The sequence below is a fragment of the Glycine max genome, chromosome 12, assembly GCF_000004515.6.
Source record: "Glycine max cultivar Williams 82 chromosome 12, Glycine_max_v4.0, whole genome shotgun sequence".
Lineage (NCBI taxonomy): Eukaryota > Viridiplantae > Streptophyta > Magnoliopsida > Fabales > Fabaceae > Glycine > Glycine max.
This window is the reverse complement of record NC_038248.2, coordinates 11,395,245-11,460,272: the sequence shown is the minus strand read 5'-3', so window position 1 is coordinate 11,460,272 and position 65,028 is coordinate 11,395,245. Positions and strand designations below refer to the sequence as shown.

The 65,028-nt window shown below is 35.5% G+C and overlaps 2 protein-coding genes, 1 long non-coding RNA gene and 1 pseudogene across 4 annotated transcripts; 2 read left to right on the top strand and 2 right to left on the bottom strand.

Moving 5' to 3' along the window:
- Positions 1-7,563: 7,563 nt before the first annotated feature.
- Positions 7,564-7,823, bottom strand: LOC121173237 (uncharacterized). The gene is made up of 2 exons (XR_005887682.1): positions 7,761-7,823; positions 7,564-7,663 (listed from the first exon to the last, which is right to left on the bottom strand). It is a non-coding gene; the product is annotated as an uncharacterized lncRNA (long non-coding RNA).
- Positions 7,824-21,602: 13,779 nt separating this feature from the next.
- Positions 21,603-26,592, top strand: LOC100816273 (O-acyltransferase WSD1). Of its 2 annotated transcripts, none has more exons than XM_026124591.2 (5): positions 21,603-21,956; positions 22,060-22,635; positions 23,354-23,707; positions 23,844-23,981; positions 26,136-26,592. In XM_026124591.2, exons 1-5 carry the CDS (start codon positions 21,774-21,776, stop codon positions 26,250-26,252), a joined length of 1,368 nt encoding a protein of 455 aa, XP_025980376.1. In that variant the 5' UTR covers positions 21,603-21,773; the 3' UTR covers positions 26,253-26,592. The 2 variants fall into 2 exon arrangements, with proteins under 2 accessions (XP_025980376.1, XP_003539933.1); XM_003539885.3 differs by lacking the exon at positions 26,136-26,592 and adding an exon at positions 25,198-25,616.
- A 5,288-nt stretch (positions 26,593-31,880) lies between these two features.
- Positions 31,881-32,629, top strand: LOC102662270 (probable fructokinase-7). The gene is made up of 2 exons (XM_006593020.4): positions 31,881-32,147; positions 32,417-32,629. Exons 1-2 carry the CDS (start codon positions 31,881-31,883, stop codon positions 32,627-32,629), a joined length of 480 nt encoding a protein of 159 aa, XP_006593083.1.
- Positions 32,630-58,565: 25,936 nt separating this feature from the next.
- On the bottom strand, positions 58,566-59,687 carry LOC102662148 (FACT complex subunit SSRP1-like; annotated as a pseudogene).
- Positions 59,688-65,028: the final 5,341 nt, after the last annotated feature.

Below are 65,028 nucleotides of genomic sequence, written 5' to 3'. Positions count from 1 at the left end.
GATACACATGCAACACATTGTACTGGAATTCAAATCATTTATTTAGAATATACTTATATTTTTGCTGAATTGAATAAAGATTGTAAATGGCCATTAAAAGGGTAAAATCATTAAAAGAAATAATATTGTGATACTCCTTTTCCCCATATATAGTGATTGAAACTACTGCATGAAATAGAAACCTAATACTACACAAATTCACATATCACATTAATCAAATTACATAAGTGCTAAAAAACGAAGATTAACCAAATACTTAATACTGATGTGCAATTCGATTCAATCCTTCAACATAAATTGATTTTCCTTTTTCCTTTTGTGAATGATAATATGTCCAAGGGTAGTAACTGTTCTAATTAGTTACTCAAGAGCCATAAATTGAACCTGCAATCCAATCATAATGCCATTAAAGGGATAAACTGTAAGTTATGTGAATAACTTTCAATATCGTAATACATGGAAAGTGTGGAAACAATCAATATTAAGTTGCTGAATTGTCAATTCCACAGTCTGCATTTTAATTTTTATAAATGTAAATAGATAGATTGCAAATTACTTAAACAAGAGACAACAGACCACAGATGCTATGCATGCATATGTTAATAAATACAATGAACTGCAGAAGGTGTCATATCCAACCTTCCAAAATTGAGGTCATTACCTTATTATGTTGTACATATTTTTAATGCCTATTATCTCCCTTTCTGGTTGAATATCATATGAACTTCTAAGCACTTGCTAGAATTTACAAAGGTCCACGTTTTCCTTATTTTTTTAAAATATTTTTCCCTACATGAACTTGTGTTTTATTTTTAAATAGTGTATAATTGCTGAATGCTGATCCTGTATTCAATTTTTTTCAGAGGCCCGTTGAAGGAAATGCAACAATGAAACAGGATTTAAGAAGCTGACTTCACATATTGGAATATATTAAAGCCCTGCCTCTAAGTACTTCAATGCATTTTCTTTTAATTGTGGCATAAGCTACAATGTTTTTATACGCTTGTCTAATTTCACTATATATGTATTGTAAATCAATTGTTCATTTGATAATTACAATGGTATTTGTGACATGAATGAGGATAAAATAGGTATTCCCTTTTTTTCTACTTGAGATAATAAAGTACAACGATTTCATCAGTAGTTTAAGTATGGGCTATAAAGGATGAAATTTGTTTATTTTATTAGAATCTTTATTTTTCTATTTTTTTAAGATGTCGATATTCTTATAAATGTGGATATGTTTTACCAAATATGACTATTTTATTAGAATTCTTTGAAGTATTTTTGTTGACCTACCCACAAATGTCCATTCATGCAAACTTCATTCCATAAGTACAATTTTAGGTATAACGGGGTGTGTTAAGATACCACCTTTGCTACGAATATGCCAAAAGTAATTCTCCTACTTTAACTAGGTTTTTGAATTGCATTAAGCCCAAAAAGGATGAATTTGAGGACAAGATAAGGGGATATGCTAGGTGCACCCAGCATTATTGCTGGTGCACCCAGCAATTTATTGAAAGGTCAAGTTTGCCCTTCATTAAAATTTTTTAAAACACTCCCTCTTTTCTCCCGGATTCACTTTCTGCTTCTGCTTTTGTTTCTTTTCTTTCCTCTTCCGGGAGCATTCTCTTCCACCGCAAGCCACCGTGAGCCCAGCTGCTGCTTCTTTCGCCTGGACGCCATTGTCGTTCGAGGTAAGTTTCGTTAACCTTCCATTTGGTTTTATTATGCACTGTGTAGTTGTAGCATTAGGCTAGGTTAAAAGAACCTTAGGTTAGCAGAATCATAGGGTAGAAGATGAGAGCAGGAGGTGCCGAAAAAAATGGGGAAAGGGGGCTGACGGCGAGGCTTCCGGAAGACCCGTTATGGGTTCTTCCGGAACTTCCGGAAGAACATTTTCCGGAAACTTTCCGGAAGAAGTGTTCTTTCGGAAGAAACCAAACATTTTCCGGAAGAACTCTTCTTCCGGAAACTTTCCGGAAGAAGGTTTCTTCCGGAAACGTTTGGGATTTCCGGAAAGTTGTTTTTTTTTTCTTTTTTTTTTTAAAACAAAAATTATTTTTGTTTTTTTTTAAATGAATTATTATATTTCTGTTGATTATTTTGTTTTATAGATTTTATGAAAAATGAGGTTTGGATTTTTGATGTCATGTTTTTTTTTTATAATTTACATTGTGTATTTTTATTAAATATTAATTTGTAAATTTTTTTTTTATAAAAGTGGTTGTGTTTGTTTTGTTTATTGTTGATTTTTTTAAATTAGTGTTTTTTCTTTAAAAATGAAGTTGTCTATTTTTATAATTAAAGTTGTGTGTTTTGGAAGTTTTATAAAAATATTATTTTTTTTAAATTAATTAGTTTTTTTTATTATAAATGAAGTATTTTATTTTCTAAAAAAATTGTGGATGTTTACTAAATAATTTTTTTTACATTAGTTGTTTAATTTTTTTAAAAAAATTAAGTTGTGGATGTTTAGTAATGAATTATTTTTATATTAGTTGTGTTTTTTTTTATAAATGAAGTTGTTTAATTTTTTTTAAAAAAATTAACTTGTGGATGTTTACTAAGTAATTTAGTTGTGTTTTTTTAAGTAATAAAGTTTCTTATTTTTTTTTAAATTAAGAGTTGGATGTTTACTAATTAATTTTTTTTACATTAGTTGTGTTTTTTTTATAAATGATGTTGTTTAATTTTTTTTTAAAATTAAGTTGTGGATGTTTAGTAATGAATTATTTTTATATTAGTTGTGTTTTTTTTATAAATGAAGTTGTTTATTTTTTAAAAAAAAATTAACTTGTGGATGTTTACTAAATAATTTAGTTGTGTTTTTTTTTAATGAAGTTGTTTAATTTTGTTTTTAAAATTAAGTTGTGGATGTTTATTAATAAAAAATTTTTACATTAGTAGTGTTTTTTTTATAAATGAAGTTTAATTTTTTTAAAAAAATTATGTTGTGTATGTTTTAAAATAATTTGATTTAAGTTAGTCTTATTTGTTTATAAATAAAGTTGTTTTTTTATAAAGAAAATTATGTATATTTTGACCAAAAAAAATACGTGTTCGACATGATTTGCAGATCATGGCCAGAACACGAGGTTTAGGTCGTGCGATAGGTAGAGTTGTAGGCAGAGATAGACCTGCTGATGAGGATGCTGCTGATGTTCCTGAGAGGCGTAGGCCTACTGCCTCAGCCCGTAGGCTACGCGTTCATCAGATGACTGCGGAGGGACGTGATATGGCTGAGGACGTCGCTGACATGACTGATGATGTCCCTGAGCAGCCTACGGAGGCACCTGAGATGCGTGTGGACGCACAGGGTGCTGATAGTGGTGAGGGGTCAGATGGTGATGATGCTGCAGAGGGATTCCCTGGTGGTCCACGTGACCCGTCAGTGCTCACATCATTTGCCGAGCATGTTGCACATGCCGTGTGGAGTGGACAGGTATTTTAATTTGTTAATTATTTGTCATTGTTTATTTATTTGTTTATGATTAATTTTTTTTAATAATTGTATAATTTGTACTTCAAATCAGGAACGTCCTGATTTGAAGTTAGTGTCACATGGGAGGAAGGTGACACTGATTGGGAGGCCAGTGCCTGAGATTGAAGGCATGGTGGCTGCCACAGGATTAAGTCCATTGATAGATTGTTCAGTTATTACTGGCGATCCTGGACTTATATCCGCATTTGTGGAGAGGTGGCACAGTGAGACTAGCACCTTCCACCTTCCAGTAGGAGAGCTGACGATCACATTGGATGATGTGTCGTCCATTCTACATTTGCCCATCACTGGCGCCTTGCACAGTTTCCACGCTCTTTCTACGGAGGAGGCCAGATTCTTGCTCACGGAGTTGCTGGAAGTGTCTGTGGAGGAGGCCAGAGCCGAGACAGCACTCACACGTGGAGCATATGTACGATTAGGATGGGTTCGTGACATTTATGAGACCAGATGTCAGGCCCGGCGGTGGATTGTCGCAGCTCGCGCTTATCTGCTGCACCTTGTCGGTTGCACTCTTTTTGCTAATAAGAGTGCAACATACGTGCATGTGGTCCACCTTGACGCTTTCCGGGACCTCGCTCATAGTGGTGGTTACGCTTGGGGGTTTGCCGCGCTGGTTCATATGTATGACCAGTTAAATGAGGCTTGTAGGACCACCACCCGACAGCTTGCGGGGTACTTGACGCTACTTCAGGTAAATTTTGTGTTTATTAATATGTTAGGTTCGATTATGATTTAAACATGTTTTTATGTTATGTTAACCTCAATTATTGTGTAGTGCTGGATCTATGAGCACTTCCCTAGTGTGCATCAGTGCGTGACTGACGATACATACCAGGAGACGTCCCCATGTGCTTCCCGGTGGTTGACGTCGAAGGCGCACATGAAGGGCATCACAGGAGCACCCTACAGGGCACGTTGTGATGGTTTGACCGTCACAGATGTGTCCTGGTTGCCGTACACGGAGCATCGGGGTGTTAGGGCGTTTCAGGAGATTTCATCGTTCCAGGGTCAGCTCAGATGGGGTCCTATGATCGTCACAGTTCGACCGGAGAGGGTGGTATGCTAGTTCGGTTACATCCAGAGCATCCCTCCGCCGCCTGTTAGTGCACGATTGTCACAGGATCAGATAGATGACAGGTGGATGGAGTTTGCGGATCACTTACTACCTGCGGGTTAGCCTTGTCTAGTGCCTGGGCAGGTATCTTCGGATTACATTGAGTGGTTTTTCCGCATATCTCACCCTTTCATGACACCGACCCAGGCAGCTGACCAGCAGAGGGATGCACCAGCTGCAGACCCTGAGGACTACATACAGCCGCCCAGCCCCCAGGTTCCAGTGGCATTTGACCCCCCTCCATATGTGGTAAGATTATTTGCGCGTTTAATGTTTTATGAGTTGTTGTTTATTTTGAATTTCATAATAAATGTTTTTACTGACTTTGACAGGATGATTACGAGGGATATGAGGCGATTGCACAGAGGTTGGAGCGTGTGCTCAACCTTAGGATAGTCACTGCAGGCATAGAGTTATATGACATTATGCAGGACTGCCTGACGATCGCGAGAGGGAGACCCAGTGCTGATGGGACGGTCAGGGCTCGTCATAGACGCCGCACGGACCATTGATCATTGTATTTATTTTGTTGTGTTGTAGTTGACATGAATATTTGTAATTATTACAGTTTTTGTTTAATATAGTTGACGTGTTTTGCACAGTTTATTATTTTATAATATAGTTTGTTATTCCGATTGTTTGTGGTCCTTAAGCGAAGTTTACGGTTGTTTTAAATTTATTTTTAAAAAAAGGGAACCTAGAATCATGAGTTTTGTTTGTCAGAATTACATAAAAAATAAAAGTTTTTAAAATGATTAATAATTCATAAGTGAACCCTTTTTCCATGTTCAAGTACCCATGTTTGTAAGAATTACATAAATGAACCATTTTTCCATGTTTGTAAGAATTACATAAAAAACATAAGTTTTTAGAATCATGAGTTTTGTTTGTAAGAATTACATAAATGAACCTTTTTTCCATGTTCAAGTACCCATGTTTGGGATTTTTTTGCGTGGGTGTGCCTGTGCCCTGAGACAATGGAGGGCGGCCATTTCTCATGTTTGGACGTCAAAGAATCCAAAAAAAAATAGTCCCGTTCCCCAGTTCCGTCAACTAACACGTCAAAACAATGCCTCAAAATCCAAAAAAATAGGAAATGAACCCTTTTTCCATGTTCAAGTACCCATGTTTGGGATTTTTTTGCGTGGGTGTGCCAGTGCCCTGAGACAACGGAGGGCGGCCATTTCTCATGTTTGGATGTCAAAGAATCCAAAAAAAATAGTCCCGTTCCCCAGTTCCATCAACTAACACGTCAAAAAAATGCCTCAAAATCCAAAAAAATAGGAAATGAACCCTTTTTCCATGTTCAAGTACCCATGTTTGGGATTTTTTTGCGTGGGTGTGCCAGTGCCCTGAGACAACGGAGGGCGGCCATTTCTCATGTTTGGACGTCAAAGAATCCAAAAAAAAATAGTCCCGTTCCCTAGTTCCGTCAACTAACACGTCAAAACAAAGCCTCAAAATCCAAAAAAATACGAAATGAACCCTTTTAACAATTAATTTTTTGGACCACTGAAACAACGCATTCAACTTTATTATGGGAATTAAACACGCCGTAAACATATAAAGGTTACATCAACGAAAAAACAAAAAATTAAACATGACATTCAGTTGTTTAGCGACGTCCCACTGACCTCGTCTTCAACATATTTAGTAAAGACAGCTAAAATTTCTATGGGTCCATATTTTTTCCAGTAGTTAGATTGTACTAACACCTTCAGCAGTTCTTCGTTGGTGATCAGCTCATTTATTTCATATTTTATAACCGTATCTGAATACTCAAACCGAGCTGGTTGGCGGAAAAACAATCGTCTTACCGTTTGTGATTCGTGAATTCCAAGAGGGGGAATCCCTTTAGGTGCAACTTGCTTGATTAAATTCTTCAGTTCATCGATGGTACATGTTGAAGGAATTTGAAATTTCTTAGGATTTTTTCCTGTGAACGCGCAACCAACAAATTTGTTCTGCGGTGGCATGTTCCATTTGCCGTTGTAATACAGGATCGCGTCATGAATACGAGGCATAGTGCGTTCAAGTAAGTTTATTATTCCATCTGGTGTTCTTCCAACGGTGCATAATAACTCAATAGGACCAACACAAGAAAATTGATCATTACACATTAACATTGTGTTGACATCGTCATCATTTATCAATTTGATACACTCAAAGCGAATTTGGTTACCTGTATCGGTGAATGGCTTCCGGTAGTGAATTTCATCCAAAAATTGTTTGTCGGATAGCTGAATGGTATTGTGTATTCTGGTTTTTAGGCTTGCAAAATCACACCTATTTGGTACTCGAATGGGCACCGGAGTTGAAGTTTGGAAGTAAACCCCAGTATCATTGTGAATAATCGATCCATTTGGATAAATGAAAGCCAACCTTGAGTTGACAATCGTCTGACTGCTAGTTTCTCCTAGAAATGCCATAGTTTGTGTATCAGTTGGGAGATTATATGAAAGCAAGATAATGTGTGATTTAGTAGCCTAGTCTGCCATATATATAGATGGTTGTGACCGAGCCTTTGTTTAACTTTGTTTACAAAAAAATAGACACGCGTAAATGTGTAGTCAAGTCAGCCAATGTGTTGTCGCTAATGTGTAGTCAAGTCAACCAATGTGTTGTCGAGCGACTGCTAGTTTCAAAATGTGTACTGAAGTCAGCCAATGTGTTGTCACGCTCAAACTGTAATACGCATGCATGTCATTATGTGTTGTCAATTATGACAATGATGTATGCTGCACGCGTAAATGATTTTTGTTGGACTAACAATTTCCTTGCTTAACCAAATGAGTAGTTGATAATATTAATTGGTTAGTAACGGGTTACAACGAATTATATCGCATAATGAATACAATTAAATAAACAATGCATGTTTAGTCTTCATTTAGGTCTACATAGTGTGTTTTGAATGACATCAAGCTTGTGTATTGCTGCATTCTACTAATATATGGAATTGCCCATTGCTTTGCCTGAGAATAACAATTGGTTGACCACAACAGCGCTGGGGGCGGCAACGGACAATGGTCTTTCAAATAAACCTGTTGTACATGAACAAACATTATATCATGCGCTGACCGTGCCAAACGAACCAGCGAAGTCATTGCATAATTGTTACACTAACTATATTCAATGTACCTGAACAAAATGATTTCCAAACACGTGACCGACACATATGATGCGGTGGCCAGAAGAGTCAGGTGGTGGTTGACTTCTAAGAGGGAAAAATGTCATGCTTTGTTGTTGGGACAACGATACAAGGATTACGTTATACCGTGAAGCAATCACATATCCCATGTCTGTTATATCCATCCACTTGTCCACACTAACCTGAATGAACCAAACATACACATGTAAGTAATTTAAACATTGTTATTAAAAAAAATTAACCTAAAAACATACCTTTGAAAATCCATCAACAAGTAGGGACAACTTTAATTGTTCAAATCTCTCTGTGCCACCGAAGAGGTTCATGTACTCATGCGACCACCTGCCAAGTTCTTTAAGCAATTCATTACGCACTAACGGCCATGAATCTTCCCCCATACCTAATAAAGCGCCAATGGACCGATATCCACAGTTACCGTCCGCTTTCACATCCACAACGTCACGAATGAAACCTTGAAAGAATGACGCAAATTGATCCAACATCGGGATGATCCTTGTTGGCTGACGCGGTTGAGAACATGATGCACTTCGTTTCACTGGAGAGTTGCTGCTTTGAACAGAATGAAAAGCATCAACATACTCCCAGTAAGACGGATCACGCTTTGTGGATGTTTGACTTCTTTTCATCGGTTTCTTCGGTGCACCTTTAGTGTTCACCTTTGATGGAGGAGGGCACATAGAGTTATGATCAGGGTATGCGATTTCTCGAAGTTTACTCTTCAGATTTACTTTGCCAGCCACATCAAGTTCATCAAACCTTTTAGATATGACCTCTATTTCTTCCTTGATGGTGACTTCCGTCTCACATAACCCTTGGTCTGAAAAGCAAAGTCTCCTCCAAAAAAGATGGACTGACTCCAATGGGATGCTGCTAGCAGTATACCTAGAAAGCTCACATGCACAAGGAAGCCCGTGCGTGCTTCTCATCACACAACCACAAGAAGAGAGATTGTTGCCGAGATAACATAGACGGTCAATCTCAGAAGCAATCTGATTTAAAGCATCCCTCGAAACCATCCCAAGAAGCCTCTTGTATAAGGTTTTTTTATATACATGGCCAACCACATGCGTACTGGTTTCAAAGGATGCTTTAATTTCGACGTGTTGCAGCGTGATCATGTTGTTCATGGCATCCCAAACACTACATAGGTCTCCAACGCTATTTTGTAGTACTCTTTTGAGAGCCCAATGAGCTGATTCAACCCTACATTTAAAATACACAACAAACATGAAAATATACAATAATTAAATACCATTTAATATTAATCGTTACTAACAAATAAAATCAGTTGTTAATACCTGTTTGTTGTTGTGTTGCCTAGGTGCATGACCTTATTCGTCCATGCTGTAATAAATTTTTCCTTGTGGGGGATAATCCATGTGTCATTAACATAGTCAACGAACATCGGCCAAGGCGAACAAGCAACTTGAAACTTCTGATATGACTCATGGAACTCGTATTCGGACGGACAATCAACCAAAGTACCCCAGTTATCCATTACATAGTCCCACGCATTTTTTTCCCCGATTAAAGATTTGCACTTCGCCTTCACATTCTTATCGATATGAAACCTGCACAACAAATTAGTAGACTCGGGAAACACAGTTTTCACTGCATTCATCAGTGCTAGGTCTCTATCAGTGACAATAACAAGAGGGAGGCGATCGTGTCTTAAAAATAGGCCTCGAAATCGTTCCAAAGCCCATACAATATTATTAACACGCTCAGCCTCCAGATATGCAAACCCAGCAGAGAATGTCATCGCCGTTGGTGTCACTCCAACAAAGTCAAGTAGTGGGAGTCTGTACCTGTTTGTTTTGTAGGTACTGTCTATAAAAAATACCAGATGACATGCATTGCATAACTTTACTGCATCTGGGTGACACCAAAACAGATCACGCACCACAACTTCATCCTTCAATCTATGCCAATGAATGTATTGATCACGTTCGAGAAGCTTCATCAGATGCTGCATTTCGGTATCAGCTCCTCTTATTGAAGAACGATATGCACTTCTTGCATTGTAAATTTGCTTTATCATGGTGTAACTGTCGGCATTGTGTTCCTTCAACGTTAGCAAGATGTTTTTCGGTTTCACCATCGACTTTGTCATATCAGCAATAATTTTCTTTTCTTCCTTAGTCAATCGCCCGGCGTATGGATGTCCAACTAAGGACTTCGCCAATTCATGATTATGAATCCCACAGATCAACTTCACCATCCAACCTTCCCCTCCACGCACTGGTTTCCCACGAAGCCTGAAGGGACAACCACATTTCCTACTCCCGGTGTCTTTTCTAACGAATTCTTTATTTCTACACTTGTACGTACCACTCCTTTCACACCCAATTAACACAAATGAACTTCTTCCTCTGCTACCGGTCTCTGTGTCAGATCTCATAATCACTGCAACAAATCCATTTTCATGGGCAACTGTTCGAGCCCATTGCAAAACATCATCTCGAGTAGCGAATACCTACAACGCAACCCTAACACATTAATTTTCATACAAACCATCAATTCAACCAATGACTCAAATTATCTATGATTACCTGAGATGTATTAAAAGCATTTGAACAATCGACATATGGTTCATTCACTCCACATTCTTCTTGATTATCATAATCATAATCCATATGAACTTCTTGTGGCATCGCAAAGTCATACCTCCATTGATCTTCGTCCATCTTAAGGACATATGCATCATACACAAGTACATTCAAATTATCATATAACCACATCCAAAAATTTACTACACCTTAAATAACAAACATATTAATAGGACATATGCATCATACACGACTATATTAAAATTATCACTATATTCTAAATTTATAACTACATTATTTACTTAAACTAAACTTATCACTATAATAAACAACTAATAAAACATTTTTATACCATTATACATTTAAGTTACCTAAATCATTTAATATTATACCATTATACCTAATTAAATCAATAATCCACAACATATATAAAACAGAAATAAAAAAAATTATAAAACAGAAATATATATATATATATATATATATAAATTATAAAACAGAAATTAAAAAAAATTACTAACAGAAATATATATATATATATATATATATATATATATATATATATATATATATATATATATATATAAATTATAAAACAGAAATTAAAAAAAAATTACTAATAATTTAACATTCCGGAAGAACTTCTTCCGGAAGTGGTCATTCCGGACCTTCCTCCTTCTGTGCCTAAAATTTCTTCCGGATACACTTTTTACTGTTTTTCTTCTCTAAAAACTAACCGGAAAATGAAATAAACGCGTACCTCCGACAAAATAGGAACAACAGCCACTAATAAAACTTCAAATACGGAACACGGGACCACCAAATCTTCAAATACTTCACTTCACGGGACCACCAACAGACTGCTGAAGGGACCACCACCGAAACAACAGCAAACGGAAGAAACAAACAAAGCAAACGGAAGAAGAAACAAAGCAAACGGAAGAAGAAACAAAGAAAGCGCAGTAAAACACAGCCTCAACACGTTAATTTAAAGAAATTTACACAAGGGCAAAATCGTCATTACATACGCATTAAATATTATTTTATTTTTACTTATTATTATAAAATGAAAATTCTTTTTTCTTCATTTTGTTATAAAACAATAATCACGTTTAGGAATTAATTAATTTTTATGGTTTAAATTAATATTTGACATGCGCGTAAAAAACAAATTATAAATATTAGTCATAATTACGTTCACTAATTATTTAATTATTTATGCATAATAATATTAATTATTTTATTATTTAATTATTTATGCATAATAGTATTAATTATTTTATAAATTAGTTTATGCAATTAAAAGTAAATTATTACAAAATAAAATATTTGTTAAAAAAAAAAACTAACTTCCGGAAGAAGCTTCTTCCGGGAACATTCCGGATGACGTTCTTCCGGAAGTTGTCTGTGAGTACTTCCGGAAGACACAAATTATTCTTCCGGAAGAAGGTTCTTCCGGAAAAGTTCCGGAAATAATTTTTCCGGAAAGTTTCCGGAAGAATAATTGCTGAAGGGCAGTTTCGCCACTTCACTGTTTGCTGGGTGCCCCAGCAATAATGCTGGGTGCACGTAGCAACTCCCCAAGATAAGTGGTGCTATGCAATGCTGTCCTTCAAGTCCAAAGGGCTCTTATGCAAGCAAACATGTTGGAATATACATACAAGCCATTTATATGTCTTAGCCTAATAGCTTAAGCTTTTGGATGAAAACTCATAAGTTGTTCTTGTATCATATTTCTAACATTAACGATTTTTATTCACATAGGTGAATAGCTAAGAAAAAATTGGAAGTAAAAAACAGAAAGCATGTATTACAAGAGAATATATATCAAAATTCTTAATTTCAATGGATAATCCTAACTAGTGGTCTACATTGTCACTTCCAAGCTCGACTTTGAGTGTGTCCTGAAGCTCACATTCAAATTTTAAGAAGAGTTTCCTTGCGGCCATCCTGTGATTTTCAATTCATCTATTTCTATAGTGCTTCTAATTGGTAGAACATGCAATGCTATCTAATATCCATAAAATCATGTAAAGGGTTGTCCAGAAAATAACATTTCCTAGTTGTTTAATTTTGAATGCATGTATAATATCACTAGAGCTTCTATTATATTCTCAAGAAAGAAAGAAAAAAGAAAAACACACTCAGGTTTCAAGCTTGTAACTAATTGATTCTTAAATAAAGTGTGACTTTGCGGATGATATAAAAAAGTTACCTATAAATAAATATAATAAATAATATCTTTTGTTATCCTTTGTGGATGGTTTGAAAGGACAAATTCTGTGCATGATTCCTAAGTATATATCACTCATATTTATTATTCTCTTAACCACTTTTTGTTCTACTGCTATGTGCTCATATTTTGTTCTATCTAAGCATTAAGGAAAATCCTTCCAATGCGAGCTTGTCTTTGCCAAGATGGGAATCAAGTGAGTAAATGTTGTATATATATTACTACTACAAAACAGAACACATCAGTTATATACATTACTACATTAGCAACTCTAGTGCATTAGAACTTAGTACCTAGCACTCAGTAGTTGAAGTGTGTTCCAATGACATCTCTAAATGGAACTTTAGTTGAACATAGGATTAAAATATGTTTTTGGTCTCTTAAAATTTGACTTTAATCCCTATAAAAGTTCCTACGTTTTTACATAAATGCATGTGTAGTCTCTGCTGAGAGACTAAAACAATGTTACTCTTAATAAAGCAGACATGATCAAGAAGGGAAAGATGTGTGCTCTCTTCATATTTTAGGGTATGTACAACAAGGAAGAGAACCATAGATGTCCTACACTTTAGGATTATTTCTCTTTATATCTCTTATTGTTAGATTTCATCTTAAAATCAATTGACATTAAGTGAAATTGTCCAACAAATATATAAGCTGCACTCCAAGGATTGTGGCAGCCGATGTGGGACTTAAGTATTTCCCAATACTTATCCTATCACATCATATATCTCAGCTATCATGCCTACACTTTTCTCTAGGTGTCGTTTAGCTCTTAGATGTCCTTACATTACAATAAGACTAACGGTATGCAATTTATGATTGTAGATTTATTTGGTGCTCTCAGGGCTAAAGTGTATGATGATGAGGTGAGGAAGTGGATTTTTGTTATTGGTGTTGACTTCATTGGGAAGAAGCTTGTGAACTCCAAGGAAGGACCTCCAACCTTTGACCAACCGAAGATGACTTTGAGCAAGCTCTTGGAGTATGGTAACATACTTGTCCAATAACAAAGAGAATGTGAAGAGAGTACAACTAGCAGACAAGTACTTGAAAGAGGCTGCTCTTGGTGATGCTAATCAAGATTCCATCAATAGAGGAACTTTCTATGGTTTGTTCTTTTATCTTGAATCTTAATATAGGATATACCATGCTCAAAGGTCTAATTGATTTGCTGTAATTAGCATTTGATGTAATATAGGAACCGGCGAAATTCTTTGGTTATGGATTGTAGTTAATTTTTTGTCGATATATTGTCTTTCAATATTACATGTGTTTGTTTTGTTGTTTTTTTTGTTTCATATGTTATTTGTGCTGAATATTGTTGATAGCAGGAAACTAGCTTAAGGGGGTGTGTTAAAATTCAATAGAATAAATAAGCTAGTTATTGATTGAGTATTAGCTATGTGCTAACAGAAATAATTTCCGTTGTAACTGTTTTCCCCTTTCTCTGTCTCGTTCTTGGAAAAGTGTATGTGCTTGATTTTTCTTTTGATGAATTCATACTCCAACAAATGGTATCCAGAGCAGGTTGTTGAAGTGTGATCATCGATTGAAAGTGAGGTGAGTGAAACCTAAACACGAGAGACGGTAAGCGAGTGAAAACACGAGAGGCGGTGAGGAACCTTATCAATGGCAACGATGAACGCAAACTTTCCGGCGAACTTTCCGGTTCTTGATGGGAGAAATTACGATCAATGGAGTATGAAGATGAAGGCGATCCTCAGTTATCAAGATGTGTGGGATCTGGTGGTGAACGGACTTGATCCGTTGCCGGCGAATCCAATCGCTGCGCAACAAGCGATATATAGAGATGCGAAGAAGAAGGATTGCAAAGGCTTGTGCATTCTGCATTAGTGTGTGAATCAAGCAATTTTTGAGAAAATTGTGAGATCGGAGACGAGCAAAGCGGCGTGGGATGTTCTCGCGAGCTCCTACGCTGGTGATCAGAAATTGAAGAAAGTACGACTTCAAACTCCAAGGCGACAGTATGAATGGCTAGGCATGGAAGAGAGTGAGACAATTGCTACCTATTTCACTCGTGTTCAAACCATGACAAATCAAATGCAATCGAGTGGTGAAACTCTGTCTGATGAGAAGATTGTTGAGAAGATATTACAATCGGTGCATTCGTGATTTGATCATGTCACGGTAGCGATTGAGGAATCGAAGGATCTATCAACACTAAAATTGGAGGAACTTCAAGGATCACTTGAAGCACATGAACAACGAATGAATGAGAGGAAGTTTGTGAAGCCTAGCACTGAACAAGCACTCATGGCAGAAAGTGGAAACAGAAGTCATGACAATCAAGGAGGACGTGGCAGAAGTAGAAACAATTACAGAGGAGGAAAAGGCAGAGGTAACAATTGTAACTCAAACTCTGGTAGAGGAAACTCTAGTAATAATTACAATAGTGAACAAAAGAACAATAGCAGTGAGAATTATAGAAGAAGAGGTGGAAGAGGTGGTAGAGGAAGAGGTGGAAAAGGAGGATGAAAAACTGATAAGAGTCACATTCAATGCTATAATTGTGAGAAATACGGTCATTTTGCTGATGAATGCTATAGTAATCCAAGCCACACTGATGCAAGATTGGCTCAAGAAGAAGATGAGAAGGAGGAAATTTTGTTAATGGCAGTAAAGGAGGAAATTGGTGATGATGGAGTGGAAGAAGTGAGAAAGGAGAAAGTAGATATAGAAGAAGTGTTATATATGGTGACTGTGAAGGATGCGAGTGATCATGGTGATAACTGGTTCCTTGACATTGGGTGTTCAACACACATGTCAGGAAAAAAGGAATGGTTTGTTGAGATAAATTTCACTGTCAAAAGCAGGGTGAGGTTTGCTGATGACAGGACTATGAAGGTTGAAGGTGTAGGAAAGGTGATGATCAGGAAGAGAGATGGATCTAAATGCTTTATTTCTGGAGTGTTGTATGTTCCAGGAATGAAGAGCAATCTTCTAAGCATTGGACAACTACTGGAGAAAGGGTACAAGATGGTGTTGGAGGATTGTGCCATGAAGGTGTATGACAGTGAGAGGAGATTGTTGATTAAAGCAAATTTGTCAAAGAATAGAACATTTAAAGCTAAGCTAGATGTTCTAGTGCAACAGTGTTTAGCATCAACAATTGACAAGGAAGAATGGCTATGGCATTTTCGTTATAGTCACTTAAACTTCACTGATCTGAATAGGTTACAGAGTAAGGGAATAGTGAAAGGAATTCCTCATATCAAGGTGCCAAATGATGTATGTGGAGAATGTATAAAAAGCAAGATGTCCAAAAACTCATTCAACCAAATGTATCCACAAGATCCAAGAGGAAGCTGCAAGTTGTTTTTTCTGATGTATGTGGACCAATTCAGCATATGACTCCTGGAGGTAACGAATACTTTGTTACATTTATAGATGAGTTTAGTAGAAAACTTTGGATTTACTTGATTAAGAGGAAAAGTGATGTGATTGAAGTATTCAAGAAATTCAAAGTTTCAGTGGAGAAACAGTGTGGAAAGAATTTAGAGATATTAAGAACGGATGGTGGAGGTGAATATGTATCTGCTGAGTTTGCTGAATTTTGTGAGAAAGAAGGCATCACACATGAAGTAACACCTCCATACACTCCTCAACATAATGGAGTAGCTGAGAGGAAGAATATAACTTTGTTGAACATGGTGAGGAGCATGTTAAAGAGCAAGAAACTACCAAAATATTTGTGGGGAGAAGCTGTGAACACTACTGCATACATCTTGAACAGAAGCCCAACTAGGAAATTGGAAAATATAACACCTGAGGAAGCTTGGACAGGAGTGAAACCAAGTGTGTCTCACCTCAGAGTGTTTGGATCTATTTGTTATAGACATGTACCTTACCAACTGAGAACTAAACTTGATGATAAAGGAGAAATGATGATATTGATTGGATATCACTCAACTGGAGGTTATAAATTGTTGAATCCAATGAATAACAAGATAGTGATAAGCAGGGATGTAGTGGTGGATGAAAGCAAGGATTGGGAGTGGAATGTCACACCAGAGATAGAAAAACAGAATCAAGTTGAATTGCAACTTGAAGACAGTGACACTGTGACTGTGCAAGAAAATGAAACTGGAGAAGGCAGTGTTGAGGGGCCAAGAAGATCTTTGAGACAGAGACAAGTCCCTCAAAGATTAAATGATTTTGAATTGTTGAATGATGGTGCAATTAATGATGAAGGTGAGATAGTGCATTTTGCACTACTAGCTGAATCTGAGCCACTCACAGTGGAAGAAACAATGTAGAATAAGAAATGGATTAAAGCTATGAATGAAGAGCTTAATTCCATAGAAAAGAATAATACTTGGGAGTTAGTGGAACTACCAAAGAATAAGAAAGCCATTGGAGTGAAGTGGGTGTATAAGGTGAAAGTAAATCCCAAAGGAGAAGTGGTGAGGTATAAGGAGAGGTTAGTAGCAAGGGGATTTCTCCAAAGGCAAGGCATTGACTATGAAGAAGTATTTGCACCTGTGGCCAGATTAGAGACAATGAGAGTGGTGGTGGCACATGCAAGTTTGAGAGGGTGGAAACTACATCAACTTGATGTAAAATCAGAATTTTTGGATGGTGATTTACAAGAAGAAGTGTACATTGATCAACCACCTGGGTTTGTAGTGAAAGGCAGTGAGAGCAAGGTGTTCAAATTGAGGAAGGCTCTATATGGGTTGAAACAAGCACCACGTGCTTGGAACATGAAAATAGATAAGAGCTTGACCAATTTGGGTTTTGTGAAATGTAGGTCTGAGCATGGAGTGTATGTGAAGTCAGGGGGTGAAGACATTATTATGCTATGCCTTTATGTTGGTGATCTGTTATTGACAGGAAATAATGAAGCAAAAGTGAATGAATTTAAGAAAAATCTAATGGATGAGTTTGACATGACTGACCTGGGTGAGTTGTCATATTTCCTTGGAATTGAATTCAAGAAGTGTAGTGAAGGAATTGTTCTCACACAGCAAAAATATGCTATTGATATTCTGCATAGATTCAATATGCAACACTGTAACAGTGTTGAAACACCTGCAAAAGCTGGATTGTGGCTCGATAGAGATAGTGAAGAGGACTTAGTAGATGCTGCTGAGTTTAGAAGGATTGTTGAGGCATTGAGATATCTTTGCAACACCAGACCTGATCTGGTTTTCAGTGTTGGTCTGATTAGCAGAGTTATGGACAGGCCTAGAGTATCACATCTCAATGCAGCAAAACGAATATTGAGATATGTGAAAGGAACAATTCGTTATGGAATTTTGATGCCCATTAACCATAGTGAAAATACAAGACATCTATATGGCTATACAAATGCTGATTGGTGTGGAGACAAAAGTGATAGGAAGAGCACTGCTAGGTTTGTTTTTCTAATTGATTCAACACCAATTTCTTGGAGCTCCAAGAAGGAATCTGTGGTTGCACTTTCATCGTGCGAAGCTCTGAATACATTGCTGCTGCAATGGGAGCTTGTCAAGCAGTGTGGCTTGATACTTTGATGCAGGAACTGAAGATCAAAGAAGAAGTTCCATTTGTGCTATATGTAGATAACAAATCTACAATCAAGTTAGCCAAACATCCAATTGCACATGGAAGATCAAAGCACATTGAAACCAAATTTCATTTCATAAGAGACCAAGTTGCGAAGGGAAAATTCAAGTTGAAGTTCTACAGATCAGAAGATCAGCTTGCAGATATATTTACCAAGTCCTTGAAATTTGAAACCTTCAAGAAACAGAGAAACATGCTGAATATTGTTGATAGCAGGAAACTAGCTTAAGGGGGTGTGTTAAAATTCAATAGAATAAATAAGCTAACTATTGATTGAGTATTAGCTATGTGCTAACAGAAATAATTTTCGTTGTAACTGTTTTTCCCTTTCTCTCTCGTTCTTGGGAAAGTGTATGTGCTTGATTTTTCTTTTGATGAATTCATACTCCAACAATTTGGGCATATCAAATTATTGAGGGGATGCTTTGGGTAACGTTTGGTAATTGTAATTTGGTTGCCATTTAGTATATTTAGTTAGGATCAAATTTTCTTCAAAAATAGTCATTGTCAAAATCTGCTAAATATTAATTTTTGTATTTATTATTACGTAATATTATTGGAATTAATAACTTTTTTTGTATATGCATGTAAAAACAAGACTGCATACAATTATATATCCTTCCCCGTACATGTGTATTTCGAGAGGAGTCATAGGCAGTAGGTACATTAGTTTTTATTTTTATTTTTGTGTTATGAGAGCTCATTAACTATTTGTGTGTTTTAATGGATTGCTAAGTGACCTGACAATTCTAGATTTCTAAAATGAATGTGAGAACTAAAAACAACGATTTCAGATTTTAAAAAGATAAAAATCAAATGAAAATGTTTTATTGGACTCAACAAAAATCTGTTCATAAAACTAAAAACAATGATTTCAAAATCTAGAACAATAAAAAGCAAAAATTATTATTGGAGCAAGATTAAAACTCACTTATTTTCTAGGAAATAAAAATATATTTAAATCATTAAAATTTATTTATTTATGTAAAAATATAATTTATATCTCAATTACGTTAACGATTTAAATTTAACTTTCTTTTAATTTAAAACAAACAAATACTTAATTAATTGAGTGGTTATATTTGAAGATCCATTATTTACAAACATATCATTAATATATATCTTTTATTTTCTTTATTTATCTTTTCTTTATCATATCATATCATCAAAATCTTATTGGTCATTTATTCTTCTTTTCTTTCTATCTCTCTCAAGATATATACACCTTTAGGTCTAGGTGTCCAAAAATTGTTTTCCTAGTAAATTGTCTCCAGAAGCCTTTGATTGGTAATTACAAGTTGAATGACCTCTGATTTATGAATAAGACAAAAATGCAGTTCGAGACATGAGAGCTAATGTGGACATGCTCGATCACAGACAGGAACTATTATTTCTACACTTAATTTGGAGTAGCTTTGCCTACTATCAACAGTATACAATCAAAGATATTATCAAACATCCATTGTCATCATTATTAAGTTATTAGCTAATACGGTTAGTTGTACTTGTAGGAATTAAATGCTTTTATCACCATCAAGAACATTATGCGGTTTTGATCAAACACACGTCTCAATGAAATTAGAAGTCTGAAAATTATTGATTAAATATCTATCCAAAACCCTCTTTGATGTCGACTGATGCAAAAAATCAAACTGTCATAGATGATTTTTTTCTTGCATGTCGTAGTTGACATTTACCAAAATTATTGAGTAATTGTTAGCAATATTTCTTCTTCTTTACCTATTAACGTTTCTAAACTTATTTTCTCTTTAAAAAAACTAATAATAGACATGTTATTATAAGATATCTCACCAAAGCTATCTCACCTCAACTGAAAATGTAGTCAAAATAATCATAAATTTTAGATAATCCCTTCATTAATTTGGTTTTGTTATCTAATGTATATCAAACATTAGATATGATAAAAAAATTTATCCTATCATATTTTATCTTACTTTATATCCTATATGTCCTAACCATCAAATGAGTCCTTCATTTCATGAATTACTTTGATAATTAAAAAGAGAGAATAGAATTAACTGGGGGAACAAAATGTCAAACACTTTGCATGCTTTCACATATGCTGCAACAGAAGTCATATTTAAAAGTCAACAAGTAAAATGATTGCAGCTACCGTAAAAATTAGTACACTTAATGAGAATTGAAAAAATGGATGGACCAGGCATCAGCCTTGGTTGTTTTGTAACCTATTTCTTTTCAATTTTCTTTGTTAAGTCTTTCCTCACTTTCCCACAATGGAAACATAACTTCTGCCAAAAATAAATAATGGAAACACAATTAACTGACCCTTATCATGTTACTTTCAACCTATTTCATTAATTTTTCGTCTACTTTCTTTCTGGCCTTCTGCCATATAGTAACTCAGGAGTCAGCTCATTTAATGTACAGGCAACAAAGATGTACTAATAGTTTGATGGCATTTAATTGATCAAAGTTAAATATGTCAATAAATGACTTACAAGGAGGGTGGTAAGGAATTTAGGGGGTGTTTGGTTTCATTGTTTTCTGTTTTCATTTTCACTGAAAATAGAAAACGGTGATGAAAATGGTGTTTGGTTGAATTTCTGAAAACATTTTCAGTGAAAATAAAAAAAGGAAACAACCATAAAATGAAAACAATAAATTCTCGTTTTCAGTATTTTAAGTTGAGAGCAAAAATCTCATTTCGGGTAAAATGAAATTGTGGTGATAATGAATATAACTTTAAGCAAATCTAAAAATACAAAAAGATAAGAAATCAATAATATATTATAAATTTTCAGTATTTTTATTTCATGAAAACAGAAAATAAGAAGTCAAACCAAACATGTTTTTAGAATTCTAATCTTTTAAAAATAAAAATAGTTTTCAGAAAATGAAAACAGGAAATGAAAATAGAAACCAAACACACCCTTAGATTTTGAATGGAATTTTTAAAGTGACAAGTTTAGCTTTAACCTACCCTTTGAGTTTCCTATATTTTTTTCAGTTGAAGATCAAATAAGGATATGTTTGTATAAACTTCCTTAAAAACACTTAGAGGTGAAAATAAGAAAAAACAAAAATAACTTTTTTCATAAATTAAAATTAACCTATACATAAATTAAAAATCATCTTTAAGAAACAAATATGAGGAAATTTCTATAGATTAATTTTAGTTTATGGACAAAATCATTAAAAAAACATAACAAATTATTTAAAAAAAATTATTTACAAACAATATTAATAAGGTCAAACTTATTTTTCTTTGAATATTAATATAGCTACTCAAACTTGATACTGCTAATTAAGTGCATGTTTACTTCTTGGTTTAAATTATTGTGAATTTTGAGACAAATCCAATTGCCCAACACAAAAAAATACAAAAAAAAAAAAAAATAGTCTGATCTGACAAAATTAGTTTTGACCTCATCATCAACTTTTAACCAAACATATGCTCTAAATTGATCCTTCGTATAAAGAACATGGTTTATCCTTCATTTTGTAAAAAAAAAATGATTTGCCCTTCATACACAACAATACAATTATCTAAAGCTATATATAAGTGATCATAGACAGACACATGTTCAATCTCCAAGTAGTACATAATTTAGTCTCTAATTTCTAAAACTCGTCAGTGCAATAGTATAATGGACAACTTCGAAGATGCTACAGAGCCAGTGAGTCCTAGTGGACGATTCTTCAACACCACGGTGCTATGTGCGTATGTTTTTGGCTTCTTAGAATCAGAAGTTCCAATTGAATTCTCTCAAGCCAAGTATTTGTTCGAAGATGTCTTTCTACCCGTCAATCCACACTTTTCTTCCATAATGGTTCTCACTCTCATTAGCTTCTATTTTTTCTCTTAAATTTTATTTCCTTGCAATCTTTTTTCATAATGTTAAGTATAATTTAACTTGCACATATATATGCTAGGTGAGAGATGAAGAAGGAGAAATGAAATGGAAAAGGGTAGAGGTGAAGTTCGAAGATCACGTAAAGATTCCAACGTTCCCCGAAAACGAGTCACTAGAATTGTATGACCAATATTTTGATGACTATGTGACAAAGATATTAATGGAAAGGACACCACAAGATAAACCACTTTGGGAAATTCATGTGATCAAATACCCTACAAGCAATGCTGCTGGCACCTTAATATTCAAACTTCACCATGCACTTGGAGATGGTTACTCCCTAGTGGGTGCTCTTCTCTCTTGTCTTCAGAGAGCTGATGACCCTTCTCTTCCTCTTTCGTTTCCCTCCCGAAAATCCTCGGCATCTTCATCTCCTTCCAAGAAGGGCTTCTTCAGGTTGTTCTCTTCAACTTTGTTCTCCTTTTTTAACTCTATTTCGGATTTTGGATGGAGCATAGTGAAAAGCTCAATTGTTGAAGATGATGAGACACCCATAAGGAGTGGTGAGGAAGGTGTTGAGTCTCTGCCTTGTGTGATATCAAACATATCCTTTGATCTTGATCAAGTGAAGAAAATCAAGTCCAAGCTAGGAGTGGTAAGATAATTTAATGTATAATTTGTTGGGGTTAGTGGGAAAACATATTCAAATTGACTCAGTGTTACTTATTTTAGGGAGAAAACTTTAAAATAGTATCATGCATACAGGTTATTCAAATGGTTCTTTAATCAAAATTGATATTCTGTTCTTGTAATTTTAAGAGAAGAAAGTAAAGTGCTATTTCTTATCAATTGATCTTAATTACACGAGAGTTATATAGGCAGCTAGAAGATATTCTAACCATCAACTGATTACAAAATAAATGTAGGAACAAGATAGGGGAAAAAGGAAAAAAAAATATCTTAATAATCTGATCTTGCTCTTGGCTACTTAAACATTGTAGAATGCTTATTTGAAATTCAAAATAAAAGCACATACAACTGTGGACATTGTTAATCACTGCTGTAATTTCAATGAATAGTATTAACAATGATTACCAAGGTGCAATGTTTATTTTGATTTAAAACATACAATATTTATTTATTTTTTGATTGCCAAATGTTAACAATTAGTATGCTGTATTAGTGAAGGAATTCCAATCCATGATCTCCTTATCACCCCAACCCTTAAACCTCTCCCTCCAACCTCCAACCACCTTATGACTCCTAGAACAAATAACATTTATGATATTATGTTTGTGTTATTATTTTAATTAATTGTGGTATGTTTCATCAAATTCAGTTAAATTAATAATATATTTTTTGTGTAATTGCAGACAGTAAACGATGTAATTACTGGGGCAATTTTCTATGGGATTAGGCTGTACATGCAAGAGATTGACAATAAGGCAGGCAAAGCAAATTCCACAGGATTGGTGATGCTTAGTACTAGAAACATTGGAAGTTACCAATCAATCCAAGAAATGATGAAGGCTGATTCCAAATCTCCTTGGGGGAATCATATTTCTTTCTTGCACGTACCCATACCTAAGCTAAGCCAAGCCAGCCTATCCAACCCCCTTGAATTTGTTTGGAAAGCCCAAAAAATAATCAAGAGGAAGAGAAAGTCTTTCACTGTTTTTCTCATTGAATGGCTTTTAGATATGGAGCTGAAATTAAGAGGACACGAGGTGGGAGCATACATGTGCCGGTTTAAAGTTTTGCATGATTAATTTGTTATTAGGCAAACCCAGTTTTTTTTTCTGTTTTAAAAAACCCTTCTTTTATTGACATTATAATTATAATAATTATTATAATTTGTTACAGGCCGTGGCTAAACATATCTATGGGACACTAAGAAACTCAAGTGTTGTCGTATCCAACTTGATTGGACCAATAGAACCTATGGCTTTGGCAAATCATCCTGTGAAAGGCTTGTATTTCACAATGACTGGTGGACCCGAGGTAACCGTCATCTTAATTGAATTCTAAACTGTCTCTATAGCCACAGCCATGCTTATTGTGGATGATAAAAGCCTAAGGAAAATAGCCAACAATTTGATGATACTTTTAATGCAATTTAAGAGGAAAAAGATGCCTTCGCAAATAAATAAAAAAATAAGAGAAAAAAGATGAAGTTATAATTGTTAATTAAAAATTAATAATTAAAATAACGATTATATGTGTTTGTGAAATTGTTAAAATATTTGTTTTTAACCAACAATAATTATTATGCAGTCCATAACTAAGTGCATTTTTTAATTGGGAGTGCTAATTTCTAAAACAAAGCATGCATCTTTAAAAATTGCTTTTGAAATTTTTAAATAATAATGATTTTTTTAAAAAAATTAAACTAAATTCACACTAGCTAAAGTCTATATGGCTTAAAAAAATTTCGTTATTTATTTATTTGTATACCCCCTCCGTTTTAGGTGTTGAATTTTTTTGCAAATTTTTGTTTGCATTTATCTATCATTTGTAAAGTTTAAAATTTCATTACTTTTTTTTATCAATTATACTCTTACTTATATTTTAATATTTAATTATTTTACACATGTATTTATTGTAAAATGAGAAAAAAAGGAGTAAAAAAAGAAACATCATAACTATATTTTAGTATAATAAAAAAATTCATTTTCATTCTTAGTTTCTATATATAAAAAAAAAATAACAGAGAAAGTGCGAGTACTTGATTTTTCAGATGGAAGTTAAGTGGGCGGGGGAGACTGTACTCAGGCGACTGCCTTTTAAAGGGACTCATGCATCACTTTTGCTTTGTGTGTATCTGTCCAAGTTTGTAAATTAGTTTACCTTTGACACATCTAAATAATTTGAATATGGTAAATACTTTAAAAAATAGAATACTGTTATTTATACAATAATTTTGTTCACTAATTTTTTCATATTCATTTTTTTTCTTTTTCTTTCTAAGAAATCGTTTATCTTATCACACACTTTTATATCTTGTCTTTTAAAAATGATATTTACTCAATATAATAAGTTGTTATATATAATGAAGGTAGATGGAGTAGAATTTATGAAGGTGGATGAGCTGCCCTATTGTTTAGGAAACTCAATTTTTAATGCATAAGAACATGCTAGTTGACTTCATCTCTTGTATTTACTAACCATTATTTGGAGAAATACAGTTAGTTAAACGTGTTATCCTTTGTGGTTGCAGAGTATAAATATTGCAGTTATAAGCTACACAAAAACGTTAAGAATTACCTTAAAAACACAGAAAGGGTTTATTGATGAGAAGAAGTTCAAATTCTGCGTGGTGAAAGCCTTTGAGGTCATATCCAAAGCAGCAATGGAGATACCCAACAAAATCAGAGGTTAAATGATCTAAGAATAATTAAAGAGATAGGGGTCGTCTAAGGGAGACTATATATGCTTGGGAGTATGTCCAAGTCAGTTTAATTTCATCAATAAGTAGAGATGGTGGATTCTAATTTTGTCAAGTGTTAGAATGAAATTTAAAAAATCGGCCACTCAAGGCAATAATAATAGCATACATATCGTATGTCCATGTAATTTCTTAGAACAGTGATATCTCCTCCCCGCAAAAGAAATGAAGGATCAATGTTTTCCTTCTTTAGCTTTATTTGATATATACTAAGTCTAGTTGAATTATGGATTTAATATCGCTTTTGGTATATTAGATTTTATAATTGTTTCAATTTAGTACATTAAACCTTATATTTATTAATCAATTTAACACCATGATGACTAAAATTCATCGTTATCTTTATTTTATTTTAAAAAAGTAAAAATCAGTAAAAGAAATTCATCTCATCCGACCAAGATTCAGAATTCCGTTGCAAACTCTTCATACTTCACTTTCTCCCAACAATTCCAAACTTGATTAATTCTAGAAACAATTCTAAACGAGATTATTTTAGCCAAGTTGCAAATTTAACCATGAATGCATCAAATCCAACTTCACTTCACTAAACCCACCTATCCCAATCCCCATCAATAGTGTATTTTTTTTACCTTGTTGTTCATTGTGCATCTATTTGTTGTACTAATTCAAATCTAGCCTACTTGTCATCATCCTCTTTCCCTCTGATGGCTTCGGTTTCATTGTGTCTTTTTTTCTACGTTGGGCCCCAGAGAGGAGAGATTCGTGAACAAGGTCAAGATCACAAACCATCCTCGTCTTCGAGTTCGTTCCCGGTGCCAGCTTCACCGTCAGCCTCAACAACCATCGTCTTTGGTGCCGTGATCTGACAGTTATGAACATCTTTGTTGTGGGGTTCTCAATATCTGGTTTTTCCCTTGATGGCTTTGGGTTGATTTGGGGTTTTGATTATTCTTTGTATTGAAAATTAAGAGTCTTTTGTTGTTTGATAACTCGGGGCTTGAAAATGTGGGTTTTGGATGGCAAGGTTCAGTAGTATAAAGATCCTATGGGACGAATCATAGATCTGGTGGTCTTACGGGCGTGGTCGTAGAAGATGAACCAGGAACCATGAATCTTTTTTTGGTTTATTTTTTTTAAAATGTATTTCAAAATGTATTTTAAAATATATTAAGGATGTTTTATTTACAAAAAATAAAAAAAATTTAACCATATGACTACACTGAAATAATCAATTTGAATAACATGTATATATATATATATTATTAGTAGCAAGTTTGGATAAGAAAATAATAAAGAATTAATAAGAGTATCTAGCTTTTTTTTTCTTAATTAATTACCTCGAATATTTGGTCTTGTTGTAGATTTCTCCTATGATCTGACTTGTTATAAGTGAAATTCAATATATTAATACTACTGAAGCTTGTGACACAAGACACGAGAGAAGAAACAGGCATCATATGTGACCAAGATGGCCCGTGGTCATACAAATTGCCCCTTTGAGAAACTTGTTGCCTTATTACATCAAGAAATGGAACTCTAGAAGTAGTATTGAGAAGTTGGACATTCCAGTTTTCCAACTTTTTAGGCCTGAGTTTCTCTTCTGTTGTTGGTAGCAAAATACTGAATATTCATTCAGGCAATGCTTCTTTTAACTAATTATGTTGTGGGGGCAACTGAGTTGAATCAGTTTTAAAATAATTAATTCAAAAACAAAATTAACTAGAAACTATTATTACTTAAAGCAAATAAAGAACATACTTTTTTCTTTATATTGTCACTGGACATATTATGGTTAACTCCTAGAACATCATATGGGTTGTCTACCTCAACTTCCATGATCCTAGTTACATGAGAAATAAATAGTTGATCGCTTGTGCCTTCACCTTCAATACAAACAAAGGAATATTTGCTTATTTAGATTCCTATTGGTTTTTAGTTTCCTTCCAAAATTTTCACTATAAAGCCTCCTATTCCAAAATCCAAACTACAGGGATGGAGACAAGGGAAATATTTGCTTATTTTATGTCCAAGCATTCTTCCTCTGTCTGCTTGTTAATTCTAGTGCACAAACAACATGCATCATTTGTCTTTTCCTATTGATTTTTGGTTAAAATTAATCCGGCCACCAACATGCAAGAAACCAAGATGGGATATGAGTTCCTCCTTATTCGAACCCGGCAAGTGCACCAGATCGCGCAAGTAGTATAAAACGGTAAGAACCGAGTATCGAACTCTCGAGGAACTTGTGTTACTTGGTAAAGCTATATTCAGTGAATGGGTGTCTTGTATGAAAAGATATGTGTGGACTATGAACATGTATGTAAACTAACTATTAAAAGGAAAATCACGTGAGTGATGATGTGTAAAGACAAGTAGACAACGTGTTGGTCTTCCTATTAGGTGCCTGATGTTATAAGGATATTCTCTACTTAACAATGCTCATGTGTTCTATGGTGTCTCCTGAAATGCTAAACCTCAATCCCTCGTGATAGTCTAGCCTAATCCTGATCAAGCATCGTCCTCAGATCCCTCTTGTTGGACTAAACTTGACCACAACCGCATTAAGACAAACATACAAACAACTAGGTTACCGTACCTCGATCCCTCATGATAATACGATAAACTAGCCATGTCCTATCAAGTTCTAAGAATCAGACCAGTTTCCACTGTTGAATGATCCTAACAAAGCATGCATCTACGTGATAAAGGCAAAAACATACTAAAATGACGTACTGATAGCACAGAGAACACATAAAACATCATTAAATAGATATAAAGGTATTTACATCAAGTACCTATAAGGAAAAACCAACAGAGGATTTAGCTCTCCATATTTGGGAAGCTTCCTTTACAACAAAGAGAAGAGAAAAATGAAGGATTGAAGAAATACAAGTAGTGGGGATGTCTCCTCCACCTCTAGAACCTCACAATCACTCACAAACTCATCTCATGCTCTCAGAATGGCTTCCTCTTCAAGCTCAGTTCTCTGCTAGTTTTCGCACAACAAAAGCTCTCAAAAATTTCTGGAACTTGAACCTTTCTCTCTCTAGAAATCTCTAAAAACACAGAAGCTCAAGGAAAATCCCAAACTCCCTCTCTATTTCTGATTTCAGGCTTAAATAGGTGATCTCGTTGGTGCTCTTGCGCGACTCTGGCTCACTTAGCGCACATAAGTGAATTTCGGCTTAGTGCGCGTCTTCTCGCTTAGTGGATGCATGCAAGTGGTGCGCTTAGTGGGATGAGCCCTCGCTTAGCGCATGTGTCCAGCTCATCCTTCTTCTAGATTCATCCTCGCGCTCAACCGCAAGAGTGGTGCGCTCAGTAGATGGCTCGCTAAGCCGACAAATTGGCTTAGCGAGCAGATCAAAATCAACTCTTCACAAACTTTCCTAATTAACCTGAAATTGAAAGGGAATGATTATTAAATGCACAAAATGGGAGTACTAAGTACTTATTGCCTATATTTAACAAAAATTAATTACAACACTACAAATTAACCATAAATAGGAGGAGTTATATACAATTTGCACAGATTTCTTACACAAAAGTTAGTCGTATTCATCGACTAACACTCCTCAAATAATATCAATTTCCAGCAACCAAATTCATCCATTTTGTGCTTATTTTGTATGTATATTTGCCGTCTCACATTTATGATATGTTGATTAGATGGGATTTGGATTTACAATTATGCTTGTTTTTCTGCTCTGTTTGAGTAATTACTTAGTAGTTTGTTAATTTTGGCATGCACTATAAACATGATATATTCCTATGAAGTGTGAGAGTACTTGCCTTGTCAAAGTCATGAGACTCAGTGGTTTTGTTTAAACTTTATGTTAATCATATTTTGTTGTCTTGTGTAAGGTTGCAATGTTTGGTGGTGGGATAGGCAACACAATACAAAGGGATCTAACCAGGATTGCAGAAATTGCACATACATCCTCTCAGGATGGTTTGACCTATCTATTGACAGGTAGTTTTAGGAATTGCTTGTTATATTTTTCTTGTCATTATGTTGGTCTTATGAGATACTAATTTTTATATGGTTTTGTTGAACCGCTGTGACAATTGATATTATTGTGTTTTTTGGTCAATTGGTGTGGATTTCATGGAGATAGGTTACATTTTCCTCAAGTATCTTCCCCCTTATCCATGATTACTACTCGTTGGTGATCAAGTTTATGACCTCTATTATTTTGGGAATAATGCTTGTTGCACGTCCCTAAGAAGCAAATTACCTCAGTCTTACTAGGTTCAGCCTGATGGTATGGGATTTGGGTAATTTGTATTAGGTTTTTGGTGCAAATCGTATTGTTTCCATTGTACACAAAATCATCTCTAGATATAGGTATACATAAAACAAGGTCGAAACCACTGTCATTAGATGGTGTAAAACAGGTACAAGGATGGGGGAGGGGTGACTAACTGTGGTCTTTCTTCACCTAGGAAATTTCTTGTGTCTAATTCTTCAAGCTTTTGTTATAATTACAATCTAGTTTGAAATTTTTTTAGTGTCTCTATATATTTATACTATGTTCTATGATTTAGCAAACATTGAACTTCCATTGCTTGTATGAGGCTTTGTATTTGACATACTTGATATTTGATGTGTGACAAACACAATACAGAGTTTGGTTCGACATGTTGGTAACTGTTTTGCAGGATATTCATTTGTAACTCCATCCTTCTCTCAAGGCCAAATTGAAAATAGCAGTTGTTGGGTTATTATTATATGTAAATTTTATAGCTTATAATAAAAGGAAAAAAATATCTAACTTTCATTGAATTGTAAGAAGAAAATGTAACTGTTAAGAGGTTATCTTTAATGAGCAATCTTTGGCAGGTGGATCTAAAGTTATCTGATTATTACTAGTATTTATTTTAATCAGGAGGGAGTTGGGGGGGTTAGAGTATTTCTATATAGCAGCTTCAGGTCTATGTCAATTTAATTTACATCATGAGGTCTATGTGAACTTAATTCCCATTATCTTATATGAAATAAATTGATCTCATACTTGATTGGGAATTCATTAACAAAAATCATTGGTTTTATTTCTAGTGTTGCTTGGTTCATTTGTTGGTCTTTGTTATTGGAATATACAATTGGTAGTGCTGCAATTGCTCATAGCGTGACCCCCAATTTGGAATATACACTGATAGGCTTTCTCTGGCTGCTCCATGTATGTTGATCCTCTATTTCATCTTAATTGTGAAACAAGGTAAAGTTATGTATCTGAGAACAAATACCTAGATATTTTGTAATCATACTAGCTATATGTGAAGTCTTTCACATGATACGGAGTCTGTTGAACAATAGTGAGTGTCAGTTTCTTGTTTTGGTTAAGCTAGTGTGTGATTCCAGTGGTCTTGGTCAACACATTTATTTGCTTTGCATTGTTTGATAGGTTATTTAGACTGCTTCAAGAGAAGGTGCTAGTTTGGTTGAACAATGGTTTGTTGGATGCAACGTTAGTCATGTAGTAACTAAAGGGACATCAATCCAAAGATATCTTGGATACTCTAGTAACCTCATTACAGGAAGGGATACTACATTATATTTTAATATGTATTTTATCATTGAGAAAAAACTTTTGGAAGCATGCAACTTTCTAAAGCTCAGACATTTTGCTTGTCCTACTATTTTGCTTGGACTGAATCAAAATATACAGATCTTTGTTGAGTGTGTCGGTGTGAATGTTTTATTTTGCTGATTAGAACTGTTTATCTTTTGTCAATGTGTGTGCAAGTGTGCATGTTTTGTGAATGAGAAATGACCCCTTTGGGATGTGATTTCCATGCAGAGGTATGAAATCATGATGATGTGGTATTTCTGGTAATCGTTGTTGATGTTAGCATTTGTACGAGGGGTTCTATGCTGCAGTTTATTGTATCTGGGATGAAGCAAGGCTTTAAATTGCGATCCTCGTCACAATTTCATCGTGTTACTAGGTATTGCGGGAAATTGTAGATAGATGCGGCTAATGCAACTGGAATTGTGGTCACTATGTTGTTGTGAAGAGCCGTAGTTTTTGCCACAATGATATTGTAGAAAATGGCAATTGTAGAAAAATGCAACTGATGCGGCTGCAATTGCAGTCACGATGCTGTCACAGAAAGCCCAATGACCTTAACTTTGCGGCTAAAAGCACGATCACAAACCACTTTTTAACACCTTGGGGTGAACACATTTCTCATGTCATGTAGGCATGGAATCCGTGTGATTCAGTCCAGGGCATATATTGGGAGATTAAATGGGTACTTTGAAAGTACATAATTTGAATTAATAATAGAATTGAAAGTCATGTTTGCTAACTGTTTACAAGTGGTATTCAAATTCAAAATACAATATGTTCTCTAAGTCTTTGGGAATTTTGGTAATGGGAGTGGAAAGACATATGACATAGCAGAACACATCTGAGTTGATTATTCTAGTTCTTGAAGTGTTCAATTTTTTTACTTTTTTCTCTCTTAAGTCTGAAATCACATTGTTACTAATGAAAAGCTATGACAAATCATGGCTCATGTTGGTCAGAAGATCCTGCTTGCGTGCAAGTCAATCCAATGATCTCACAAAAGAAGATTGCAAGGAAACAAGTTCAGTGGTTGTTTGTTTCGGGGAAATGTTAATAGACTTTGTTCCACTGGTGGGAGGAGTGTCACTAGCTGAAGCACCCGCTTTCAAGAAAGCTCCTGGTGGTGCTCCTACCAATGTGGCTATTGGTATCTCTAGACTAGGAAGTTCATCTCCTTTCATAGGCAAGGTGTAGTTTTCAATCAATGTTCATTGGTCTTGTTGGTTATATGATTTCTTCACTTTCTTGTTACTATCTATCTGCACATAGTCTTGGATGATTTGGCCAAATCTGAATATTTATACATATTTGAAATATGCTATGTTTGAAACTAAATAGTTATGAAATACCATTTTCTTGTACACCTGTTCTTAGAAGGAAAAAAAAGGAAAGAAAATGCTTGCTTGAACTACTAGTATAGAAAATCACATATTAAGTCATTGTCATCTATCTATTAGGTTGGAGCAGATGAATTTGGGTACATGTTGGCTAACATTTTAAAGCTGAACAATGTTGAGACTTCTGGCATGCGGTTTGACCCTAATGCAAGAATTGCATTAGCTTTTGTTACACTTAGAGTAGATGGCGAACGCGAGTTCTTGTTTTTCCGCAATCCAAGCGCTGATATGCTCCTTCAAGAGTTAGAACTTGATAAAGATTTCCTTAAGTAGGTGTTTTGAATATTTGTTTGCTTTTTTAACTGTACCAACACCACTCCTGGAAAACATTAATATGTTATTCATTATGGCACACTAGGTATGCCTCTACAGTTTTATTTATATGTCAGCCTCTGTGGATTCTCAAAACAGCTAAGGAGAAATATGTGTGAAAGCTTGTTGACATGTCTATTGATTTGGAAAAGCAAGTTGGCCTAATGGTTGAAGACATCCATAATGGCATTTCAGGAAATGTAATGTCTCAATATACTAATTTAAAACTGGGAAATTAATTTTTTCTTTTTGCTATTGTGCTTTCCAGCTTAGTAAAACATTTTCAATCTAGTTTTTAAAACATTGCTATTAGATAATAAAGCAAAAAGTCCTTAACAATCTTCTTTATACTGAAAGTGAAGTCGGCTATGAAGAAAGACAACAAATTGTGAATTCTGCAAAAAATGGAATCAGAAATCACCGTGGTCATCGAATGCAGGCCATCCTTTTATTCACTTCTATTTATTTTGTGGAGCTTTCCCTCATCAGCACATCTTGAACAATTTCTTGGTAGAATATAGAGAGCACAGGTGAGCATACCCAAATGGCTTTGTGTGTGAGCAGTTTTATGCTCTCTGATCTTTTGTCAATGTGCTTGTCACCAACTACCTACATAGTTCCTTACGTGTACATGAGAATTGAATTTCTTTGATTTGATTTTTGTTGAACATGCAAATTTCTCAGAGAGGATACTCTAGTAAGTGCTTATTTTTACTTTAGCCTCTATAGTTGTGTATGTTTTATGCATATTTGTGTACGTGTGTGTTTTGTAATTGTGACATTTGCATTCCAAAACACATGTTAAAAGGCACACAAACAATCATCTTTCCTTTTAACAGTTCCTTCCTTTAATCTGTGTTTGCATGATTTGTTGTTCAGTTATATTATAAACACTGGACTATATATATATATATATATATATATATATATATATATATATATATATATATATATATATATATATATATATATATATATATATATATATATATATATATATATATAGTACTAACAAATAACTAGGAAAGGAAAAGCACAATTTTTCCTTGAGCATTTGACTTGACCCTGATTAGCACGACCCTTATTTTTATTAGTTAGTTAGCTTGATTCTTAGAGAATTGTGTAATGGACTAGAAGACCTAGGTGTAGTCCAATGAATTTCATTGAATCACATATTCAAATATATGTTGCATTTCTTTTACTGGTTTATGCTATTATAATAATTTGTTCCTTTTATCACAATTTTTGTCCCTTTTTTCTTTTGAAGTATTTAATTTGCTAGGCAAAATTATAAATGTGTTTTGTTAAATGATTTTCATCCACAAATTTTGATCTCTATGGCAAGGGATGAGGTTGTGCCACGAATTTTAAAGGCGAATATTGGAAGTTTTTTTGCAAAATTAATCTTTTTATCACAATGTATGGACTGTAATTAATGTTTTATAGACATGTTCCATGTTGAATGTTGCATGTGTTTGCTTGTTTGTTTCAAATTTGCAAAATTTGGTACTAATTTGACTAAGACGATTTAGGTCACAAACGTCTTAGAAAGTATATGTTTTCTAAGACAGTTGTTGGCTAAGGACCGTCTAAGAAAGTCTTGGACAGACAACTTTCTAAGACGATTATTAGCTAACAACCGTCTTAAAAAGGGTATGTTCTAAGACGGTCCTTACCTGAGACTGTCTTAGAAAGTCTTAGAGAGACAACTTTTTAAGACGGTTGTTTGCTAACCACCATCTTAGAAAGTACCTTTTCTAAGACTTTTTAAGACGACCCTGGATAAGGATCGTCTTAGAAGGGGCACTTTCTAAAACGGTTCATTTTAGAAAGTTGTCTCTCTAAGACTTTCTAAGACAGTCCCAGGTAAGAATCGTCTTAGAATGTACCCTTTCTAATCGTTGTTAAATGTCTCTATCAACCATCGTTAAATGCTTGTTTTACAGTAGTGTTAGTTGTAAATAAAGAAACATCTGGCATTGGTTTGTCAAGTCTTTTGCTACTCTTGTCCTTGTTATCAAGTACCAAGAGATCAAGAAGTTCCAGCTTATTGATATGCACAAATAGCCAATAGAATTATAGAATCACATATTGTCTGTGATTTAAAGTGATTGATTTCACACCAGAAAAGGAAACTAGTTGTGGGCACACAAAGAATCTGATGCTTCTCTTTTCTGCAAACTTGTATGCTATAGACTAAACATACGAGGATAAAATGTCTATATGCTTCCACTGGCATCCCTAAAGTGAAAGTTACATGTCATGCCAAATAATGACACTTGTTCTCCTCACCAGTACTTAAAACTCAAATAATGGCACTTGTTTCTATTACTTGAGTACTTGACCATAAAGTCATGAGGTTAAACCTTGCCATTGCGCCAAGGCTCACCCCAAGCATGCACCTTCATAGTATCCAAAATAATGCATTCCCACTTGTGATCAATATTTAAATAAGTTTATAGAATTAAAGAAAACAATTTTTCATTTCATTATTCATATATTTTCCTTATCCTTCGCCAACAAAAGAACTTAACTCTCATTTGCCCTTATTATTGACGTGCCACAATGCTTCAGCCAAGGTCTTTATTTCAAATAAATTGAATCACATTGAAACTTCTACCACAAAGGTCAAAAGATTCTTTCAAAGCACCAGAGGACGAAACATAGAGAGTTGTGTAAATTTTTTCTTGATCAAACCTGCAAAACTAAGCAGAAAGCAAGCTATTGATCCTTAGCACTACTAAAAAATATACATTTAACATCGGTTACAAGAAAAACCGATGTTAAATTGTATGCGGTGGCATTTCTGTAAATAACTAAAGCTTTTTAACATCGGTTTTTTCAAAAAACCGATGTTGTTAGTAATTACTTAACATCGGTTTTTGAAAACCAATGTTGTTAGTACAACGTTAATATCGGATTTCAGAAATCCGATGTTAAATAATTACTAACAAAATCAGTTTTTCATAAACAATGAGTTGATAACATCAGTTCTTAAACAAAATCGATGTTAGTTCTTTTTTAAACACTTCAATAGCCATGGCCAATGATGGAGAGGCCCAAAGTGGTGCTCGTTCATCTTCCTTCCTTCCTTCGATTCTCAACATCCAATCAGAGGTTTCATTTCTCTTCCTTCCTTCTCACCGAAGTTCCAATCAGTATGTTGCTTCCCTTTTCATTCATCTTCATTCCTTCTCTCTTAACAATAAATATAATCATGCTCATGCTAGTGTGAACTAGGGTTAAGGTTTTGCCTCATCGTTGTCCCGTTACTCGTTTTGTGGTTTTTGTATCTCGCTTTTTTTGACTTCGATCCTCTTTATGATTGAGATGTTAATTGTTGGTTCTTCATCTTGATTGCTTTTGTTCTTGTGCTCACGATCGTGTTTTGTCGCATCTCAGTACTGCATTATATGCTTCTAACTAAGAGACCTTGTGAAGGATTAGTTGGAGAAGAAGAGACCAGCAACGACAACGACAACAACAATAGTTCTCTCAAGAAGAATTGGATCATCGCCGCCACTGCCAGAACCGTCGATTCGACGGTGAAGAACTATGAATGCACCTACCAAAGCTTCAACAACAACGACATTGGATATGGCTTTTGGCAAATCGAACTCACCAGACATCGATGAGGATCTCCACAGTCGACAGTGTATGGGAAAGAGACCATGTAGAGGCTCTTTGGTTCCAACATTCTCGTCTTCAAGATGCAGGGTCTTGCATTGAGATTGATAAAATGTTTGAACACTTGGCTTTTGTTGACTCTTTTTTGTTGTTTTGGTGTTTCTTTGTGCATATTCATTCCTCTTAGCTCCCTTATACTTTCTCTTTGTGTTTCTCTTTATTTTTGAAACTCAACTTGAACCCTTAAGTGTTAGGGGGGTTATTATTGGTTCATAACTTGGCTTTGTAGCATTTTTTCTTTTGGTATAAAATGGGAAGGAAACCTTTCTGTGCCAAAGTTGGGTTGAAGAAGGGGCCATGGACCGTAGAGGAGGACAAGAAGCTCATAAGCTTGATCCTCAATAATGGCCAATGTTGTTGGAGAGTTGTTCCTAAGCTAGCAGGTCTCCTTAATTTAGTCCTTAATTTCTAGCCATTCAAATCATTTATGAATAATGAATGAATTTGAAATGCCATAGTTTTTCATGCTTCCTTTGTTATTTGGTTATTGAATATATTTAAAATGGTTTTATTATTCCTAATTCCAATTCCAATTATTATTCCCTCAATAATATCCAATTCAACTGAATTCAATTGTTCAAATGAGATTCTTTGTGTTTCTGCCATGTTATCTGGTGTTCTTATTTTAATTGTTTATTTTTGTGTATGTCTAGACTCTAGAGTCCAATCGTAATGCTAAGGGGATGAAAGTTTATTGGGTTTCACTTTGATGGGGATGTCCAGCATTTGTACATCTACATAGAGTCAATATTGTGCACATGATGGGATGTCTGGCTACTTACACATGTGCTCAGATGCATATGAATGCGGTTGGTAGAACATGTCCTGTTAAGTAGTCATCAGCAACTGTCTTCTCTGGGTTCCATGCCCCCGTTGGCATGCTTCATAGGATGCTGAGTAAATGCTGATGTAGATAATTGCAGTTTCTCACTATTCTCTCAATCTCTTGAAGAAAATGGTGTGGTCTTGCCTCTATGCATCTGCTGACAACAACTTGTGCGAATCATGGCTCGGTTTAACTTGAAGTTATGCATCACTGATTTCAATAGTCGTGACTACTATGTCAACATTAGAAAGGAAATGTTCATGCAGGTGGCCCATTTGGAGCGGACAGGACATTTACTTGACAATGAAAAACAACCGGGTTTGTTAGTAAGAGATGTTGTTTGTAGTTCTTTCTCTATTTTTCTTGTTGCACTTCTAAAACAGCTACAGTGTAGGTTGGAAGATTATATTTATATTAATGATTTATGTTTGTTTTCTGAGTAGTTGGTGCACTTGCATCCATCAAATTGCCTGGACCACAAGCCGGAGTAGGTAATATATAATGAATATGTTCTTACCAATCAGAATTTTATTTGAACTGTGACAAATATACGTGGAGAATGGTAAGATTTTTGTTTGATATCTGGAATGCTTTAGCTAAGATTGAGTTTGAAAACCTCGAAATGGTGAAAACGTAAACATATTTCGTGTATAGTATTTGAAAGGAGGCGTGTTTTTGTTTTAGAGTAAAAGAACGCCGAAGCTAATCAATTAAATATATAGTTTTCTATTATAAATTATAGAAACATCTGGTTTTGTGGTTGAAATGAAGCAAAGATATATACCCAATATGTCATTTTAAATTACATCCACTCTTTGATTTAGCTGGTAGAAGCGTTGCATGGTGAACTGTCAAATTTATCTTTGTGGACCTTGTGGTTCTTCTTTGGCAAATGTTATTAAGATGTTGTCAACTTTACAGGTTAATGGATGTAGCCCCACATTACTATGATTTGTCGAATTTTCCACAATGTGAAGCGAAGTGTGTTCTTGAGAGGCTTTACAAGAAGCGAGAAAAGGAAAAGGAGGAAGCCAAGAGTCGTAAATGAAGTCCTACAATCCATGCCTTTTTTGCCTTTGAATTGGATCTTCATGCTCAACTTGGCAATAGTTTATTTCTTAATCCATTATTTTCCCTTTGTTTGCTTTTTTTGCATGTTTATTTTTCCTTGAAAGACCTTTCTAATCATTAAAATTAATGGTTGCTACAATGCACAAATAGAAATTGTTGTTTTGATGAGGATCCAATAACTTTGTGTTTTCAGAGAATGATGTTGGTAAAAATAGGGCACCAGTTTTTGTTAGTAAGCTGCAGGAGCTCAACAATGTATTGATTGTACAAAGCTTGACTACTCAACTGATTAAAGAGCACTTTTCCAATTTCCAAGTACCTAATTCCTCTGTCTAATCTTCCTTTCCTTTTAAAATTAATTTCATGTTATTTTCGGTGACAATGTATTTATATTTAGGACTATTATGTCATTCTTTGTCAATAACTAGTAAGTACTAGTCACTTTTTTTTGTCGTAACAAAAATTATTAATTAATTAATTAATTCTTATATCCTTAAGTTTTGAAATGGTTATGTAACTGCTGCAAATGGAGTCACTAGTAATAGTAATTATTGTTGTATATCATAAATGAGTTTTGTTATTCATAATACTATATTTATTATATATATATATATATATATATATATATATATATATACTTGGGCTTGATCTGCATATAGTGGCAAGCATAACCTCCTATGCAAATGCACGTAGCAGAACCCATGCTTAAAATAGCCATGGAAATGCTCTACATGAGGTACCATAATCTATGTCCCCACTTTCCCCTAAATCTTGATTAGTTAAAAATGAATAATCAAGTACTTACATAAACTAACTAAATTTACATGCAATATATTAATGCAATTGGTGTAATGTAGATTCCTATAGTGGTATTAATTTTTTTAATGTTGCTGGAATCATGGAAGGTTCTGATTGGTTCATTGTAAAAACAAATAAAATATTAATTTTTTTTTTTGCAAAAAACAACATCGGTTGATTTAAAACCGATATAAAAAGTACCTTAAAAACAACATCGGTTGGTCCAAAATCGATGTAGAAAGTGTGCTTTAAAGACACTTTCTACATCGGTTTTAGGCCAAAACCAATGTTGTAAAGACATTTTTTACATCAGTTCTTAAATAACCGATGTAGAAATCACTTTAGAATACATAATTCAACATCGGTTTTCTTAGAGTCGATGTTGTTGTGTACCTTACAACATCAGTTTTAACCAAAATCGATGTTGTTTTTGCTTCTTTTTTTGTATATTTCTTATTATATGACATCAGTTTTCGTGAATAACCGATGTCGTGTAGTGTAATTAACATCGGTTTTTAAAAAATCAATGTTAATATTGATAATGTTAACGTCAGTGATTTCAACATCGATTAAAAATCGATGTTGAAAGTAAAAAACAACCGATGTTAAAAGTCTATTTTCTAATAGTGTAGTTAATATCCTCTGAGCCAACTTAAGCAACAAACATTTTTGCCTACACTATAATGTTGTATCCAAAAGCTGTCACACACTATATTTCCCAGCCACACATCGAAGAAAAAGTTGTTCAAATACTTCACATTTGCATATCTTTTAAAAAAGTCATGAACCTTAATCTTATTCGAAAAGGACCTGTTTCTATTATTAGCTTGTGAGGCCTTTAAAATGCCAATGCACTCTTAACCTGAACTACGCTGCAAAAATACGCCTCGAGGCTAACATTGAAAGTCAAATACGTTAGATTTAATGTCTCACTTGCACATGAGGCATGTGACTTATGTGCGAACTAATAAATAATTAATTAATAATTAATTGTAATTGAATTAAATATAAGAAATTTCTAAAAGTAACTGCTACTTGATGGGAGTAGTGGTTATAAAAAGGAATTAATACTTATTGATGTTCAATAAGGTCCCCTTCCTGACAGAAAAATTGTTTTCTCTAATCTCTAACCGCCATCACAAACATAGAGAGACAAAAAGAATAGTTAGGGGAGTGGAATCTTATTTTTCTCCTCTTCCTAGGAAATCAATGTACATTATAGAGAAGACTCACTATGTAAATAAATATGATATTTTGTAAATAAATAAAAGGGAGGTTATTGATTTTTTTTCCAGAAAAAATATAATATTCAAGAAAGAAAGTGGGTTGGGAGGATTCTTTGGAATTGCTATTTGCAACCCACTGTTTTCTATTCTGAATCCCACTTGCTTATCTTTTTCAAATATTATTATTAAACGTGATTAAAGGATTGTAAGTTTATATCCTACAATTAAATTAAAAGGAATGCTTTAAAATTATTGGTAGCAATAAATATGTATATGCTATACATTTGCTTCAATGTGATTGAATTTCTATTATTTAATTAGTTATAATGTGAATGTATGGTATTTATTTGGCCTGGAATGAAATTAATAAAATGGCTATGAATTGTTAATAGCAATTAGTATGTGCAAGCCATATATTTGGTTGAAATTAAATGTATGATGAATTTGTTAGTCACCAAAGTGGCCAAATTTATAAGGTTATTTAATTCCAAATTAATGATTATTTAATTACTCATAAAATAATGGATGCTAAATTATATGATTATTGGTTTGTGGGTAATTGAAATTTATTGTTATAAGGCATTTATGGATCGTCGAAAGGTTGATTAGTTGTTCTTATAATTAATGAATATAATTGTAGGTGATTTGTATGTATCATTGGTTTTATTTATATACCCAAAGGTAATAAGTACTACTAATTGGTGCATATTTAATTGTCAAATAATGTTAAGAATTTTATTAGCATCATCATGTTTGTATGTTGTGTGTTGGTGTATCACCCAAAGGAGAGCATCAATATACATTGACCGTTATCTGAATGAATCATATGTATGACATGGATTTTATGTCTCGAAACACTCATGTGAATTTTAATATGCAATACATGTTCGCAATTCACTGAATTCTCATGTATCATCTGTGTCAATTTTAATGGGCTTAACTTCTCTGATTGGAATGATCAAGTCCAATTTCACCTCGGTGTTTTGGATATTGATCTTGCTATGTTGGAAGAGAAGTCTATTACTATTGCTGATGCTAGTAGCAATGAAGAGAAAGTTCATTATAAAGCTTGGGAAAGATCTAATAGATTTAGCCTAATGCTGATGAGAATTACTATTGCGGATAATATTAAGACAACTCTCCATAAAATTTGAAAGTGCTAAAAATTTTATGGGGTTAGTGGGAGACTGCTCTCAAACAACTGATAAGTTTGTTGCTAGGATATTAATGAGTACATTGACCACCATGAAGCTTGATGGTTCACGTACTATGTATGAACATGTCATTGAGATGGCAAACATTGCAACAAGACTAAAGACCTTGGGAATGACTATGAGTGAGAACTTCCCTATTCAGTTTATTTTTGAATTCATTACCGTCTAAGTATGACCCATTCCAAATGAGTTATAATACCATGAAAGATAAATGGAATGTGCATGAATTGCACAGTATGTTAGTTCAGGAAGAAACGAGGCTTAAGAATCAAGGAAGTCACTTAGTCCATTATGTAAGCCACCAAGAGAATCAAGGAGCTGAAAAGAAATTTATGAAGAAGCATGATAAAGACAAAGGGTCATTAAAGATCAGTGATGACTCTTTGCAAATCCAGAAGAAGGTATCAAAGGACAATAATTGTCAATTTTGTGGGAAATATGAACATTTCCAGAAGGATTGCCTAAAGCATAAGTCTTGGTTCGAAAAGAAGGGTGAACTTAATGCTCATGTATGTTTTGAATCGAACTTAACTGATGTTCCCCATAATACATGGTGGATTGATTTTGGATGTAAAACTCATGTTTCCAACACTATTCAGGAATTCCTTACAATCCAAACCATAAGCCCAAATGAGAAGTTCGTCTTTATGGGGAATAGAGTGAAAGCTCCAGTGGAAGTAGTCGGGACTTATCGTTTAAAACTCGACATTGGACGTCATTTAGATTTATTGGAAACTCTTTATGTACCTAGTTTATCTAGGAATTTAGTTTCATTATCTAAACTTGGTGTTATTGGATACTCTTTCAATTTTGGTAACAAATTTTTAAGTTTATTTAAGCATAATTATCTCATTGGTACTAGTGTTTTATGTGATGGTTTATATAAATTGAAATTGGATGGTTTGTATACTGAAACTGTTTTAACTTTGCATCATAAATTTGACACTAAATGTAGTTTAGTGAATGAACGATCTACTTTCTTGTGGCATAAATTTTTAGGTCACATTTCTAGAGAAAGGATGGAAAGATTAATAAAGAACTAGATTTTGCGGACCTAAATATTTGTGTGGATTGTATCAAGGGAAAACAAACAAGAAAAGAGCTACAAGAAGCACTCAGCTTCTTGAAATTGTGCATTCTGATATTTGTGGACCTTTTGATGTTAATTCTTTTAGAAATGAAAGATACTTTATCACCTTTATTGATGATTATTCACGTTATGATTATGTCTACTTACTGCATGAGAAATCTCAGGTAGTAGATGCCTTAAAAATTTACTTGAATGAAGTAGAAAGACATTTAGACAGAAAGGTGAAAGTTATTAGATCTGATAGAGATGGTGAGTATTACGGAAGATATGATGAAATTGAGCAACACCCATGTCCATTTGCTAAGCTTCTTTAGAAACGTGGCATTTATGTGCAATACACAATGCTTGGTACACCACAACAAAATGGTGTATCAGAAAGGCGTAATAGAACTTTAATAGATATAGTTAGGAGTGTGTTAATCAATTCAACTTTACTCGTATCTTTGTGGATGTATGCCTTGAAAACTGTCATATATTTGTTGAATAGGGTTCCTAGTAAGACAGTTCCAAAGATAGATTTTGAACTGTGTACAAATAGAACACCTAGTATAAGGCACCTATATGTTTGGGGTTGCCAGGCAGAAATAAGGATTTATAATCCGCAAAAAAGAAAATTGGATGCAAAAACAATCAGTGGATATTTCATTGGTTATCCAGAAAAGTCAAAAGGGACATGTTTTATTGTCCTAATCATAGTATGAGAATTGTCGAAACTAGAAATGCAAGGTTAATTGAAAATGGTGAAATCAGTGGGAGCACAGTTTCACGAGAAGTGGAAATTAAAGAAGTTAGAGTGCAAGTCCTTTTAGCTTGTGCCTCTAGCAATAAGGTGATTGCTCCTTTAGTTGTTGTTACAAAAAATAATGAAGAATCACAACACAATAATGATCCCATGATACATAATGAACCTATTATGGAAGAATCACAAGAAGTAGCATTAAGGAGGTCTCAAAGAGAAAGGAGACCAACTATTTTGAATGACTATGTGGTATACCTACATAAAACAGAAACATACTTAAGCATTAATGATAATGATCCAGTTTCGTTTTCACAAGCTGTAAGTTGTGATGATTTTGAGAAGTGGTTAAATGCCATGGAAGAAGAGATAAACTCCATGAAACATAATTGTGTTTGGGACCTTGTAGAATTGCCAAAGGGTTGTAAGAGAGTTGGTTGTAAGTGGGTCTTCAAGACTAAATGTGACCCTCATGGCAACTTTGAACGTTACAAGGCTAGACTTGTTGCTAAGGGATTTACTCAGAAAGATGACATTGATTATAAAGATACATTTTCACCGGTCTCATGAAAGGGTTCTTTTAGGATTATCATGGCAATAATATCCTATTATGACTTGGAGCTACATTAGATGGATGTGAAAACTATATTTCTTAATGGAGATTTAGAAGAGAATGTTTATATGGACCAACCAATGGGGTTCTCAATTGAAGGAAAGGAACACATGGTGTCCAAATTAAAGAAATCAATATACAATCTTAAACAAGCTTCCCGTTAATGGTATTTGAAGTCTAATGATACCATTGTTTCCTATGGATTTGAGGAAAATATTGTTGATCGGTGTATATATCTGAAGTTCAATGGTAGTAAGGTTATTTTTCTAATCCTGTATGTTGATGATATATTGCTTACAACTAATGATCTTGGTCTTCTTCATGAGACTAAGAAATTTCTCTCTAATAACTTTGAAATGAAAGATATGAGTGAGGTAAGCTATATGATAAGGATATAAATATTTCATAATAGATCACAAGGATTTTTAGGCTTATCTCAGAAAGCATATATCAATAAAGTACTAGAGAGATTCAGGATGGAAAGGTACTTTGTTGCGAAGGAAGAAGTTCAAAATCAAAGAGTGTCAATAGAACATATTAGCACAAACCTTATGATAGCTGACCCTTTGAATAAGGGATTACTTCCCAAGACATTTATAAAACATGTTGAAAGTATGGGCATTATTTTTATTGATGATCATTAAGTGTAATTTATCTTATACATTTTAGTGACACTTTGAGCTTAATTATGATATATTTCTGATTATCTGTTCTCTATGTTTGCATGCATATTTGTGTTAGAGTAATGTTAACTGGTTTTGTCTTCAATAAAGACATTATGTTGGACCAATTATGTACTCCTAACTAATGGTCATATTAAGGAGAAAACTAATTTGTAGTACATGGAAGGGACTATGTCGATTAAGTGATGCACAACCGCCATGACTCAAATTGGTTCCTAATCTTAATCATGAAATTATGATATACCCAATGTATAGAACTGTTTAGTCATCTTAACGCACATTATGTTAGTTTAATCTATTTATTTATTTAGTCTATAATGTTTAGGAATGTCACATGAACTAAGTGGGAGAATGTTAGAATTAATGTCTCATGTGAGAGGCATGTGACTTATGTAGGGACTAATAAATAAATAATTAATAATTAAGGACTAAATTGTAATTGGGTTAAATAGGAAAAGTTTCTAAAAGTAACTACTACTTGATGAGAGTAGTGGTTATAAAAGAGGGTTAATACCCACTAACATGCAATAAGGTCTCCTTCTTGACATAAAACTGTTCTATCTAATCTCTAGCCATCACAAACATAGAGAGACAGAAACAATAGTCAAGGGAGTGAAATCTTGTTTCCCTCCTCTTCCGAGGAAATCAAAGTACACTAGAGAGAAGTCTTACTATGGAGAAAGGTATGCACTGTTTATTTATTATTTGTGAGAATCATAGGTTTCAAGATCCTGCTGGTTTCCTATCATTGTTCATCTAAGGAACCCTTAAAATTTATACAAAATATGCCACGAACCTAATAGCTCACAAACAAAGCAAAGTCGTTGCTCAGAAACAAACATATAGCTCATTTCAGAGACAAAGCAAAGCACCCAAATATTCAGTTAGGAACAGATGAGGATTTGAAGTCACGAGGTAGCTTCAGAAAGGGTGGGAGACTAAGACTGGTGGCAGTGAACGGATGGGAGGCGAGAGGGACGAAAGAGTGGGAGACTCATAGTGGTGACAATGAACATGGAGGGGGAAAATATAATTTTAGAAAAAAGACAAACATTGATTATCATAAAAATCCAATATTATCTTATGCTTGTTAATATCGATCCAATAACATTGATTTTTGAAAAAACTAATAATTTATTTATAAATATGTCACCATCATTTTGTTAACATTGATTTTTATAAAACCCATGATAAAATATCAATGCTAAAATACTATTTTCTAACAGGTTGCACTCATATAGTATCAAACATTCATTTATCAAAGGCTAAATCAGTTCAAAAAGATATTTTTAAACTGATAATCGATTACCAAAGAGTTTGTGAAGATATTTTTTACTAACAACACAAAACTGTTTGAATTTTTATCTGTGTAATCGATTACCAGAATCCTGTAATCAATTACCATTGAAGAGATTTCGAAAAACCTTTGAAAAGTCATGACCCTTCAGAAATATAATTGTGTAATCGATTACCAGAATCCTGTAATCGATTGCCAGTGAGAAAACTTCAGAAAAACTTTTTGAAAAGACACATCTCTTCAAACCATTTTGAAAAGGCACAATTGGCCTATATATATGTGTGTCTGACTTGGAAAAGTAAGAGAGTTGTTCTAAGAGAACTTAATTGTCAAATTCTCTCTAAACAACTATTGGCTTACACTTGCAAATCTATTGAAAATTCTTCTAAGATCTTCAATTTGTATCATCTACTCTAAATGAGAGAAATCTTTCGGTTTATCTCATAAACTCAGTTGTAATCAAGAGACTGATTGTCTCTTGGATTGTGAGAATATTGAACACAAGGGTGATGGATCCCAAGATGTGTTCAAAGACTATAAAGGATTTATAGAGATAGTGGAAAATCTCAAATGGGTTGCTTGAGGACTGGACGTAGGCACAGGAAGTGGCTGAACCAGTCTAAATTGAGTTTGCATTTCTCTCTTCCCTTATATCAGTTATTTTATTGTAGTTTACTTTGTCTTGAGCAGTTAAAAGAACATTATTAAATTGATTGTTTCTTCTTTTTCTTCTTCTGCATTATGAGCCTATCATATATCATTTAAAAGGGGGTTAAAATTTGTTAGTGGGAAAATTTTGAAACTTAATTCACTCCGTCTTAAGTTATTGAGGCCACTTGTCCAACATTATGAACAATTTGATATAGGTATTAGAATGTTTAAAATATAATTTTAATATTTTTATTACTTTGGGATATATATTTCAGGTATATTATATGTATAAATGATTAATCATATATGTAATTTTCTTTTTTAAATAATACATCATAGTATTTTTTTTCTTTAATTCAAATAAATATTTTTTATCCAATTTTTAAATAGTTATTTACAACAATCTACATGTAATTTTAAATAGTTTATTATAATTTCAGTGGATACTATTTCATATCTTTACATAGTTTGATCTTGTAATTTTTTTAATTGAAGATTAAAAATAATTGTAACACTAGAATGAAAATAATATATGCAATGTAAAATAAAAGAAAATAAGACAAAAGTGATTTAGAATTTCACAAGTTTTTTCTTCAATAATAAAAACACAAATTTTGTAAACAAATTAAGTTCTATTAATTAAAAAAATTCATAAAGCTACATGAAAATAAATTAATGAAATATTAAAACAATATTTTTTTACTCAAAACATAGAAAATGATTCAATCACACTACTATAAAACATGCATTTTACATCGGTTATATTCAACATACAACGTCGGTTACGAGACGTCGTCATAGGGGACGTCGTAAAAAGTATTGGGGTCTACGACGATGGTTCCATATAACCGTCTTAGAATTATGTATATTCTAAGACGGTCTCGGGAACAAAACCATCTTAGAATGTCATACATTCTAAGACGGTCTCGGCTCCAATACCATCTTAGAATGTACTACAATTTAAGATGGTTTTGTCCACGTGAACATCTTAGAATGTACCACATTCTAAGATGGTTTTCGCCAGAACCGTCTTAGAATGTGTGGTTTTTTTTAAAATGTCATTTGTTTTCATTGTCACCTATATTACAATCATTTAAGCCAATACGTTTTAATTAATTTCCACCTATAAAGGTCAATCATTGTAGTATGTTAGGTAACAAAAGAAAGTCTTACACACACACACACACACACACACACACACACACACACACACACACACACACACACATACACAACTCTACATTAACACAATGAACAAGCTAGTAATGTGCATGACATCCTTTCACTTGCAGCCAGAATGTCATGGCATCCTTCCATCCCTTTGCAAAGTGTACAAGGTATAAATATTAGATAACTATATGAATTTTGAAACAAAAAATAAACAACATTTTTAATAGAAAGTTGGTCTTTTAACTCTGCAGTTAAAAAATGAATTATATCACCTTTGAAGGAAGGGGTTTTCTAAGTTGTAACTTTGTCATTCCTGCTACCACCTAGATTATAGATTAGCTTTATTCCCCTTTATGCAACAATTAATTTCGTTTTATCAAAAAGTTTTCATGGTATACACAATGTATATGAAATTCTGATACTGGGGACAGATGTCGTACAGGATGTCACGACATCACGCTTCAGAACATGCAGATTGTGTTTGACTGTATGAACAGATTAAACAAGTAAATAACACAAGAGAATTGTTAACCCAGTTCGGTGCAACCTCACCTACATCTGGGGGCTACCAAGCCAGGGAGGAAATCCACTAAAATAGTGTTAGTTCAAGGTCTAACAGCCACTGTTTACAACCTTCTCACCTAACCACTACCCGTGCGACCTCTACCTAAGAGCCACTCTTAGATATGAGAAACCCCGCTCACTCCCTCTCAAACACTCTCCCGTGTTTATAATTAAATCAAAGACACACCAGAGATCAACTCTGAACAAAAGAGATCAACTCTACACACTAGAGATCAACTCTACACACAAGAGATCAACTCTACACACTAGAGATCAACTCTACACACTCAGGTCCAACACTTGATGTTAGGGTACCATCAAGGTGGCTCACAAAACACTCAAGTCCCAAAACTCACAAAATAACTCTTCAATCCCGGACTTGGTACAGAACTCGTGCAGCCTCCATGATTATATAGCAATGTGCGTTTCTGGGTTGCAACTCCTTGTGCTGGATGAGATCTATCATTCTTCCTGAAAATCTGCACTTAAAGATCTAAAAGATACAGTTTGATCTTTTAGTTTTTATCTTTAATCTTTAATCCCTGAACGAACTCTTCTACTTTGAAATTCGAACTTTAATTATCTTTTAATTCGTTCCTAAAGATAGATCATCTTATCTCTTGCTAACTGCACAATAATCTATTAAAGATATAACAGATTTATGTGTCCAGTATTTTCGGGCAAGATGTCAGGACATCGTATCCGACATCGTGGATCCTGCAGCTTCAATGCTTCATTTGACATTTTATCTTGACTTATGCATTGTGCAGCAACTCCAGTATTTTCGGGCAGGATGTCAGGACATTGTATCCGACATCGTGGATCCTGCAACTTCAATTCTTCATTTGACATTTTATCTTGCCTTGTGCATTGTGCAGCCCGATCTTATTCCTTGACATAACGTTGGACATCATGTGCAGCAACTCCAGCTTTCCTTCATTGTCTAAGTGCTTATGTTTTAACAAAATCTTAGCCAATCTTTTAAAACTCCGTAGAGCTAAGCACTAACAATCTCCCCCTTTGGCAAATTTTGTCTAAAACATACTTAGACACTTCCTGAGTAGGTACGAGCAGTTATGCAAGTGGGATCAGCAACTTTCATTATCAGAGTAATCAAGCACAGCGGAATTTCTTCAAGTTGCAAATCTACAAGTCTTCTCCAGGATGTCAAGACATCTCACGTGACATCAGCTTTCTGCTTCTGCTCCCCCTGTCTTCATGCTTACTGCAGCATCTTCTATCAGCTACTAGTCTTTTCCAGGATGTCAAGACATCTCATGTGACATCCGCTTTCTGCTCCCCCTGTCTTCATGCTCTTACTGCAGCATCTTCTATCGGCTACTAGTAGCTTACATCAGTCATCATCAGCAGCAGCAGTCTCCCCCTCAAGATCATATTCATACAACTCCCCCTCAAAATCATGAATCATGCATACATCGTTTCCTACTGCCATACATCGTATCAATCATGCATAATACGACTATTGCATACATAGTATCCTACTGCTCAAAATCATGCATAATAGCAAGCATAATACTATTACTCCCCCTTTTTAGACAGAATTTGATAAAAGTAGAATGCATGAACTTAAGGTGCAAATATTACAGACCAATAGTAATCAATTGTTCAAAGGGACATGCCCCTATAGCTAGTAAAAAGCAAAAAATATAAAGGTCTGATGATCATGGGGTGGCTTCAGAATCATCATCATCATCTGGATCTGTATCCTCTGCTGCATCTTCCTCTTCCTCAGCTGCTTCTTCCTCTTCTTCAGCTGCTTCTTCATCATCAATGCCACTGTCTGTGAGTCTTTCGATCAGCCGTTCCAGCTCCATTTTCTTCTCTGTGGTGGCTTTGATGGTTGCTTCCAGCACCTTGCATGTGTCCTTGAGTTCAGCAATCAGAGCATCCTTGGACACAGCACCTGAAGCAGCAGCTTTCCCTGATGTCGAGACAATGTCTGGGACATGTGTCCCCTCAAACAGTTTGTAATGCAGGGATAGAGGAGATTCTCTCTTCATCACAGAGTCAATGTTGTTTAAAATATTTGGATGTTGACTCAACATAATGCCACACAATACAGTAGGGAAGGCAATGGGTAATTTGACAGCAAAAGATTCTGAATGCTTAACAGTTTGATCAAAAATATAGTTTCCAAAATTAAATTTGGACTTGGTTCCAATAGCATACAGAAATTTACCCAAACCTGTGGCAACAGTGGAAGTATGATTGGTGGGTACCCAGTTTGCAGCGCCAATCCTATGCAGGATTGCATACTTCACACTCAGCTTCCCTGCAGAGAGCTTCCCTTTCTTTGGCCAATGCTGGACTTGTTTGGCAGTGATTTCCTTGGCAATTTGATGCTCAGAAACAGCAATATCTATCACTCCATCAGTAGGTCTGCCCAGGTATTTGTTGATCACGGCAGGGGAGAATCTAACACACTTTCCTCTGACAAACACTTTCTGATAATCATCACTTTTTCTGTTTGTTATGTCAGAGGGAATGTTGACAATGAATTCCCTGACTATGCCTTCATAACAGTCTCCCAACTTGGTGACTGTCTTCAGTAGTCCAGCAGCCTTGATGAGGTCCATGATTTCCTTGCAAGCCAAGGCATCTCTTCCCAGTTCTCTTTCAACAGCAAGCCTTCGTTGATATACAAATTTCCACCTTTCAACATTGCCAATGGAGTGGAATGAGATGTTGTCCAATGGTGCATCAGGTACATTTCCAGGCACCTTCTTCCCAGATTGCTTGGCCCTCTTTGATGTCGAGACATCTAGTTCGACATCATCATCAGAATCGGATGAGGAAATTTCTTTCCTCTTCTTGGAAGGGATTGTAACTTTGCTCCTTCTGGATGTGGTAGGAGTGATTGGAGTGCTCTTCTTCTGTGCCATAGTTTTGATTCGTCCAGACCTCTTAATGGGGCTTTTTCCCTTTCGGCTTTGTAACCTTTCTGCAATGCCAGGTGCCAACCTGTTGGCAATGGGTTCCTCATCAGATTCAACTTCTTCTAGGTCAATGAGGTCACCTGGAGCAGATTCTGGTGCCCGTGGTGCAGGGGTCTCCTCTGTCGCTTGATCCTCTTCCTCTGTTGATTCCTCTTTGCTGGGGGAAGAGAGTACTTCAGCATTTGGGCCGGAAGATGTTGGAACATCTTTATTGACATCAGGCACAGAAACATTTGGGGTGGACGATGTTGGAACATCTTTCTCAGCATCAGGAACAGAGGCGTCTTTCAAAATGCTACTCACAATACTGCGGATTTTCTTGTCCATCTCCGTGTCTACTTCCCTAGCACTTGTTGCAAGGCTAGGGTTTTCAGCAATCTTCACTCCCTGTTGTCTTCTGGGAACCAGTTTCTCAGGGATAGAAGCTTGACCAGGAATTATTTGTATGGGTTGGATGTTGAATTCTGGTTGTTCCTGGTGCGGAGATGATGGTACAGAGGGTGAACCAGGAGCTGAAGTTTCTTTTGGTGAGGTAGCCATGGAAAAGCAGAGCGTTTGGAATGATTTCGTAAATCTCAGAGAACTATTGGGAAATGCTGGTGAAAACACGAATGCCACGCAAATATAAATTTGAATGAAGAATGTAGAGGGGCGTGTGAAGCAACGGTCAAATCTGTTTTGGCCCAGTAATGAATGTGCTATTAACGTTTGAGCACATTCAAATAGAAGTAATTGCTATAAGTCTTCTAGCAGACAAATGCCCAGCTTGCCCCTCAGTTTTTCAAACTGATTTGCATCCAAAGCCTTTGTGAAAATATCTGCTATTTGTTCCTCAGTGTCAACATGCTTCAGTGTGATCACTTTATCATCAACAAGCTCTCTGATATAGTGATGTCTAATGTCAATGTGCTTGGTTCTGCTGTGTTGCACAGGATTTTTAGAAATATTAATAGCACTCAAGTTGTCACAGTATAATGTCATGACATCTTGTTCGACATTGTACTCCTTGAGCATCTGCTTCATCCAAACTAGTTGTGAACAGCTGCTTCCTGCTGCAATATACTCTGCTTCTGCAGTAGATAGGGACACACAGTTCTGCTTCTTGCTGAACCATGAAATAAGATTGGTTCCCAAATAGAAACATCCACCAGAAGTGCTTTTTCTGTCATCTGCACTTCCAGCCCAATCAGCATCACAATACCCAACCAGCATTGAATCTGAACAATGACAGTACATAATCCCATAGTCACTGGTGCCATTTACATATTTCAGAATTCTCTTTACTTGAGTCAAGTGACTTATCTTAGGATTGGCTTGATATCTTGCACAAACACCTACTGCATAGGTGATGTCGGGTCTGCTAGCTGTTAAATATAGTAAGCTCCCAATCATGCTTCTGTACAGACTTTGATCAACACTGGTGCCAGCTTCATCTTTTGACAGCTTCAAGTGAGTAGGTGCAGGTGTTCTTTTATGGCTGGCATTTTCCATCCCAAACTTCTTGACAATGTTCTTTGCATACTTGCTTTGTGAGAGGAATATGGAGTCTTCCATCTGCTTCACTTGAAGTCCCAGAAAATAAGTCAGCTCTCCAACAAGACTCATCTCAAATTCAGATTGCATCTGTTGAACAAAATGTTGAAGCATCTCATTCGACATCCCTCCAAACACAATGTCATCAACATATATCTGTGCTATCATCAAGTTTTCAGCATCTTGCTTGACAAAGAGAGTCTTGTCAATCCCTCCCTTCCTATACCCTTGCTGAGTTAGGAACTCTGTTAGCCTTTCATACCAAGCTCTTGGAGCTTGCTTCAATCCATAGAGAGCCTTCTTGAGCCTGTATACATGATCTGGATGAGCTGGATCTACAAATCCCTTTGGCTGCTCCACATAGGCTTCTTCATTCAGGTATCCATTCAGAAACGCGCTCTTCACATCCATTTGGTACAGCTTGAATTTGAGGATGCAAGCTACACCAAGCAACAATCTGATGGACTCAAGTCTAGCAACTGGGGCAAAAGTTTCATCAAAGTCTACGCCTTCAATCTGAGTGAAGCCTTGAGCAACAAGTCTGGCCTTGTTTCTGGTTATAACACCTTCTTCATTGGTTTTGTTCTTGAAGATCCACTTGGTGCCAATCACATTAGTTCCCTCGGGTCTCGGAACTAGCTCCCAGACTTCATTCCTTTTGAATTGCTCCAATTCTTCTTGCATAGCATTGATCCAGAACTCATCAGTCAGTGCCTCTTTCACATTCTTGGGCTCAATTTTGGAGACAAAACATGAGTTGGAGACAATCTCAATCTCCCTTGATCTTGTAGTGACTCCTCTGTTTGGATCTCCTATAATCAGCTCCTTGGGGTGCATCTTCTGGATTCTAATGGAGGGTCTCTTGTCAGGTTGGTTGATGTTTGATTCATCTGTAGCAGAATCAGAGTTTTCTGCATTTTCTCCACTTTTAGCTGCATCTGCTACATTGTCTCCCGATGTTCTGACATCTTCTTCGACATCATTCTTTCTAGCTGGAGTTAGATCATCAACAACCACATTGATGGATTCCATCACAGTTCTGGTTCTGGAATTGAACACTCTATATGCTCTGCTGTTTGTAGAGTATCCCAGGAATATTCCTGCATCACTCTTGGGATCCATCTTTCTCCTTTGCTCTCTATCTGCCAGAATGTAACATGGACTTCCAAAGATGTGGAAGTGCTTGACAGTTGGCTTCCTCCCTTTCCAGATTTCATACAGAGTGGTTGGAGTCCCTCTTCTGAGTGTGACTCTGTTGTGGATGTAGCATGCTGTGTTCATGGCTTCAGCCCAGAGATTATAGGGAAGTTCTTTGGCATGAAGCATGACCCTAGCAGCCTCTTGCAAAGTCCTGTTTTTCCTTTCAACTATGCCATTCTGTTGTGGTGTAATGGCTGCAGAGAACTCATGAGTGATGCCTTCAGATGTGCAGAATTCAGTAAACCTGCTGTTTTCAAACTCTCTGCCATGGTCACTCCTGATTCTCTTGATGACACAGTCTTTTTCTCTTTGAAGTCTTAGACTCAACTCCTTGAATACTTCAAAGGTGTCTGATTTCTCTCTGATAAAGTTGACCCAGGTAAATCTGGAGAAATCATCCACAACAACATAGGCATACCTTTTTCCTCCAAGGCTTTCAACTTGCATAGGCCCCATCAAGTCCATGTGAAGTAGTTCCAGCACCCTGGAAGTGGTCTGATGTTGAAGCTTCTGGTGGGACATCTTGACTTGCTTTCCAATCTGACATTCACCACAGATTCTGCCTTCTTCTATTTTCAGATTGGGAATGCCTCTAACAGCACCTTTGTCAATGATTTTCTTCATGCCTCTTAAGTGCAGATGTCCAAATCTTTGATGCCATATTCTGACTTCATCTTCTTTGGAGGATAGACATGTGGAGGAGTAACTGGTTTCTTGAGGTGTCCATAGGTAGCAGTTGTCCTTTGATCTGCTGCCCTTCATTAGAACTTCACTCTTCTCATTTGTCACCAAGCATTCTGACTTTGTGAAGTTTACATTGAATCCTTCATCACACAGCTGACTGATGCTGATCAAGTTTGCAGTCAGTCCCTTCACCAGCAGTACTTTGTCCAGACTAGGAAGTCCATCATGGACTAGCTTTCCCATTCCAGTGATCTTTCCTTTAGAACCATCTCCAAATGTCACATAGCTAGTGGAGCAAGGTTCAATGTTCACCAGGAATTCTTTGACTCCTGTCATGTGTCTGGAGCAGCCGCTATCTAGGTACCAATCTTCTTTAGCTGATGCTCTAAGTGAAGTATGAACAACAAGACTAACAGTCTTGTGTTTTGGAACCCACACCATCTTCCTTCCACTGCTGCTACTTTGAGTTCCATGATGTGGATGGCCATGTAAATGATAGCAAAAGGGCTTTATGTGACCATACTTGCCACAGTAGTGACACCTCCACTTCTTTCTTTTGCTCCTTTTCTGCTGCGTTCCATGATGTCGAGACCGATGTTGTGACATCGTGGCTCCAGTGCTGTTTTTGGCAGGAACAAATTCTGTCATGGTTGTTCTGCCAGCAGACTTAGGATTAAATCCAAGTCCTCTCTGGTTTCCAACATTCTTTCCAAGCTGTAGCACCTCATCAAGCACATCTGAGCCTTTATTCAGCATCTTTATTGACTTTGTCATATTTTCCAGTTTAGAATTCAGAAGGCCAACTTCTCCTTTAAGCTCAGAGATCTCCTCTTCATGTGCCTCCTTTTCAGCCTCCAGATTTGTAATGACCTTCTTCAGTTGTGCTTCTTGCTGAAGAATCTTCTCACTTTTGATGCATAGTTCTCTATAGGATGTGGCAAGCTCATCAAAAGTGATTTCACTGTCTGTATCACTTGAATCTTCAGCAGATTCAAATCTCCCAGTGAGTGCATTTACATCTCTGTCAGAATCACTTTCTTGTTCACTCTCTGTATCATCAGACCGACATACAGAAAGTCCTTTCCTCTGCTTCTTGAGATGAGTGGGACATTCAGCTATGATGTGTCCATAGCCTTCACACCCATGGCATTGAATTCCTTTGCTGTGACTGGGCTTTTCATCTGACCTTTTCTGGTATTTGCTACCTTTCCTGATGTCGAAAGGGATGTTCTGGACATGTGGTTTCTGCCTCCTGTCCATTCTGTTCAGCACTTTGTTGAACTGCTTTCCAAGGAGCACAACTGCCTTAGTCAGACCTTCATCAGTATCCAGGTCATACTCATCTTCTTCTTCATCATTGGACACGAACGCCAAGTTCTTGCTCTTCTTTTCAGCCCTATCCGAGAGTCCTAGCTCAAAGGTTTGAAGGGAACCAATGAGTTCATCTACTCTCATGTTGCAAATGTCTTGGGCCTCCTCTATTGCAGTGACTTTCATGTCAAATCTCTTAGGCAAGGATCTGAGGATCTTTCTCACCAGCTTTTCATCTGTCATTCTCTCTCCCAAGGCAGTGCAAGCATTGGCAATTTCAAGAATGTTCATGTGAAAGTCATGAATACATTCTTCCTCCTTCATCTTCAGATTTTCGAATTTTGTAGCCAAGAGTTGCAATCTGGACATCTTCACTTTGGAGGTTCCTTCATGAGTGGTTTTCAGGATCTCCCATGCATCTTTGGCCACTGTGCATGTGTTGATCAGTCTGAAGATATTCTTGTTAACTCCATTGAATAGAGCATTCAAAGCTTTGGAGTTTCCAAGTGCCAATTCGTCTTCTTCTTTAGTCCAGTCTTCTTCTGGCTTCAATTCATTAGAGGGCTTTCCTTCTGTGTCCAGCATCTTGGGATGTTCCCAGCCTTTGATGACAGCTTTCCAGGTTCTGCTATCCAGTGATTTGAGGAAGGCCACCATTCTTGCTTTCCAGTATTCATAGTTGGTTCCATCAAGAATTGGTGGTCTGTTCACTGGTCCTCCTTCTTTCTCCATGTTCATCAGAATTTATCTCCCTAGATCTCACTCAGTGATTTCGAGTGCCTGCTCTGATACCAATTGAAATTCTGATACTGGGGACAGATGTCGTACAGGATGTCACGACATCACGCTTCAGAACATGCAGATTGTGTTTGACTGTATGAACAGATTAAACAAGTAAATAACACAAGAGAATTGTTAACCCAGTTCGGTGCAACCTCACCTACATCTGGGGGCTACCAAGCCAGGGAGGAAATCCACTAAAATAGTGTTAGTTCAAGGTCTAGCAGCCACTGTTTACAACCTTCTCACCTAACCACTACCCGTGCGACCTCTACCTAAGAGCCACTCTTAGATATGAGAAACCCCGCTCACTCCCTCTCAAACACTCTCCCGTGTTTATAATTAAATCAAAGACACACCAGAGATCAACTCTGAACAAAAGAGATCAACTCTACACACTAGAGATCAACTCTACACACAAGAGATCAACTCTACACACTAGAGATCAACTCTACACACTCAGGTCCAACACTTGATGTTAGGGTACCATCAAGGTGGCTCACAAAACACTCAAGTCCCAAAACTCACAAAATAACTTTTCAATCCCGGACTTGGTACAGAACTCGTGCAGCCTTCATGTTTATATAGCAGTGTGCGTTTCTGGGCTGCAACAGCTTGTGCTGGATGAGATCTATCATTCTTCCTGAAAATCTGCACTTAAAGATCTAAAAGATACAGTTTGATCTTTTAGTTTTTATCTTTAATCTTTAATCCCTGAACGAACTCTTCTACTTTGAAATTCGAACTTTAATTATCTTTTAATTCGTTCCTAAAGATAGATCATCTTATCTCTTGCTAACTGCACAATAATCTATTAAAGATATAACAGATTTATGTGTCCAGTATTTTCGGGCAAGATGTCAGGACATCGTATCCGACATCGTGGATCCTGCAGCTTCAATGCTTCATTTGACATTTTATCTTGACTTATGCATTGTGCAGCAACTCCAGTATTTTCGGGCAGGATGTCAGGACATTGTATCCGACATCGTGGATCCTGCAACTTCAATTCTTCATTTGACATTTTATCTTGCCTTGTGCATTGTGCAGCCCGATCTTATTCCTTGACATAACGTTGGACATCATGTGCAGCAACTCCAGCTTTCCTTCATTGTCTAAGTGCTTATGTTTTAACAAAATCTTAGCCAATCTTTTAAAACTCCGTAGAGCTAAGCACTAACAGTATATATGGGACAAAAGGATAATTTACGACATATTGTTGTAAATTGCATATAAGAATAGTAAATAAATTAACAACCAACCATAAGTGAAAAAGATTATGTAAAACAAAAATTAAGATAATTTCATGTATAACCCTTCTGGGTTATATACTAGGTTCACAAAATGATATTCTTCATCAGACACTAGGTTCACAAAATGATTGATATTCCAATATTGCAAAGTAGCCTTGATAACATCGATAACTCTATGTGGCTACATTGAGTTTGGAGCATGTGTCCAGTGTCCAGACACATTGGAACAATACCTATTTAAGTTCATTCGCATTAGTTACAGGTTTTGCTGGATGATCTCAACATCTATTACCTGGCATTTTGAGGACATTTTTCTTTACCCAACCTGAGAAACTTTGATTTTCTCCCCCAAAATATCCAGTAGAGCTAATTAAGTATTATACAATTACAAACCTACTTAATTTGCCATTGTAATTGCTCCAAACTTTGAGGCTAGGCAGCTATGCGGAAGTAAGGTGATAACTGATAAATACTCCCACCCACAACTTCCACACCCAAATCCAAAACCATATAGCCAATATGACATAGAATAGAACACACCTCTCTTTCCAATTTACAAAAGAACATGAAACCAGACATTGCCCTCTTGGGTGCATTTGGGTCTTTTTTCTTTTGTTTTTTCTTCTTTCCATCTTCATCATCTTTTGATTTCTTTTTAGAAGTAGATGCCTTAAAAGGAAAATCCTTCTTTGATTCCTTTTTGGCAGGCTTCTGAAAATCGGTCACCATTAAGGTGTCAGACACACCATAGATTTTAAGAGTAAAGAACTATCACAAAGATAACAAAGGCAAACAAAAATCGCTTGCCTCTTTCTCATCACCACTATCACTGTCATCAAAATCGTCTACCCCAGAGTCATTGGTAGGAGAACCTTCATCATCCTTGTCAACAACAAAATCGAAATCCTGCAGACATTTACCACTGTTTAATAGCTTGAATACACACACACACACACACATACACACACACACACACAAACACACACACACACACACACACACACACACACACACAAACACACACACACACAAAAGCACAGAAAAAATGCATACAAACACAATTGAAAGCAAAAGAGAAAACATAAGAAACTAAAATGGATAAACTTAAAATAGGAGAAAGGCCAACTGGATGCTTATGGATGTAAGTTCAATAGTTGCAAAAACTGAAATGTAAGCTTCGAGTTCACTTATTTTTTCATGCCCAAGCCCAACTTTTAGATATTGTTGATCAACATAAATAAATGTTGTCTCCTTGATTCATAAAAATAGAACACAAGTTTACTAAATTCTACTTATGAACTAAAAGATAAGGATGAAAATTATATAAATTATCTATTTGATCACCTCCTCACCACTTTCATCTCCACCAGCTTCATTCTTTATGCGCTCAAGATGTGGATCAAAAGCATCATCATCCTCAAACAATGAACCTTCTTTATACCAACAGTAGGTTGGGCATCTCCTAAGTTCATAATCTTCAAGCCCTTTGAACTGCATGTGCAAACCAAAAACAAATGTTTATATAACAATAACAATTAGTTCTATGTAAAATTTGGAAATGGGCTAACATTTACCTGACAAATTCATACAAATTGTGGTACACATTTCTTTGAATATTATGGAAGAGATTTTCTTGTTCAAATTTTAGTCTGATGAGAAGGTCAAAATAATGCATATTGGAACCACCGGCAGCATGCCGCTCAAATTACATATAGTCAATCTGATAAGAAAGGGTAAAAAACAATTAAAACCTCCATTGTGTAAATATCATATACTATATCAACCAGTAATTGACATCTAGTCATCTGTAGGCATAATCAGATTTTACCTCTTTGTGAAGAATAAGAGTGAGAGGTTTAGGAAGAAAGAAGAAGCTCTTCTTAAGGGGATACAGAATTCCATCTTCAGCTTTCAAAGATGATTTCACTGCATAACTATCTTGAGAAATTCTAAATTAAATAAATGGGCTCCTTACCTTTATTTCATTGGCCTCATCTGCAAATGTTAAATGATTTGTCGAAAGAAATCCAATAAATTATTATTATCTTTTATCAAAAGCGATTAACCCAATTAAGGAAGGTACCTTTCTGCATGTGCTTATTAGGTCATTGGACAAAAATGGAGGGTAACTAAGTATTGATAAAAAAAATATCCATATTGTTGAATTAAACGTCAACTAACCATAATTGTTTATAATGTAAACAATGAAAATGTTTAGTTTCAAACAAAAATGTTCGTATGTCATCTACCCTTTTCTAAATTCCACGTTTTTAATCTGGAGAAAATATGTTGCCCATTTGTTGTGAAGTGTTGTAATAACCACTGCAAAAGTGTAAATATGAAAATAATGACGTACATAAAACATTGCATTAGACTTTGATACAAAAGTAACAATTAAAACCTATTATAGTAAACATACCCTATTCCATTCATTCTTCAAACCCCGCTCACTATGCACATCCAAGGCATGACATAATATCCACACTCATAGCCTCCGGTTTGAACATGACTCGAAATGCAATATGAAATATATTTACTAAAGCTACAACTATGAAAGTAACACATGGCAGTAACTCAAGAGTACTTTTGAAGAAATAATGACATGCCTTTGGTTCAATCCACCGAGGTACAGTTTGATCTGCCTTTCCTTCCAAAGTAGTGGTTAATGTCTTCATTACACTAGTTTCAAAATACCATTAACGTATATAATATAAAAATCATTGTGTTTTACCACTACAATTGGTATACATTATTTGATTTTAAATTTAGAAAGTAACCTGTTAACTGCAGCCTTGATGTTAACATTAGGCTTCTTACGCAAAGAACATAACCAAACAACAATAGTGTCCTGTGGACACATAACAATAAGTTGTCAATGTGCCCTGAAGACCAAAAACATTAGTTACGCAATTATAATGCAAATTTTTTAACATTGTTCAACATCAAATTCACTTATTGATTCAGATAAGCTCCTAGGTACACTTGTCGTTGTGATTCCTTGACCCAAGTTTGAATGTATTGTTGACATTCTTGATGTCTGTTCTTTGCGTTGTGTATAGACTGAGGTTCAAGGAAACATACAGTGATCCATAACCTAAACTTATGCTCCAATCATTCATAAACCTATTTCAAACATTTGATATAAATTTTGTTAATGGTATATTGTAACCAACATTCATTATTAGTTAATACATAATTTGAACTATTACTAAACCAAATTAACTTACATCGTCCACAATTGTAGTATAGATATATTCAAACATTTGTCACCTAAAATTATCTCGATTACATCTGCGTGTGTGATGAAAAAGCCATATTTGACATTAGGTATCCTAAATTTCTCCCCATCTCATGGCAACTCAATTGGCTTTTGGTAAACATCAAACAAGTTCTTAACCAATTCTCCTAATGGATCAACTGCAGCCACTGCATTATCCATTCCAGAAGATGTAATCCTTTTCGGCAGGCGCTTTTGTGAATCCTACATGTTTAATGAAAATATCAATTGTGATAATTTTATTTAAAAATGTGAGTGAAATTAATATTTAGGAGGAAAAGAATATACCTCATCAGATACAGGTTTCACAAGATGTGTCGGTCACCCAACGAATGTGCTAATGACTTGCCTCACAAACTGAATCTCTGATGTTGGAAAAGGGACCTGAGCGTCACTATGGTAAACTTGGACAACACTTACCTTAACCACATCATTTTCATAAGGGACATTGTATATGGTGGATGCACTATTGTACACTTTTCCCAATGCCACTAGTTGAGTACACTGGTCGCCAACTACGTACAAGCCCATAGTATCCACGCAATTCAGAAGGCTCTTTACCTGATGGAATTGTGTCAGCTTTAGCTCAACTCCCCTTGGTGCTCACACGTGCAGCTGACACTTGTATATCAGGTGCCTTAAGTGGGGGTGAGTGTTGTGATGCAATTTGGGATAACTATAATTTTATTGCTTGCTTCAACTCTTGTTTAATCATCTTCAAATTGCATTTGTTTTCCTCTTCTACCTTCCTCCTCCACACTTCTTGTAGGTTTTTGTTTTCTTCCTCTACTTCTTTTCTCAACTCTTCCTTCAGGTTACCGATGATTTCAACCAATTGTTGTTGATTGATTGATGCAGAAGAACTATTGGAGTCAGGAGAAGCCTCTCCAAAATATTGGCTGGTTGTTACACCTATCCCCGCCACACGTACGCGACCTGGATGCTCTGGCAGGCCAATAGCAATGTTCAATATGTCATGACGACCATGCAGAACATAGCTTCCCTGCATCGTTTGTTCTTCTAAAGAGTAATGTGAACAACACAACATGACATTCAACATAACATAGGTTCTTATTGTACAATATACTAAGTCAGACTGTGAAACGCAGAGGTAATTACTCATAATTTTGTCTGATATTTCTTAGGCCGCTATAGAGGTCATCTGCCCATATTGCTTTGTGCCGACCATCTTCCACTTCACATGTCTTGAAACGGGGGATGGTGGGTCGACACTCAGTGATGAATTTTTAGTAAACTCTGCTTGGTGTTCTCGTGTCTTCCTTTTCTCGTCCATTAGTTTTTTTTTCTAGCAGATCATAACCCCCACGAGACAGTAAGTGAAGACAATCATTGTATTTTTTAATTTCTTGGGCCTTTTTTCCGTATTCCCTTACAAATAACCAAGAACATTTTTGACAAAATTAGTAAAAAAAATAAATGATAAGAATTTCAATTTTAAATACAAAACTACTTAAATATACCTGCCAGTTAAGGGTTTGGCGGCATTTTGCACATTCGGCCCAAGTTGCTGCATCAATACCATACTTAACAAAAGGATCATCTTTTTGTTGATCGTCATTGCGTCAAATTTTCCCTCCAAATCGAAGTTGTTATGTAACAGTTAATGAATAATCATATTTTGAAATTAATTAAACAAAATCGAATACAAATGTCAACTTAAATACGCACTTACCAAAATGTCATCCCATACTAGGTTCTTTATCGGGTACATCATTCCAATTGGAGTGGAGAATATGAATTTTATCTCACACTACAACCCCCAAATAACTATGGAACTTTTCTTTATGGGGGTCTGATCCTCTCCTAGTGGCAGGATTGACATTAACTGTTGGTCGTGGCTGATCCAAACTTCGAATAGTCAACCTTCTTAGCCAAGTAGATTGTCTAGTCCTCCTAGATGTAGCCTCCGAAAAAATATCTGAATGTGGAAGGGACCTTGGGGGTGCTGCCATGAGTCTGCGCAAGTCAAACAAATTGAGTTAGGACATAATTAGTTATATAAATAACATATAAGCATTAACTTGAAAATATCCAAATTCAGAAATGTAGTACAATTATGAGATTTGTTATATACATTACTTTGTTCATACGTAGTTGCGTATGAATATTCTCCCATAAACCTTCATTATGATCATTACGATTTACATGTACATCATCCTCCTAATCTTCCCAATTTATGAAAGGCATTTGTTCACAGAAAGCTGACATCTCACTAACATCAAGTGTTGAACCATCAATACGGTCACCGATACAAGTTGTTCTCCCTTATAGAACCACTGACCATCTTGAGTCGCATGGATCTTGGACATAAAAAAACCTATCTAGCTTGTGCTGCCATGATGAATGGATCGTCGTTGTAAGCAACCTTTTGAAGGTCTACTAAAGTAAATCCCATTTTGTCGTGACGTACTTCGATATTTCCATTAACCCACAAACACTTGAAAACAGGAACCCTAAATTCACTGTAATCAAGCTCCCAAATATCTTCAATGACTCCATAGTAAGGCATGAATGCTTGAATCGGATTGTTATCAGAAGCATTACAAAAGTGATCTGAATGATCATCAACACTGACCCCGTTGTTCTGCACGCTACTGTTTGCATCCTGTGACTTTGTGTAGAAAGAATAATAATTGATATCATATCCCTTCCAAGTTGGAACATTTAGATTTGTACCAATAGCTAACAATCTTAATGTCTTCGAAGCACTATCATCTGCGAAGATTGTTTCTCTAAACCAGTTGATGAAAGTTCTATTATGCTCTTGCAACAACCTCTATTGTGTTGTTTAATACATATAGATGAGCTTGTGACAGCTGATGGCGACCCATGGTTACAACACTGAATCCTCGTGTACCTCTACCTTCATTCGTGGAGTCATGACGACTTTGAGGAACCCCGACTGGTGTAGCAGTATTAATATACTCTAAACAAAACTCAATAGTTTCTTCAGCAACATATCTTTCAATAATGCTTGCTTCTGGTCGATATTGATTCTTTGTATATCCTTTCAACACCTTTATGTACCGCTCAACCGAATACATCCAACGTAAAAAGACAGTCCCACAAAATCGAATCTCCTGCACAAAATGAACTATTAAGTGAATCATGATGCCAAAAAATGACGGCGAAAAATACATCTCCAATTCACAAAGGATGATGGAAGCCTCATTCTCCAAATTATCCAATTGCTGAAGGTCAATAACCTTGCTACAGATAACATTAAAGAAAAAACACAAGCAAGTTATGGCAAACCTAACTTTTTCGAGCAAGATACCACGAACGGCCACTGACAATAGTTGTTGCATTAACACGTGACAATCATGAGATTTCAAAACAACCAATTTCAAATCCTTAACTGACATAAGACTGTTAATATTTGAAGAGTATCCTTGTGGCACTTTCAGATTTTTGAGAAAATGACAAAAACTTTTCTTCTCTGATGTTGACATTGTGTGACATGTTGGGGGCAAATATGTTCAATCACCTCGTGAAATTGGATGTAACTGGTCTCGTATACCCATGTCAACTAATTCTTGACGACATTTCAAACCATCCTTTGTCTTGCCCTTAATGTTAAGAAGGGTGCCAATCAAACTATCACACATTTTTCTCGACATGCATAACATTTAGACAATGTCGTACATGTATATCGCACCAGTAAGGAAGATGAAAGAATATTGACCTTTTCTTCCAAATGTTATTCCTAGACGTATCC

Bases quoted from the DNA above. Each gene is read 5' to 3' on its own strand.
- LOC100816273 (XM_003539885.3), top strand. From the start codon at position 21,774: ATGGACAACTTCGAAGATGCTACAGAGCCAGTGAGTCCTAGTGGACGA. The intron at 22,636-23,353 runs GTAAGATAATTT...GTGTAATTGCAG, and splicing joins TCAAGTCCAAGCTAGGAGTG to ACAGTAAACGATGTAATTAC. The intron at 23,982-25,197 runs GTAACCGTCATC...TTGTGGTTGCAG, and splicing joins CAATGACTGGTGGACCCGAG to AGTATAAATATTGCAGTTAT.
- LOC102662270 (XM_006593020.4), top strand. From the start codon at position 31,881: ATGAAAAGCTATGACAAATCATGGCTCATGTTGGTCAGAAGATCCTGC. The intron at 32,148-32,416 runs GTGTAGTTTTCA...TCTATCTATTAG, and splicing joins CATCTCCTTTCATAGGCAAG to GTTGGAGCAGATGAATTTGG.